The sequence below is a fragment of the Papio anubis genome, chromosome 9 (assembly GCF_008728515.1).
Source record: "Papio anubis isolate 15944 chromosome 9, Panubis1.0, whole genome shotgun sequence".
NCBI classification, from domain to species: Eukaryota; Metazoa; Chordata; class Mammalia; order Primates; family Cercopithecidae; genus Papio; species Papio anubis.
In genome coordinates, this window is record NC_044984.1 from 121,173,664 (window position 1) to 121,245,752 (window position 72,089).

Genomic DNA, 72,089 nt, shown 5'->3' on the forward strand with positions numbered 1-72,089 from the left:
CTGTTTGTTAGTTTTCCTTCTAACAGTCAGGTCCCTGAGCTGCAAGTCTGTTGGAGTTTGCTGGAGGTCCACTCCAGACCCCATTTGCCTGGGTATCATCAGTGGAGGCTGCAGAACAGCAAATATTGCAGAACAGCAAATATTGCAGCCTAATCATCCCTCTGGAATCCTCATCCCAGAAGGGCATCTGCCTGTATGAGGTGTCTGTTGGCCCCTGCTGGGAAGTGTCTCCCAGTTAGGCTACACAAGTGTGAGGGATGCACTTGAGGAGGCAGTCTGTCTGTTCTCAGAGCTCAAACACCATCCTGGGAGAACCGCTGCTCTCTTCAGAGCTATCAGACAGGGATGTTTAGTCTGCAGAAGTTTCTGCTGCCTTTTGTTCAGCTATGGCCTGCCCACAGTCATGGAGTCTATACAGGCAGTAGGCCTTGTTGAGCTACAGTGGGCTTTGCCCAGTTCAAGCTTCCCAGCCATTTTATTTACCTACTCAAGCCTCAGCAGTGGTGGACACCCCTCCCCCTGCCAGGCTGCAGCCTCGTAGGTGACCTCAGACTGTTGCGCTAGCAGTTAGCAAGGCTCCATGGGCATGGGACCCACTAAGCCAGGCACGGGAGAGAATCTCCTGGTTTGCCGGTCGCTAAGACCATGAGAAAAGCATGGTATTTGGGCAAAAGTGTACCAATTTTCCAGGTACAGTCTGTCATGGCTTCCCTTGGCTAGGAAAGGGAAATACCCCAACCCTTTGCGCTTCCCAGGTGAGGTGACGCCCCGCCCTGCTTTGCTTCACCCTCCATGGGCTGGTCCTGCACATTTTTAAACAACCAGATCTAATGAGAATTCACTCATTATACTAAGGGGGGAAGGTGTTACATGATTCATGAGAACTCCACCCCCATAATCCTATCACCTCCTACCAGACCCCACTTCCAACACTGGCTATTACAATTAGACATACGATTTGGGTAGGGACACAGATCCAAATCATATCACTAGGGAACTGCATCTGTCATTTACTAGAACTGTTATCTAAGTCTCCCTTCTGCCCATTCAGTCCATCAGTATCTATTTAACCAACTCTATGTATTAACCTATTTCTGTTAAAGTAACCACCGTAACTTCCTTTTTCCTGATTGGATCCAAACTGATACACTCCCTTTAGCAGCCATCCACTCCCTACTCTGGAAGAGTCTCATCCCACTTTGAAAAAGGCTCTTCTCACTATGCTGAGCCATAACCTTGCTCCTCTGTGTAAGCAGACCCTGTGGAACTGACCTAATTATAGTACCTCCTTTTCCCCTATCAAATCTGATCTTTTCTTCCCCACAGACCCTTTTTCTCATAGGGCTTGGCTTGAAGTGACCTGACTGCATGCATCAAAGCTAAAGACACTGTGGGATATGCAAATCTGTTCTCAAGATATGGGGCCTTCTGGCTGCTTCATGGTACACATTTGCCCTTTATCAGCAGTCCCTGAGCCCTCCCGTTTCCCCAGTAATAACAGCTTAGTTTGCTGTAGGCAGTCCTCTCCCACTCTCAGATTATGAATTTGGGAAGCCTCTTCTGTCTTATTACATGGAGGGGTATTGACTCAGGCCAGATCAACTGGATTGTTCAGTTTCTCCAGTCCCAGTGGTTGGTTCATAGATGTCCATTTCAGAGTTAATCAGAGCTGACGAGTAACAATGTGTCCCTGTCTGGGAGTGTTGGAAGATGCACCTGTTCTTTTTAAGGGAACTGGAGTCAGGTAGAATGAAAAGTTGGAGATAATACAGGCATTGTGCCTTCAAAAAGGGAGATTCTGTCTAAGAATTGCAAGGGGAAACAATGCAAATAGAAGAAAAGAAAGTAACCAGATGCTGGTGACATTAAAGAAATCCCTGGTTGTATCAGTCTGTTCTCGTGGTGTTAATAATACATACCTGAGACTGGATAATTTATAAAGGAAAGAAGTTTGACTCACAGTTCCTTATGGCTGGGGAGGCCTCACAATCACAGTGGAAGGCGAATGAAGAGCAAAGTCACATCTCACATGGTGGCAGGCAAGAGAGAACATGAGTAGGGGAACTCCCATTTATAAAACCATCAGATCTCTTGAGACTTATTCACTATCATGGGAAAAATGCACCCCCATGATTCAACTACCTCCCACTGAGTCCCTCCCACAACACTTGGGGATTATGGGAGCTGTAGTTCAGGATTAGATTTGGGTGGGGACACAGCCAAACCATGTCACTGGTTCAAGCCATACCTGAAGGAGTCTCCTTCCTGGATATTTCAGTTATGATAAATATGAATAAACTTCATATTTTTGCCAATTTGAGATGGAATTTCTATCACCTTCAGTTGAAAAAGTTCTTTCCAGTCTTCCCACTCCCCTAAAAGAGATTTTGTATTTCCAAATGAATGAGCAGAGTTTGTTGTTTCTACTGTGGTGGGTTGGCAGCCTGGTCTCCCAGTCCTTTTGACATTTCCTAGTCATAGGCTCACCCACTACATTTCTTGAGTCGTCTGTATTTGATAGCAGCAGACTCCTCCAGGCCATCAGTTGTATCGAGATTGATTTAACACAGCTGAATGCATAACACAGGTGTTGGTTACTTTTGCCAAGGAAATGTGGGCCTTTCTCTTTGTTCTGCAGCCATAGAGGGCCCTTCTTATTGATATCTGTGAAAAGAAAAGTAAATGATTAATGAACTGGACTAAACAATAATATAATAATAATAGCTAATATATGTTGAACCTTTATGAATATTAACTAGGTTAAATTTTTAAGTATTTTATATGCATTAACCCATTTATATCTCTCAAAGTAATTCGTGCATCAGATACTAATATCATGGTCATTACACCAATGAAGACACTGAAACACAGCAAGGATGGGCAACGTGCCCAAGTCACACCACTAAGCAACTGGCAGTCTCACCAGGAAGTCTGAACTGAGACCCTGTGTGTGCTAAGCAGATAATGTCCCCTCCCCAAAGATGTCCTAGTTTCTCTAATCTTTGACAGTGTCACCTTATGCGGCAAAACAGATTTGGAGGTGTGATCAAGTGGACCTTAAAGTGGGAGAGATTATCCTAAATTGTTGGGTAGGCTCAATAATAACAAGGGTTTTTCAAGGTGGATAATGGATGCCAAGGAGGGTCAGAGAAGCACACATCGAAGTGAGTCAGTGTGGGAAGGACTCACCACCATTGCTGGCTTTACAGATAAAAGGCAGCAATGAGCCAAGAATCATGGGCAGCTTCTAGAAGCTAGAAAGAGCAAGAAAACCAACTTTTCTCTACAGCCTCCAGAAAAGAATGCAGCCTTGTCCATATCTTGGTTTAAGGCAGAAAAACTCAGATGTATGACCCGTAGAACAGTAAGACTATAAAGTTTTGCTGTTTTAAGCTAAGCATGTTACAGCAGCAATACAAAATTAAGACATCTTATCATTGTTTTTTAAAAACAACTTTGTTGAGGTATATTTGACCATTTGAAATTCATCCACTTCAGGTGCACAGTTCCATGACTTTTAGTCACTTTACTAAGTCTTGAAAGCATTACTATAAGTCAGCTTTAAAATATTCCCATATGTGACTGGGCATGGTGGCTCATGCCTGTAATTCCAGCACTTTGGGAGGCCGAGGTGGATGGAACACCTGAGGTCAGGAGTTCGAGACCAACCTGGCCAACATGGTGAAACCCCATTTCTAATAAATTAAACACAAAAATTAGCTGGGCTTGGTTGTGGGTGCCTATAATCCCAGCTACTCAGGAGGCTGAGCCAGGAGAATCACTTGAACCTGGGAGGTGGAGGCTGCAGTGAGCTGATATCACGCCACTGCACTCCAGCCTGGGCAACAAAGTGAGACTCCATTTCAAAAAATATATATTCCCATAAGATCCCATTTACAATATATCCCTGGTCCCATCTCCAGCTCCAGGCAACTACTAATCTACTTTACCATCTCTATAAATATGCCTTGTCTGAACATTTTACATAAATGGAAACATACAATACGTGTTCCCTTGTGTCTGGCTTATTTCACTTAACATGGTAATCGTAAGTCCACCCATGACATTGCGTGTGTCAGTAGTCCATTCATTCTTATTGCTGAATACTATTTCACTTATGAATATATTGTATCTTATCTACATACCAACTGATGGAAATTTCAGTTGTTTCTACTTTTTCCTATTATGAATAATTCTATTATGAACAATTCGTGCATAAGTTTTCACATGGACATGTGTTTTCATCTTACCTCTATTTTCCAAAAGTAAAATTGCTGGGTCATATGGTAGTTTTCATTTAACTTTGTGAAGAATGGTTTTTCAAAGTGGTGGTGCCATTTTACATTTCATCAATATTACAGTACCACTTGTATTCATCTTTCTCATTTACCATTGTCATTCTAGTGGGTGTAAAATGGTATTCCTTGTGGTTTTAACCTACATTTTCCTAATGACTAATGATGGTGAACATCTTTCCATATGCTTATTAATCACTAATATACCTTCCTTGGTGAAATATCTATTCATATCATTTGCCTATTTTGGATTGAGTTGTCTTTTTATTATTGAATTTTTAAGAGTTCATTGTAAATTCTAGAGAAACGTCCTTCATCAGATTTGTATTTTACAAATGTTTTCTCTCTGTCTGTTGTTTTTTTCATTTTCTTCACATTTTCTGAAGTGCAAGCATTTTGCATTTTGATAAGGTCCACTTTGCCTTTTTTTTTTTTTTTTTTTTTTTTTTTTTGAGACGGAGTCTCGCTGTGTCGCCCAGGCTGGAGTGCGGTGGCGCAATTCGGCTCACTGCAAGCTCCGCCTCCCGGGTTCACGCCATTCTCCCGCCTCAGCCTCCGAGTAGCTGGGACTACAGGCGCCCGCCACCTCGCCCGGCTAGTTTTTTGTATTTTTTAGTAGAGACGGGGTTTCACCATGTTAGCCAGGATGGTCTCGATCTCCTGACCTCGTGATCCACCCGCCTCGGCCTCCCAAAGTGCTGGGATTACAGGCTTGAGCCACCGCGCCCGGCCCACTTTGCCTTTTTTAAGAAGAAATTATGGAACATTCATTTTGTTACACAAAACTCTATCATCTTCACCATTAGACTGCATGCCTCTCAAAGTAGCTCATTGTTTGATGTATTTACCAGCTTTGTTCAATGTTAGGTTAACTATATCTAACATACTAACTAACATTCCATGTTAGCTTAACTATATCTTAGAGTTCTTCAGGAGCTAAAGCACTTGAAATAGAATGTTGTTACTTCAGTGCTCTAGTGAATTCTGCCATGTCCCTGCAATGCCTAGAGACCACAGTTCAGGATATATGGGGAAAAGAAAGTTTTCACGTTGTTTTCCTCAGTTTTGCCCAGGAATGTTCAGTACCTAACGTCAAAATACATAATCCACAACACAACAATATGAATGGACTTAATACCACTGGTCTGAATACTTACAAACGACTAAGATGACAAATCTTACGTGTACTTTATAATAATAACATGTTTTATTTAAAGAAATTAATTAAAGCTCACTTGGAAAAATTACAGGAAATATGTTGTATGAAGATGCTAAGATATTTATAACAAAGACCTATAAGGAAAAAAAGAATGGTCTGTGTTTTACCAGACCTGGTCATATATACATAGTGACAAGGGAAAAATCACCACTGCATATATTGAGTTTCAAAAGCACACTCGGTGTGTAAGGATAAACATACTTTATTTACCTGATCTGAATCCAACAGGTCATAGTTCTGTCTCAGAGAAGGTCTTACAAAAACTAGACTGATTTAGCACATTACCTCCAAGCCTGGTATAAGGGCCATAATATGTCATAGTGTTACTGGCGACAGGTATCCTGAGTTACACTGAGTTACCAGTGGCGAATCCCTATGCGTCTGCAGCAACTTTAATTCTTGCCTCTTGAGAAGAAAGAATTTTACTAGGGGGCATGAGACAGAAGGAGAGACCCAGGCAAGTTTCAGAGCAGGAGTGAACGTTTATTAAAAATTTATTAGAACAGTAAGGAAAGGAAGGAAAGGCAAGAGAAGGAAAGTACAACTTGGGAGAGGGCCAAGGGGGCGACTAGAGAAACCAAGTACACAGCTTGACCTCTTGACTTGTGGCTTTTTTTGTTGTTGTTGTTTTGTTTTTGACATGGAGTCTCACTCTGTCGCCAGGCTGGAGTGCAGTGGCGTGATCTCAGCTCACTGCAACCTCCGCCTCCTAGGTTCAAGCGATTCTCCTGCCCCAGCCTCCCGAGTAGCCTGGACTACAGGCATATGCCACCACGCACAGCTAATTTTAGTATTTTTAGTAGAGACAGGATTTTACCATGTTGGCCAGGATGGTCTCGATCTCTTGACCTTGTGATCCGCCCGCCTTGGCCTCAAAAGTGCTGGAATTACAGGTGTGAGCCACTGCACCTGGCCTGACTTGGGGCTTTTCTATGTTGGCATACTTCCGGGATCTTATTGGGAAACTGCTGATCACTTTCAGGCGTTTTCTGTCTATTAGGATATTGCCTTTTCCTGGTGCAGGCTGTGGCTAATCATTACTTTTGAAAAGGGTTAGCAACAGCCTGACCATCACCTGGTGGTCACCCAACACTCCTGGCGTGTGTATGGTCAGGGGAGCCCTCTCCTGCCCTGCTCACGCCCGACCAGCCACCTCCTGTAACTATATAGATAGGAGGCAGCTGCTCCAAGGTGTGTATTTTAGAACACTCGTCGTTGGTTATGAAAGCTGTTCTCCTTTCATGCTGCATATGTCTGCAACGTGTAAGAAGACCAAGGCTGCCGCCATATTTCTCAGACAGGAGAATGCTACGCTGTCTGCAGTCTTTGTATTTGTAGATCACATAGTAGGGAATTGCAGGCAGTTTTGGGTCAAACCCAGAGCTGTGGGTGACTGTCGGCTTTTCCACATTCCAGCTGAGAGATATGAGCTGAATGATTAATCTCTCTGTACCCTGGTTTCTTTGTCTGAAAAATAAGGATTACGAATACCAATTATATGGTGGCTCTTGGGAAGATTAAATAAAATTGTATGTGTAAAGCCCTTAGCACAATTCCCAGCACCTAATCAATGTTTTTGGAAAATTATTAATATTTTTATTGCTGTTTTCATAAGTATAATTATCATCATATTAATAGCTAGAGGCTAAGATTGGAAATGTAGACAAAGGTTGCGGGCAGGCGGTGTCCCTATTTCAAAGCGTTAGAATAAGTGTTGCATCCTCACCTCCCACCTGGTAACAGATCTCAGTAGAGCAGATACAGTTGAGTACCCCTATCCAAAATGCTTGGGACTAGAAGTATTTCAGTCCCAAGCATTTTTTCAGTTTTGGAATATTTGTATTATATTTATCATATTTGGAAACTGATTTTTTTCAGTTTTGGAATACTTGTATTATACGTATCACTGAACATCCCTAATCTGAACATCTGAAATCCAGAACCCTTCAGTGAACATTTCCTTTGAGCATCAGTGCTGAAAAAGTTCCAGATTTTGAAGAATTTGGGATTTTGGATTTTTGGATCAGGGATATTCAACCTGCATTGGCTGCATCTGTTGACCCGGATGACAAGTGAGAAAGAAAGAGCTCCCTGGGCCGGGCGCGGTGGCTCATGCCTGGAATCCCAGCACTCTGGGAGGCCGAGGAGGGCAGGATCATGAGGTCAGGAGATAGAGACCATCCTGTCTAACACGGTGAAACCCCGTCTCTACTAAAAATGCAAAAAATTAGCCGGGTGTGGTGGCGTGCGCTGGTAGTCTCAGCTGCTCGGGAGGCAGGAGAATGGTGTAAACCCGGGAAGCAGAGCTTGCAGTGAGCTGAGATCGCGCCACTGCACTCCAGCCTGGGCGACAGAGCGAGACTCCCTCTCAAAACAAAAAAAAAAAAAAAAAAAGAGGAAAGAAAGAAAGAGAGGGAGGGAGGAAGGGAGGGAGGGAGGGAGGAAGGAAGGAAGGAAGGAAGGAGCTCCCTGCCCCTGTTGGGGAAGACATGGGTTTTATTTAAAATTTACATACTAAAAACAAGATCAAATAGGAGGAACCGTTTTGAGAAATTTTTGTGAAAGTGCATACTTTAGGAATAGATGTGATTTTCCACAAACCCTTCAAGGATTGTATTTTTGTCTCTGGTTTTCAACGATTTCCCTGAAACTGTCAAACAGTATCTTGTGAAAGGCAGGATGTAGAGGCCTCAGGGTCTGGTGTCAGATGAAGTCAGGTTGGATACAGCTCTGACACTTAACAGCTGCGTGGACTTGAAAAGATTTCTTAGCCTCAAGCTATTTAAATTCTCTCAGTTCCCTTCTATATAAAATGGGTATAATGGTAGAACCTCCCTCCTTGGATTGTCATGAGAATTAAGTGAGGTGAAGCTTGTAAAATGCTGAGCATAGGGCCAAGAACATTGTGCCAGCTCTGTAATTGGGAGTGACACCCATCCTTGAACGCTGCATGGTCCTAAAAATCTGCCAGAGTCTTGTACTCTAAGATCCTTAAGTCTGCTGCAAATGATACCTTACCAGATTTAGCTGTAACAATCCTCATAAAGTTCCCCTAGAGGAATGTACTCTTTTAATGCAATGTCTTAGACAGGACTAGGGTATTGGAAGTCTTTTCATGCAAAAAAATTTATGTCCTTCAGTAAATATGGGCCTAATTTTAAAGTATAACCCACAGAGCAAAAATGAAAAATGTAACTCAATTACGAAAGTGTGATTGTAGATCTGGGACTACAGATCTTAGCAGAGCAGATACAGTTGAGTATCCGTTATCCACTTTTTCAGTTTTTGGAATATTTGTATTATATTTTTCTTGAGCCTTTTTTCTTGACCTGTAAGAGATTCAGAAAGGGGTAAAATAAGGACACACCATAGTGAAGTTCACAGTGTGATAGTAACAAGCCCTGTTGGTTTCTGGGGTTCCTAGGACCACCTGCCTGTTCAGAGATTTCCCTAGAAAGATCCACAGGGCTCTGCACATATTGTTTATACAGCTAAGTTTTATTCCTGCAATATTGGTCAGATATTCAATCGAACCACAAGGGTTATACTGGTGGAGCTGGTAGGAATCCGTGTGCAGGATTCTCATCATCTCTCTCCCACAAAGGTCACACAAAGCCCACTCTTCCCCCAACAGTAAAACTGCTGAAACATGAATACCGTGTTTCAACGAAGGGAAATCTGTTACAGACTCAGTGCCCAGGAGTTTTACTGTGGGCTGGTCATGTAGACACCCTCTGTCTAGCAGAGGGTATGGTTTATGTGAACACCTGCTTCTTTCTTTTGACGAGTCCCCAAATTCCAGACTCCCCAGAGGAAAAGCAGGTGTTCACATAAACAATATCATTTGCACAGCAGTTTAGGCACCATGGGTGCTCTTATCAGTGAACGATTGACATTGAGAGACAAGTTCCCAGATGAAAAAGGGCCGATCTTGACAACAGGCCTTTCTACAGATGACAGTTCCAGCCCAGCTGCTCTTCCTTTGCTGCACACCATGAGTTGGAGGCTGTCCATGAACCAGACCCTGTACATATGTGATATCATTACATTTAATACATACACACACACACACACACACACACACACCTGTATACACAGGAGCTTTTCCTATTTCAGGAAGAAATAGAACAACTTGACCAAGGTCACACCGCTGAGAGGCAGAGATGAGAATAAAACCAAGAAGACTCTTACTCTTATGTCCTCGTTTTTGCTGGTAGCAAAAACCTTTGGTGCGGCAGAAAATTTAGGTGAAGCTTCTCCCAGTGTTTCTTTGCCAGCCCTGACAGCAAACCGCTCGTTTCCTTGGACTCCTCCTGAATGAAAGCCCAAGGTCTCTTCCCAGCTCTGAAATCATAGGTCATGTTCACCTCCGCATATGTTCACTGGAGAATGAGAGTAACAACTATGTGATAATGTTCTTGTGAATATTCTAAGTCAGAGCACAAGACCTGTTCCCTTTCCTTGGCCTTGAGGGAGTATAACAAAAAGCCAGAAATCACCTCAATTACCTTATTCTTTGTTCTAGGGCTGAAGGAGGAAGGCAGGAGTCAGACCTGCTGAGGTTCCCAAGCTGGGGGCCTCCCATTCTCTTACCCAGTGTCTAAGCTGCAGCCACTCTCATTTAGAAGACAAAAGTCAAACACGGTGTTTCTAACTGAAGACTCACTTCCTAATGCCTGATTTCATTAGCAATCGGGTTTAAAAGACCCAGCTCAACATAGCCATGTTAATACTCTTGTTCACCTACTTTGGTTTTAATAACATGTGTTATTGTATCTTTCTCATGTAATGTTGATTTTTTATTGCATGTTTTAAATTGATATTTGATTTTATTTAGTTAGAATAAAAATGGCAGATACTACGTCATTACTTCTGTTCAAGTTTCTCATTCAGTAAGATCTTAAATTGCTCTGATATTTTGCGTCCACAACAGAAATGAACAAAATGTGACAAACAAAATGTAGATTACATCAAGTATTTATGGAAAAAGTGCATCGCATCTAAAAACCTTTGCAGGTAATTATAAGTATGCGAAAATAATGTAACTGTGAGGCATTTGAGATGGAATCCATAGTAATCCCTTTAGAGCAGTTGTAAAAGCATTAAGTTATGATTAAGTATACACAATACTCTGTGTGGCCTGGAGCTGAGGAAGTCCAATTCAATCTGAAAAACCCCTTATAAAGCACAGCATTATTTGAGAAGCAAGAGGTTGGGGTAGGTCAGTGAATTTAAAAATAAATGCATTTTGAAAGCTTAAGTCTAAACTAACTATAGGGAGAGATGGTGATGGGATACCCTTTCCAGCTCAGTGATTTGAGACTAAAGGATTTGTCACTCCAGCTTATGCACACACATTTGATATTAGTGTCTCCTGCTCAATGGAGAGGCCCACAATTTAATCAAATTTTTTAGGCAAAGCTAGTGAGAAACCACTGAATAATATTCTTCAGCTGTTAAAACATATAATAAACATTTCCCTAAAATGATACATTCTTTATTTCAGTGTTCCTAGCACAAATCCTGCCAAAACTGCTGTGCAAAAGATGAGTTTAATTTCCTTATTTCGGGTACCTACTGATGATCTCTTACTGAGTCAATGAACATATTTCCCTAATCTGCAGAAAATCAATATGGGGGCTTGTTGTAATTTGGTTCATATGTCATGATTCCAAAACTGTTATCCAAGCTCGAAATCACAAGGCAAAATATGCTGCATTTTTAAAGATATTAACCAAGTCTATATTTATGAATAATTCATGGCTTGCCAGTGAAGTGGCAGGTTTTGCATACTTTAGCATTAAAAAGTAGTCCTCTTGCTTCTGTCTATTGGTGTTCTTCAAAGTAGAATATTATCTGAGGAAGGGTTAGAGGACATTTAATTAATTTTATTTTGAGATTTATTACACTGTAAGTTTTGCTTAATATAGAACCAAAGTCATCAGCTCAAGGGAAAAAATTTAGTTCATTCACTCCTAGAACTGCTTCCAATATACACAAGACATCCCACATGCATGTTGTCCTAGGGAGGTGGATTTGTGAACACAGTCATGTGAATATTTTATTTTGGCGGTTTCATTGGTTTCCAAATATGTGTTTCTCTCATTGTACTGAAATGCTAGTTTCATTATTTTGAACTGCATTTCTTGGTAAAGTTCAGTCTCGTATCTTTTTTTTTTTTTTTTTGAGACAGAGTCTCACCCTGTCGCCTAGGCTGGAGTGCATGAAGCGATCGCGGCTCACTGACTGCAAGCTCCGCCTCCCGGGTTCAAGCGATTCTTCTGCCTCAGCCTCCTGAGTAGCCAGGACCACAGGCATGTGCCACCATGCCAGGCTAATTTTTGTAGTTTTTTTGTAGAGACAGGGTTTCACCACATTGGCCAAGTTGGTCTTGAACTCGTCACCTCGTGATCAACCCACCTAGGCCTCCCAAAGTGCTGGGATTACAGGAGTGAGCCACCACGCCTGGCCCAGTCTCATATCTTACCTTATCAGAAGTCAGAAAGGATGAACCGTGAACCACGGCTAATTTCATAAGTACTGTAAGTTCTACCCTAATCATGGCATAAAAGGTTTTGAGTAATTAATGTTAGTTTGTATCTCTAAGGACAATCTCTTGTACCTGATCATTGTATGCCTGAGCCATTGACAGACAGGGAATTGAATCTTCAGAGCTCTGTTTCTACATTAACCCTTCCTTCCCTGCACAATAGGTGACCCTTTGAAGCAGCCAGGTCCAACCTTCTGTGCAGAGTCAGTCACGTGCATATTAAGCAAGACTCTAGGTCAAAAAGTTTCCTCCAACACTGCGTGACATAGTCAGTAAATTCCCAAAAGACTCCTGTAGAAAAGTCAAGACTTCCAAACCTATACACCCTACCAGCCCAATTTAAGACATTTGGAAAAATACCCAGTATTACATTTAATGCCTTCTCTCTTGAGAAAAAAGTACCAGACATTCTATATGATTTTTCCCGTCGTCTAATAGAGCCTCAGCAGAATGTCAAGAATAGAGAATTCAGTAATTGAAGGAAAAAAGGAGCCAACAGTTCTCCTGTATATGTAGTTTTCAGAAGGTTCAAGCAACACAATCCTAAGCATTAGCAACAGGGACTCTTTAAAATTTGTACAATAGATAAAATTGGTGATGCCATTTCTTTCATAAGTTAAATATGTCTTTTGATTAGGACATATAAATTCCCATTGTAAAGGAACTGTTTTGTCATTTAAATTTAAAATTTTCATTACAACTAAAGAAGAAAATATAAGTTCCCAAAGCCCTGTATCCCTGAGATATACAGTATTAACTTCCAGTAGCTTTTCTATATGTATATTTTAAAGAAGATACCATTAAGATCGTTTGTATTGTTTTTCCACTTAGTATTATGTCTTAAGCATTTGTGGGTCCATTAAAATCTTTGAAAATAGGATTTTTGCTTTCCAAGTTTTAACGTAAGTAATACATAATCATTGTAAAGGAAGAGATATGGAAATACACTGGTAAGTGGTAAGAGCATCTATATCTAACCTCCCAGACCCAGCACTGTTCTTTAATCCTGATGTCTTCCCATTTGCACATATGTATAAGTGACAAGCAGTATCATTGTGATATTAACTCAAGTGTTAGGAGTACAGAGAGGATGTTCAGCAGGATCGATCAAGGTCCACCCACAGCACTTCCTGCAAAGGTTCCAACGTCCCACCCAGCCCAGAGCAATAAAGAGGGCATGGACCGTGCTCACTGCTACAGATGAGCAGGTTTCTGTACCTGTGGAGCCTCACCTGCACACAATCCGGAGCTCTGGACAATGCTGCAGGGATGGGGCAGGGCGCTTCATTCTCAAAACAGCACAGGCATTTTTTTTTCCCAAAACCAAGTTTAGTAACGAAAGTTACTATAGTACTGGTAAACCTCTAAGATTTTTGACTAGCCTCTGCCTTTGATCCCAACTAGAATAAATGTATCACATAATACACCTTGGACCATTTTTTGCCCTTTCAAGCACGAATCTAAGCACACTGTAAATGTTTACTTTTATAACCCTCATGGTAACAAATCACTGTCATTAAACCAGTTTTACAATTGAGGCGACAGTAAGAAGCCCAGAGAAGTTAAGTAACCTATCCAGGTTTACACAGCTTGTGAGCAGGAAGCCAGAACTTCAGTCTGGACTATAGAATCCTGGGAGCCGATGGTTTTTGGTGCCACAGAGCTCCAGCAGCCTCATGCAGGTGGGAGGGAGGCTGGGGACTGAATGGCTTCTGGGGAGTCAGTGTCCCCTCTTCTTCCTCATAAGCTGATATTCTCTGTGCATCACCACCAGTTTTATCAGTACCAGTATGCTTTTCACTATACGTAGTTACTTTATGTGAGTTTCTATCTCTACGAGCATCTCTTGTACCTGATCACTGTGTGCTTGAGCCACTGACAGACAGACAGTGAATCAGATCTTCAGAGCTCCGTTCCTGCATTAATTCTTCCTTCTCTGCACAATAGGCAACCCTCATAAGCTGATATTCTCTGTCCATCACCACCAATTTTAGCAATACCAATATGCTTTTTGCTATATGTAGTCAATTAATGTTAGCTTTTATCTCTAAAGACAATCTCTTGTACCTGCTCACTGATTTGTTTTATAAATAAAATATTTTTAATTATCATGTTTATATTATTTTATAAATATTACTTTTATAAATATTTCTTTTTCCTTTTTGTCTATATTATGATAAACAAAGAATAAAACTGTTGTACTTTGTGGGCAATGCCCAATCTTGTTTTCTGTTTTTTCCCTTAGTATTTACAGTTCCTAGAACATCATCTGGATGCATACGATCCTTGCAAAACAGTTAACACAATACAAAGCCTCTATCCTCATTAACCAGTTACCAAGGATTCTGTTCGAGCAATGGAAACCCATGCTGTAGAACAGCAGTTCGCAGTGCTCACTGCACAAGAGAATCACCTGAGGATGGCTTACCTGCCCTTTCGTGATGCCCAAGGTCTATCTACAGAAGTTCTGATTGGGTTGGCCTGGACTGGTGGCCTGGGAGTTTTAAAAGTCTGCAAGTGATTTAAATGTGTGCCCAAGATTGATAATCATCTTAGAAAGAGAAAGTTCTATGGATTTAGATGGCTTCATTGAAAAAAGAGATTGTTCCTTGATTTCTTATTAGAAGAATTATCATGGATGAATAAGGGTTGTCCACACCCCTCTGAAGAAAGAAACCTGAACTCCGAGCTGGAGTCTCCTTTCCTGAAGGGAAAAGCTCGTCTTTGATGGCAAAGTAAATGATTAGGAGATTATTAATTTCAGAATGTGAAGACTCTTTTTTTTTCCCCCCTAAAGTCTTGCTCTATTGCCCAAGCTGGAGGGCAGTGGCCCAATCACAGCTCATGGTGCAGCCTCAAACTCCTGGGCTCAGGAGATCCTGCTACCTCAGCCTCTTGGGGAGCTGGGACTACAGGCACATGCCGCCATGCCCGGCTAATTTTCCTATTTTTTGTAGAGATGGGTGTTTGCCATGTTGCCCAGGTGAGTCTTGAACTCCTGGCCTCAAGGGATCCTCCCCACCTTGGCCTCCCAAAGTGCTGGGATTACAGGTGCCAGCCACCACACCCAGCCTCTGAATGTTTAGACTCTTGATTCTAAGTGGCTGGTGTTTCCCAGAGAGAAGAGGGTTGCAATTATGGAGAGTGGCCAGACTGAGGTGGAGTAACTAAGGGGATTGGCCCAGATGATGTGGCAGATGGATTGTGGATTCCCCCCGTGTGGACCCAGCTCCCTGAGCACCGTAGAAGATCAAGCAGGTGGAGCTCTGAGCCCGCACAGGCAGCTGGGCACCCGTTTCCTCTGCAGAGGGCTCTTCATCTCCAGCTCAGCTTGAAGGAAGGGAGCTGGCTGTCTCTGAGCAGAAACTGTGGATGTCAAACAGGAGACCCCAGGAGCAGTAGCCAGGGTGAACTGAGGACCAGGGATTTCTTCAATTCTTCTAGCTTGTACAAGTCTCTACGTTCCTGACAATCACAGACGGTGAGGGAAGATCTCCCTCAAAATTACTCAACTGCGTTTTCTACCATCCCTGATGGGTGGAGGCTTAGCCAGACAGAAGCCTGTTTAAGAATACAAAGGGATGCGCTATCTATTTTACCTTGAGAGAATGTTGCACTCATGACCTTTACTTAGGCTATGATGGATTTGAGGATGTGGGAGTGCTCAAGCTCCACCACTACTCCACAGGGGATGGAAAAGAAGGAGGAAGGAGTAAACTGTTCAAAAGAAGTGCATGACAGACAGAGATAAAGATGTGTAATGTCTTGATTTCAAAAATATTTAAACTCTGGGATATAGGAGACAGGTTTGGCCTCCTGAGAGCTTTTAAAACACCACTGATGATGATCACTCTATGCTACGGTCTGAATGCTTGTGCCCCATCAAAGTTCCTATGTCCAAGCCTGTCTTGAAAGTGATGCTATTAGGAGATGAGGCCACTGGAAGGTGATTAGACCATGAATGTGGAGCCTCACAATGGAATGAGTGCCTTTAAAGGGGGCTGGAAAGACCAGAACTTTTCCCCTCCACCATGCGAGGACACAGAGAGAAGGCTGTCTTTGTGAATGAGGTAGTGAGTCCTCATCAGGTGTGGAATCCACCAGCTTTCTGTCTTAAACTTCTCAGCCTCCAGAAATGTGAGAAGTAAATTCATGCTTTTTAAGCTAATGAGTTTATGGCATTTTGTGATAGCATCCCAAACAGACTAAGATCTCGTGACGAGAATCATGTCAGTCATTCGAGTCTTTAATGTTTATGTTTTGATGGAGATGAAAATAGAAATCTATGAATTCCAGTCAAAAGAAGTAAAATGAATGAAGGAAAATTACTTCTTTTATAGATATTTGTCTTGCTTTGTCCAGAACTTGGTAAACTACAGAAATTCTCATAGGGCTCAATCATATAATGTAGCTATTTTTTGATAAAATATTTTATTTTTATTGCTTATATGAAAAGTTAAAAAATATACAAATATTAAAAATTATTGATTTTCACCAGTAATTGTATTCTGAGTTCTATTCCATCTATATGTGAATGTTGGATTCCTTTGCTTACTTTTTTTAAACAATCTTATAATTGTGCCTGTTTCATAAAGTTAAAATTCATGAAGCCCAGTTAAGATCATAAGGCTTTTTGACAGCAAGTTTGGAACATTCATTCCTGAATGTAAATGCTGCTATCATATATTATTTTAAATGGCATGATGCTATTATTTGTATTTCGATATTTAAGTATAATGAATTATTTCAATATTTTTTCCATTGCGATTTATTGATTGTTTAAAAATCAGACATATTGTAAAAAATAAACATTATCTTCTTAGAAGAAAAGCCAAGTAATTGAATCTCCAGCTTTATTTCTAATTATCTGCAATCTGCTTTCTGTACAAGGACCTTTTATTTGAGACTTCTATTTGCTCTTTGGTATTTTCTTGGATTTTATTTGATTTTCTATGTTTTAACGGTAATTTAAGTTCTCTCTGGGAGGGCCATTTATAATTAAAATTATTCCTAATTGTGTAGTTTTATTTCACTTCTGCTTAATAAGAGATTATGAGACAATTTGGTGCATGCAGGGAGATCTTAGATCATAGAATAGCTGCCATTTGGGGAAAGATTTCTCTATTTTTAACCTGTGTAATGCAGACCAAATCTCAAATGAATGCAATATATTTACATGGTCTAGGAATATGACTGTGAACCAAGGAAAAAAATGACTGTCAGCCTTTTCCTGGATTTCTCATTGGCATTCAGATTTGTGAATAAACTTGGAAAATTGGAGATTGTTATGTGACTTTAGTGCAAGATCATATCCATGTGCTCTGGCCAGTCAAATGCAACTAGAAGTTCTGCTTGCCCCACGGTTCTTTGACCCAGTGGACCTTTAGGACTGTTAGGTACACTCTGCAAATGTGTGGTTGATTTCACTTAATTGCCTCCTCTTCAGCCCCATCCCTCATTAGCAAATGATGTAGCTCTCAGTCTAAGATGCAAGGCCTGAGAACCCAGGGGCCACTGGTGCAAGTCCAGGAGTCTGAAGGCTGGAAAACGTGAAATTTTGATCTCTCAGGACAGGAGAGGGGGCGCGTCTCAGTTCCAGGAGAGAGGGAGAAAGAGAGAGGCAGGGAGAACTAATTCCTCTTTCCTCTTTTGTTCTAATCTGGTCCTCAGTCGATTGGAAGGTGCTGGCCACATTGGGTGAAGTGGATCCTCCTTATTTAGCTCACTTACTCAAATGTCAAACTCTCCCAGAAATATCCTCATAGGCATACCCACTGACATGGCTTGGCTGTGTCCCCACCCAAATCTCACCTTGAATCATAATAATCCCCACATTTCAAGGGCAGGGCCAGTTAGAGATAATTGAATCATAGGGGCAGTTTCCCCCATACTGTTCTTGTAGTAGTGAATAAGTCTCACAAGATCTGATGGTTTTATAAATGGGAGTTCCCTTGGACAAGCTCTCTCCTGCCTGTCGCCAGGTAAGACATGGCTTTGCTCTTCCTTCGTCTTCCATCACAATTGTGAGGCCTCCCCAGCCAAGTGAAACTATGAGTCCACTAAACATCTTTCTTTTGTAAATTACCCAGTCTTGAATATGTCTTTATTAGCAACATGAGAGTGGACTAATACACCCAGAAATAATGCTTTACGAGCTCTCTGGATATCCCTTAATGCAGTCAAGTTGACACCTAACATTTACCATCATGTCTTCATAAGACTTTGCTGCATTTACATCTCCTGAAACAAAAGCCAGCTCAGGTTATTCTCTTGGTGAGGCTGGTCTCTTATACCCCAGCTTCATGGGAGTTGAAGAAGGCCCTGGCAGTTTCATATTGTGGAGTGGGTGGTAATCTTTGCTTCCTACAAAAATCTTCAGCTGGGGAATTCCCCAAACAGCAAAAAAATCAAACATAGAGGAGCAAACAAAAATAGGTATATTTGTTTGCCAGGGCTGCTGTAAGAAAGTTATTTAGGTTTGGAAACAAAGGGCCCAAGGAGTTTGGAGATTGCCTAGAATGTATGAGGCAAATGTGCAGAAGGCACGGACTTGAGCATTGTTGTAGAATTGAGCCAATCTGCATTGCAACATCATAGGCTGAGATGTAGTTTTTTATTTAACAATATTTTTGTATTTAAGAATTTGAAAGTTTGGGGTTTTTTCTTCATTTTCTTCTCTCTGATAAGAACAGGTAGCATCTCTCAAGAGACTTTTACAGTGTGTGAAGGATGCCTCCTAAGACAGAGTACATGAGGTTGTCATTGACAGTGTGTATAAAATTGCATCTGTCTTACCCTCTTCTAGGCAGGAAAACAATGACACAGCTGAGGTTTTCTCCAGGAAAGTCACTTGAACCATCCCTCTTAGTTATATAAATATTTATTTTCTTAAAATTTTCATATGACAAATATCTGAGTAGCTGCATTCATTCATGCCTTCATTTCCTCAAAAGATTGAACTCTATCCAGTAAACAGAGATAGAAAAGGGCAGATAAATTCCTCTTCCCATACAGTTATTTCAATGGCATACAAAATTATAGTATTCAGTGTATGCCAAAAAGGGTATTCAGTGGCATACCCTTTTTTGGCATACAGTATTAACTCTGGAAGGTAGAAATCTTAATTTTCATAGAGAATCCAGGATCTCCCAGTAGGGTAGAAGTGGATGCTGCCTTTCCTCTAACTTCAGCTGCATTTCTATGAAATAAAATTGCTTTGTAGGAAGAAGTCAGTGACCTGGCTCAGCTAAAGGTGCTAAGAGTTCACTTCAAAGGGTTGGCTTCAAAAAAATATGCAACTGATTGTGGGATTCTTCATAGAACAGAGGTGGTGATTTGAAGAAATGGCTAAAGATGTGTATGACTCTGAAAGAACGATAATTTGGCAGCCAACTGTGCCTGAGCACAGGGATCTAGGCAGTCCCAAACAACGTAGCCCAGGGATCTGCACAGAATGACTCTTCAACAGTGCCACCGTGAGGCCATGTGGAGCAATACCACTGCCGTTCATGAGATTTCATTTTTTTTTCCTCCTTGCTGTTTAAAAGAGACCTGATTCTTTTTGAACTATAGATTGATACCAATGGATCTTGAACCTTTTTTCATGGGATTAAAAACAAGACAGAAATTCCAAAATTCTTACTAATAGAGCTTTTATTTCTTAAGTAATTACTTGGAGGTGGTCCTGGTGAGGTATGCCTGTTTGTGTCTCTCCTCTTTATGGAAAGGGTCTCATTGCTGCTTCTTCCCTTACGACAGTTCCCCAGTTTTATTCACAAACCAATTGGACTGACCTGTGCCCTTGAGAGGAGATAACTGAGAAGCTGAAAAGGTGAGTCATGCCTGTTCTAAGCCAGTTTTGGCCCTTGTACCTGTGCTTGGTCTTGGAATGAGTCTTTCAGGCAATTTGCACCTGTAAGTCGGATGGGAGGTCCACTAGGGCTTCTAGGAAAGGTGGATTCTTCATAAGAGAACACTGTCAGAAACGTTTCCTTTTCTGCCTGCTCGGTCTCATCCTGCTTCAGATGAATATCATGTAAGGCCATGATACCTGAACCTGAAAGTTGAGAGGACTGGCTCATGGTGATGCCACGACCTGATATGACAGCACTGATAAATGACCTTAGCACTGCTCATCTCCATAGTTATTAATTTAAATAATTATTATTTAGGATTTCTGTTATTTTAACGCAAAATATTCCCCAAAGTTCAATTTTTCTTCAGTATTAAAAACACTACACATTTTAGCTTAATTATTTTATATAAAACTTTAAAATACATATTAAAGATAAAACAGCTACCCAGTTATACCTTTAGATTGCATTGTGCACTTTCCCTTGATAAGTATTGTCTTAAATGCAATTAAAGGGTGGATTTTGAAATAAATGGTTTAACATCTGCCTTCTTTATTCAATTGCAAATTTCATAAGCAGACAGAAAGCAAGTTTCTCAGGTACACCCCCTAACACATAATGGAGGGTCTGACAAAATAGTTGATACTCAAAATTATGTGTCAATTAAAAGGTGGATGAGACAAAGAAATGCCATTTCACACTTCTATTAAAGATTGAGCATTATTACCAAATTCCAGTGCAGTTACATGTAAACTCAAAGGCAAGGGCACCTTCCCAGTGGACAAGGAGGAAAGGTAATTTTTGGAATCGAAATGCTTCCTCCAAACTTTTGATGCATAAGGAACAAATACTCAGTTCAGGTTAGGTAATCACTCATGTTTCATTGATTGTGTGTCTTCAGAGTAAAGAAAAAAAAAATAAGTGTAAACGGGCTCTAAAGGAGAAACGTATCCAGGAGCTATTGATTTGCCTTAAGTGTCCTGGGGGCAGGGCTGGTCCGTGAGCCAAGCAGCTCCATGCAGGATGCCCTCTCCTCTAAAGGCAACAATCCCCTGTCACAAACTACAGTGTTAAAATTTTCCAGTATAATCTTACAAAGGTTTTGTACTGAGTGGGCTAGTATTTTTTCAATCATAGATTAAGTCTTTTTAGCATCCTGAAACACATTTGTTCTTCCAAGACTATCATTTGTCCAAAGATAGGTGGTGCTAGGTGATTTGGATGAGTTGAAACCCTCAATCTTGAATTTCACAGGGAGAGCTATAGCTACTTGATTACAGGCTGAGGTTTCGTTGTCTTCAATTCCTCAAAGAGAGGATCCCACAAGCTCCACTCAGTGCAAAGAGAGTCTCTTTTGGGAAGGAGAAGGCAAAATAGCATGTATTTAACACTGCCTGGGTTATGAACTTAACTATACTCGCTTAATATATGTATATATATTTAATTTTCCCACTTTCCAAATGACAAAAAAAATAAAAACTTACAAGAGTTATATCACTTGTCTACATTCACCTGTATAGTAAATGATAGGTGGGGTTGGTATTTGAACTCATGACAATTTAACTCTAAATCCATGCCCCTTCCAATAAAGAATGCCAATTACACTTCAGTTCATGTGTCAAGTCCCAAAAGAATGATCTCATTGCCCAGAGATGTGCTGAGATTTTTCTAAAGATGCATCTAGGGTTAGAATGAAAAGCGGAAAGATTGACTAGGAATGTCTGCTGCAGGTCAGGAAGACTGAGTGGTTGTAGTGTAATAAGAGCTACTTAATTGCCGTTCCTGTACTAAACCATAGCTAGTTCCCAGATGCGGCACATTTATCCGTATCTGCTCTATTATTCTAGATTTAGTAAGTTTTAAAATGTTCATTAATTTCAATAGATATCTTTTACTTTATCACACGATGGGGAAAATAGGTGATAACATTTTTCTTCCATAGAATGCTCTCATTCTTTTCTGGAATTAAATATGTACCTCATATGAAAGAAATCAAAGCATCTCGTTGACATGACCACAGTACTTTAGGAATAGTTATTGACCTAATGAGTAAATGAGAGACAAAGAATTTTGGGGGCTATTGTGTGGAGGAAAAACATATTTTTTAATAGGACTTGAACCTGAGAGGATACACCCCTCCCAGATCCCATCTCAATTCCATGTGGAGCCTGACAATGAAGTCAACATGGATAAGGGAAGACCTGGGAGATGGAGACCAAATCCTGGTATCCTTGTGTGAGTCCCAATCCCAGCCTTACCTGAATTCATTTCTTCCAATAAAGAGTTACATCAACAAATTATCTTGTGTACCTAAGCTGTTTTGAATTATATTTTCTATGTCACTCAAATATTTAGACAACCTGAATAATTTGCAGCCACAGGAGTTTTCTTGCACTCAGGATGGTGGCCACTTTGAGTATATTTAATAGACAGAATCAGCATGTATTTAACCATTTTTACACCTTCATTCACTCACCAAACATTTACCCAGTAAGTACCATGGAGCAGGGACTACCCAAATCGCTAGGAACATAGAGCTAATTCGACAGGAACCCTGCCTCTAGGTCTTAGAATGCCAATAGATGGAGCAAATGTGCATAGAAACAACTTCATTTCAAGACTTTATGGGATTGTTGTTACATTTTAAAAATGGGGGGTTTCTCTAATCTGAGCTAATCAAATAAACATTAGATATGGAATTCAGGCTTTGAAGGATGGATAAAAATTTGGAAGAAAGAAACGATGGGTAGAATGGAGCATGCAGAGGGAAGAATGACAGGAAATGTAGATGATAAAGCAGAGGTCAAATCCAAGACATGGTAGGTGTTCCAGATTCAGTAGCACTGGAGTGGTGCCCTTGAATGGTAAGGTGCGACACTCCCTTGAAGACAGAAAAAATAAGTAGCATAAATTTTAAGAGAATAATCCATCTGGGGTTTGAATAGTAAAGGAAGGGGGTCAGGGGGCCCAGTGATGGTCTAAAGTATAAGGAGCGAGGAGACTGGAAGAGACGAGAACAATTAAAGTGAAATCAGTTAATTCTTGGCTGGATCCTGGATCCATTAAAAGCTGTTACACCAAACAATTAGCGGACAACTGGAGAAATGTAAACGTGGACCAGGTGAAATGAATGATTTGCTAATTTTGTTAAACATCAAAATAGTGTTAGCTGATATAGGAGATTCCTTATTTTTTGGAGATGTGTGATAAGGTATTTGGAGTAGAAGTATCATGCTGTTTGTAATTTTTTTCTTGAAATGGTTCCAAAATAAATAAAGGAAATATGGCAAAGTCTGCATCTTCATTGAATTTGGGCAGTGCATGCAGTTTTGTTATAGTTTCCTTTAAATTTCTGTGTATGTTTGAAAGTATTTTTTTTTAAATCAGCAAAGTTAATAAAACGGCAAATGCAACTCATATATTGGATACTGGGAGTAGACAGAAAAAGGGAGGTCTCATAAGAAATGAAACATGCTCGGAAACTCCATTTTCTTTACTACACGAGCTTCTCTGGAACATTTGCCTTGGCAGCAACAATTTTCTTCCCGATAGTCATTGTTTTTTCTTTATGGCTAAATTGCTTTTGTCCAGACAGTAATGTGCCCAGCCCCAGAGACTGAGTCACGGTTTGTCTGCTACAGCCTTGACTTCCCATTCCTCTTTGCCAAATGCATTCCCTGCCTCCCTTAAGGACCAAAGGAGCATGGTCGATGCCACCTCTGAGGTTGCCGGAAATTTTTAAGGACCAGGAGCTTCGATGCCACCTCTGAGGTTGCTGGAAATTTTTAAGGACCAGGAGCTTCGATGCCACCTCTGAAGTTTCTGGAAAAACAGAGTTGATCCCCACCACTGACCTACTAAATGTCTAAAGAATACAATAAACAGGAGTAGACATAATTCTTTTATCACTCAATTTGTCAACGGATTTGATGTTGCTTGGTCCTGTCACTGACCTGTGCAGCTAATAAAGAATCAACTCATGTCTGTGCACAACAAACACGTCAAGTGTGCTATATTGAGGCTCTCTTACTATAGAAAAAAGTGCTGGTGTCATAGGAAATTCGGTCATAAAACACATGATTCCTAAGCATTTGAATGGACTACAGTCTGTGATAATTTTGTGACATCCTGTCCACTCATTCGTGACATTTAAAGTGATTCAAAAAGTACTTAATATGGATTCAAATATATATAAATATACATTCAAATATATAGATACATTAAAATATTTAAATATACATGTATACTTAATATATATTTAAATATATATTTAAATTATTAAACACATATGTACAGCATTATTTTAATGAAAGACACCTTGAAATGTTTCAAAGCAAGGTTTTGGAATCTCTGCTTTAAGGTGCTTCTCCTTAAAAGGCACAAGGTTGGATCTTAGCTGAAGTTGAAGACTCTCAGATGTTGTTGTCTCCCATATCTGACACAGAGGGACTATGCCGCAGGAGCTCTGTGTCTGAATTCTAGGCCCTTCTTAGCATTTCCTATCTACTGGGACTGAGTTTACTTTCCTTCAGACCTCAGACTGCTCACCTGCCATTTATTTATACGATCAGGCAGACTGGTGGCTACCCAGAAACAAAAACTCAACCATCATTGTGCCTAGGATGCTTCCTGAAATCTCTTCCAGCAGCAATCAAGACTGGGAAAAACCATCTGTATGTGGAAGGCACACGTCTCCATCCACAAATTCAGATCATCAAGACATATAATTTTATCTTGCTTTATTCTGAAATTCTACTTAAGTTATATTTTTAACCTCCTCTCATCTCTGAGGAATGTTGACCTTACTCAATTTATGAGGGCTTGAGCAAGATTAACTTCCCTGTGATGGGGGTTACAGTAATGCACACACCCTAGAGTTGATGCGATGGGTGAATGAGTCAATACAAAGCATTTGCAAGAGTGCCTGGTACTTGTAATTGCCGTCGTCATGATGATTTAGGGTTGCCCCTGTATCTCTCCAAAGCTGCATCTCTATTCAAATGACTTAGAGAGTATCACGGCCCACATGGTATCTTCGGACTGTGCAGCCCTCTGCAGGGACATCATTTATCCTATCTTGTACTAGGTAACTGAGTCACACAGGTTGCTGCTGTATCATCTCTCGTTCCCTTCTGAGAGGCTCCTCATGCCCAGAAATTATCCTTCTTCATCTTAGTACCTCCCAAGTCTACAAGAGTTTGTTCTGTGCCATGCTGGTCTATAGGAATTTTTACTATTGTATTCTTTAGACTATGAATCACTCTTATTCCAGATACCTTCTGTTGCCGATCATGGAAAAACTGAAAATGTTTTGCAGCTCACAGTACTTTTTCTAAAGCAAAGACAGTGACCCTCTAGTCGTGTGCCGGATATTCTCCACTGGCAACACTTCAGTACCCTTCACCATTTTCCCTCCCACTTTGTACCCATGAGGTCTAACAATATGGTTTGGCACCATTAATTAGATGCTTTGCCCTCCAACATCAAGTTAGATTGGAAAATGAGAGTTACTTGCAAGAAATCAGAGAATGAGAGGAGAGGAAATCCAGGTATTTGGTTCCCTGAACCTTTCCTCTGTGGTTGAGGTTTGACATCGCCTAACCACTTTTGTATAAAGTCAGAGTATCTGCTAAGCAGCCATCATCAGGTTTCTCTAACATATAGGTATCTAGGTTACCTTTTTTTTATTAGTAGTAGCATTTTTTTTTTTTTTTTTTTTTTAGACAGAGTTCCACTCTGTCTCCTAGGCTGGAGTGCAGTGACATGATCTTGGCTCACTGCAACCTCTGCTTCCTGGGTTCAAGCAATTCTCCTGTCTCTGCCTCCTGAGTAGCTGGGATTACAGGCTCATGCCACTATGCCCAGCTAATTTTTCTATTTTTAGTAGAGATGTGTTTTTGACATGTTGGCCAGGCTGGTCACTTCAGGCCTTAAGTTATCCACCTGCCTTGGCCTTGCACAGTGCTGGGATTACAGGCGTGAACCACTGCACACAGCCAAGATTACCTATTTTTTGATGCTTCAGCCTGCCCTCAATCCAGAGAGTGGAAAGATGGAGAAATCTTCAATATTCTTGGACAAATAACCAAGTCCACTTTATCTTCACCCAGAACCCAATCATTCATTGCAAGGAAGTTTCCTGATTTTTCTCTGCATGTCCTTGATTTGCTTTAGTGAAGGGAGACACCATTAAAATTCATTATGTTTGTCAATGTAGTATTTTATGAATTCATCCCTTGAAATGTGAACAGATCCAAACCAATCAGATTTGCCACTGTACTGCCTTTCACAGCAGGGAAAGCTTTATGTTGGACAGCATTTCGTTTTCTTCTTTCCTGTCCTCTTTGAAATTGCCTACTGCCCTGAATAAACGGTAAGTGGTAAATACTTCTGCCTCTCAGCTTTTTATTTTTATTTCCTTATAATTTTTATGGGCGAGTTAGCGAGAAGCAGAAAAAACACGAAAGTATCTTTCAGTGAAAGGTTACTTCTCGCTGAGGAGATGGCTAATTAGATTTTGTCTTCAATAAAGCCTGGTGAACTTAATTTGGCAGGTGTCTTACCTCTACACATGTTGTATTATCCAAGTAGAGTTTTCTAAACCCGAGTGGTAAAAATTAATGACCTGATGATGTTGGTAAATGTAAAGATGCCAGGCTTCTCACTGGGAGAGGTATATAAGTCCAGGGTGGGACCCAGGAATAAGTACTTTTAATAAGTGCCCAATGTGACTCAGAAAACCAGACAGGTTTGAGCAATTTTGGTTAACAGCAAATTTTTGGCTAGGCATGGTGGCTCATGCCTGCAATCCTAGCACTTTAGAAGGAATGCTTGAGCCCAGGAATTCGAGACCATCCTGGACAACACGGCAAGACTCTGTCCCTATAAAAAAATACAAAAATTAGCTGGGCGTGATGGTGCATTCCTGTGGTCCTAGCTAGGTGGAAGGCTGAAGTGGGAGGTAGTTATGAACCCTGGGAGGTCAAGGTTGCAGTGAACCTTAATTGTACCACTGCATTCTATTTAGCCTGGGTGATAGAGAAGACCCTGGCAATAAATAAATAAATAAATAAATAGATAAATAAATAAATAGATAAATAAATAAATAAATAAATAAATAATAATAATAAAAAAAAGACAAACTTTCTGGTTAAAAAGAATGCAATGAAACAATGCAGGTCCTGGAGCCGAGAAGACAGAAGGCTGGGTTGGACTCCCAGCCACCTACAACTGCATGGGTGTGGGCAGTCACTTTACCTCTCTGGGTCTAGTTTTCTCTTCTATCAAATTTAGATGCTAATAGGCCTGCTCATGTGGAGCGTCCCATCCAGCGGGAGTCAGCGGCTGATGCTACAGGGGTGCAGGGTCTCACGCTGAGGGGAGGGTCAGCACAGAGCAGGGCCCACTCCAGTGAGAATGGCGCCAATACTCTTCAATCAAAGACATGCAAGGACCCACTTGTAGCTCAGCAAAGTCGGGTTAATTACTTTGTGGCAACAAGAGAAGGTGAGCACCATGGAAACCATTAGGTGTCTCAAGAAGAGTGTATCAAAAACAGGGCATTCTAGGATTTGGGCTTTCTTCTTTCAGACGATTTTTGGATAGGTTCCATGAAGTGAGGCTTTGAATAAAATGCTTTTTAAAAGCAAGGTTAATGCTACAACTGGACTAGTTCATATGTCTATCTAAAAGGCAGAAATACCAGATCAAAGTTAAGCCTATACTTAAGAAAAAACTGTATTCACTCATATCAGTCAGGAAAATAAAGGGATGTTTCATCGTTTTTGTAGGTTATTTAATGTCATTGTATTTTTGAGAATTCAGACATGATTTTAAAGTGGTCTAGTTATCACCTTAGTCTATTAGAATCACAGAGTGGCTCTGCTTGGTATTAGTTTACTGGGAAATTATTTTTTAATGTTTTATAGACACAGAATATGGTGTTCATATTTATGGGGTTCATGTGATACTTCGTTAAATGTAATGATCAAGTCAGGATATTTGGGGTCTCCATCACTTTAAATATTTATTGTTTCTATGTGTTAGGAACATTTCCAGTTCTCTCTTCTAGCTATTTTAAAATACCCAATATATTGCTGTTAAATATTGTCACCCTATTCTGCTGTCAAATATTAGAACTTACTCCTTCTAACTGCATGTTTATGCCCCCCAACAAAATCCTTCCCAGCCTCTGGTTACCAGCGTTCTACTCTCCACCTCCATAAAATCAACTTTTTTTTGGTCCAACATATGAATGAGAACATGCAATGTTTGTCTTTCTGTCCCTGACTTACTTTACTTAATTTCCTCTAGTTCCATCCATATTGTTGCAAATAGCAGGATTTCATCCTTTTTCAGAGGCTGAGTAATACTCCCTTGTGTAATGTACCACGTTTTATTTATTCATCCACTGATAGACACTTAGGTTGATTCCAAACCTTGGAATAGTGTGAATACTATGAATAGTCCTAAAATAAACATGGGAGTGCAGCTATCTCTGCAATATATGAATTTCCTTTCTTTTATAGATATACCCAGGAATGGGATTCCTGGATCATGTGGTAGTTCTATTTTTAGTTTTTTGAGGAAACTTCATACTGTTCTCCACAGTGGTTGTGCTAATTTCCATTCTCAACAACAGTATATATCCTCACCAGAACTTATTACCTGTCTTTTGGATAAAAGCCATTTTAACTGCAGTGAGATGATATCTCACTACAGCAGTGATTTGCATTTCTCGATGATAAGTGATGAGGATTTTTTCATATACCTCTTGGCCATTTGTATGTGTTCTTGGAGAAGTCTCTTCAGGTCTTTTGCCCAGTTTTAGTTGGATTATTAGATTTTTTTCCTATAGAGTTGTTTGAGCACTTTCTATATTCTGTTTATTAATATCTTGTCAGATGAGTGGGTTACAAATATTTTTCTCTCATTCGGTGGGTTGTCTCTTCACTTCGTTATTGTATTCTTTGCTGTGCAGGTTTTCAACTTAATTCAATTCAATTTGTTCATTTTTGTTTTAGTTGCTGTGTGTGTGGGGGGTATTATTCAAGAAATCCTTGCCAAGACCAATGTCCTAGAGAGTTTCCCAATATTTTCTTCTAGTGTGTCCGGAATTGGTGGGTTTTTGGTCTCACTGACTTCAAGAATGAAGCCACGCACCCTCGCGATGAGTGTTACGGTTCTTAAAGATGGTGTGTCCGGAGTTCGTTCCTTCAGATGTTCAGATGTGTCTGGAGCACCATTTATTAAATAGGGAATCCTTTCCTCATTTCTTGGTTGTGTCAGGTTTGTCAAAGATCAGATGGTTGTAGATGTGTGCTATTATTTCTGAGGGCTCTGTTCTGTTCCATTGGTCTGTATCTCTGTTTTGGTACCAGTACCATGCTGTTTTGGTTACTGTAGCCTTGTACTATAGTTTGAAGTCAGGTAGCATGATGCCTCCAACTTTGTTCTTTTGGCTTAGGATTGTCTTGGCAATATTGGCTCTTCTTGGTTCCATATGAACTTTAAAGTAGTTTTTTACAATTCTGTGAGGAAAGTCATTGGTAGCTTAATGGGGATGGCATTGAATCTATAAATTACCTTGGGCGGTATGGCCATTTTCACAGTATTGATTCTTCCTATCCATGAGCATGGAATGTTCTTCCATTTGTTTGTGTCCTCTTTTATTTCATTGAGCAGTGGTTTGTAGTTCTCCTTGAAGAGGTCCTTCACATCCCTTGTAAGATGGATTCCTAGGTATTTTATTCTTTTTGAAGCAATTGTGAATGGGAGTTCACTCATGATTTGGCTCTCTGTTTGTCTGTTATTGGTGTATAAGAATGCTTGTGATTTTTGCACACTGATTTTGTATCCTGAGACTTTGCTGAAGTTGCTTATCAGCTTAAGGAGATTTTGGGCTGAGACGATGGGGTTTTCTAAATATATAATCTTGTTATCTGCAAACACGGACAATTTGACTTCCTCTTTTCCTAATTGAATACCCTTTATTTCTTTCTTCTCCCTGATTGCTCTGGTCAGAACTTCCAACACTATGTTGAATAGGAGTGGTGAGAGAGGATATCCCTGTCTTGTGCCAGTTTTCAAAGGGAATACTTCCAGTTTTTGCCCATTCAGTATAATATTGGCTGTAGGTTTGTCGTAAATAGCTTTCATTATTTTGAGATACGTTCCATCAATACCGAATTTGTTGAGAGTTTTTAGCATGAAGGGCTGTTGAATTTTGTCAAAGGCCCTTTCTGCATCTATTGAGATAATTGTGTGGTTTTTGTCCTTGGTTCTGTTTATATGCTGGATTACATTTACTGATTTGTGTATATTGAACCAGTCTTGCATCCCAGGAATGAAGCCCACTTGATCATGGTGGATAAGCTTTTTGATGTGCTGCTGGATTCAGTTTGCCAGTATTTTACTGAGGATTTTGCATTGATGTTCATCAGATATATTGGTCTAAAATTCTCTTTTTTTGTTATGTCTCTGCCAGGCTTTGGTATCTGGATGATGTTGGCCTCATAAAATGAGTTAGGGAGGATTCCCTCTTTTTCTATTGATTGGAATCATTTCAGAAGGAATGGTACCAGCTTCTCCTTGTACCTCTGGTAGAATTTGGCTGTGAATCCATCTGGTCCTGGACTTTTTTTTTGATTGGTAGGCTATTAATTATTGCCTCAATTTCAGAACCCGTTATTGGTCTATTCAGGGATTCAACTTCTTCCTGGTTTAGTCTTGGAAAAGTGTATGTGTCCAGGTATTTATCTATTTCTTCTAGGTTTTCTAGTTTATTTGCATAGAAGTGTTTGTAGTATTCCCTGATGGTAGTTTGTATTTCTGAGGGGTCGGTGGTGATATCCCCTTTATCATTTTTTATTGCATCTATTTGATTCTTCTCTCTTTTCTTCTTAGTCTTGCTATAGCAGTCTATCAATTTTGTTGATCTTTTCAAAAAACCAGCTCCTGGATTCATTGATTTCTTTGAAGGGTTTTTTGTGTCTCTATCTCCTTCAGTTCTGCTCTGATCTTAGTTATTTCTTGCCTTCTGCTAGCTTTTGAATGTGTTTGCTCTTGCTTCTCTAGTTCTTTTAATTGTGATGTTAGGGTGTCAATTTTAGATGTTTCCTGCTTTCTTTTGTGGGCCTTTGGTGATATAAATTTCCCTCTACACACTGCTTTAAATGTGCCCTTGTTTTTCTATTTCTTTGAGATGCATCATTAGGTTCATTTGAAGTTTTTCTACTTTTTTGAGGAAGGCATTTATTGTCTTTCGTTCTTTTCCTTTTGCCTGAGGAAAATCTGGGGGCCAATCTTGCTGTCAGCTGAGACTTCCCTGGGTATCCAACTTTAAGTCTAGATTATGTGCTTACATAATTATAATGACCAGAAGATCTACGTTGTGTTGAGCAGCAACAACCTGTAGGTACTCTCCTAATTGCTTTGTATGGGTTAAATTATGTAATACAGCAACCCTCTTTCCTTGTCTCTGTTTCTCTCTCTCTCTCTCTCTCTACACACATACACACACACACATGCATATATATAGGCTTGTAAATATATGTCTGTATATGTGTGTATATGTATATCACACATATATGTAAAACATATATATATATGTACTATGTATATATATACACACACACACACATCCCATTTTTCTAATAAAGCAACTAAAGCAAGAGAGGCAGGCCAGTGTCACACAAATGGTTAATGACAACGGACCTTTTAATTTGGACCTTTGTCATTAGGCCTTTGTCCTTTGGACCAGACCGCCTTCCTCTAGTTAGTTTCCTAACCAGCTTTTTAGGAGATCCCCACGAGCACCCTTTGAGGTTGGTGCTACCATTACCCATCATACAGATGAAGGAACCGAGAGGCTCAGAGACCTTAGTATCCTGACCATCCACGTGAAATGCAGATCCTCCTTCAGGGAATCTCGAGCTCAAGAAAAGCTGTTCTTCCTAATTTAACTCTACGTTCTTGACTATAAAACCTAAACAGGTATGAGTGCAACTCAAAGGCAGACCTGAGAGAAAACAACAGATAAAAAGCACCCCTGGTTCACTTATTTTATGTCTTTCTCAAAGAGCAAAAGAGGTTTCTTCCTCTTTCCTTTCTAAGTACCTTCCCATTTAGGCTGCAATTTCTCTGTGCATCCCTTGTTTTCTCTAAGAAAGAGGGGATGCACTCAAGCATAACAAAGTGTCCCAGAATGTAATGTTGAATTGACCATAATTGGACACTTACTCCCTATTTACTCTCTATGAGTCACAAGGCCAGAACAATTCCCTTTGTCCTTTGGAAAACCTCCTTGTTGGGTGGAGATGCTCTTCACACTGAACAGCTGTTCAAATGACACACTGAGCCCTACTTGTTACCCATACTGGGTCTGCTGCTGCTGCTGCTGTATTTAGAAAAGGCAGAGACCTTATAAATCACATTAAAGAGTTTTAGAAGCTATCTTTCCTGTAAAGACAAGAAGAGCCCTGTGAACTAGCTCAATACTAAACAGAAGTTCCTACTCTTCCCTTTTTACCTTTATTTATCCTAATTTTCTTTTTTTCCCTTAGTTTCAGAGGGTGAGAGGCCAAAGGAGAAAGCAGCAATAGAGAGGGAAGGGTTCCCAAGGTCGCTACTCTATGTGGTTGAGGGTCAGGACAAGAGTGTACTTTTCAGTCCTGGACTCTGAGACACGTATTCACCTAGGTTTGGGGAGAAGGTTGAGAGACTTGAGGGTTGGGCCACTCTCAAAGCCCATAAATTTAGTGGAAAATAGGAAATCCTCAAACAGAGACTGGGTATATACCCAAAGGATTATAAATCATGCTGCTATAAAGACACATGCACACGTATGTTTATTGCGGCACTATTCACAATAGCAAAGACTTGGAATCAACCCAAATGTCCATCAGTGACAGACTGGATTAAGAAAATGTGGCACATATACACCATGGAATACTATGCAGCCATAAAAAAGGATGAGTTTGTGTCCTTTGTAGGGACATGGATGCAGCTGGAAACCATCATTCTCAGCAAACTATCGCAAGAACAGACAACCAAACACCGCATGTTCTCACTCATAGGTGGGAACTGAACAATGAGATCACTTGGACTCAGGAAGGGGAACATCACACACTGGGGCCTATTATGGGGAGGGGGGAGGGGGAGGGATTGCATTGGGAGTTATACCTGATGTAAATGACGAGTTGATGGGTGCTGACGAGTTGATGGGTGCAGCACACCAACATGGCACAAGTATACACATGTAACAAACCTGCACGTTATGCACATGTACCCTAGAACTTAAAGTACAATAATAATAATAAATAAATAAATAAAATAATAATAATAATAAAATGCCATCTTTCCTTGAAAAAAAAAATGGGGAGAAAGTGGAGAAAGAGGAGGAGAACAAAATTACAAGAGACAAAATACACTGTACAAGTATGCGATAATGTGACAAAATAAGGATAAACACTGGTCTGTTCATTTATTTATGTATTCTCCATTTGATAAATATTTCTGCCAATTCATGTCCACTGAGAAGCAGATTCCACGATGACATTATACACATGAAAGGTCTATTATGAGAAATGCTTGTGAAGGATGAAGAGAAGAGTAGACAGGGACATGCAAGGAGAGGCTTTAGACTATGAGGCAGGTGTGACTCCAGCAAGTGGAGAGAGGGAAGGAAGACTCACACTCACACTGTTGCAGATCTCTAAGAAATCCAGCCAGGCACATAAGGAGTCCACAGGCAAAAATGCCCAGTGGGAGTTCACATTGGGCAGAAATGTCCTGGCTCTACTACCCCACTGCCACTTTTGGTTAGTGTTTGGAAATACCTTGGGTGGGAGGATGGAGATCTATGGTCCTTGAAGCAGGTTTTTGTGAAGGGAGGTGTGAACACTGGAATCTAAGGCTGCCAGCGGCCACCCCTTGGGCTGCACAGGTCTTCTTCTGCACATGATCAGGAAGCAGTTACTCAGTGCATCCCATGGGCCTTATTCCCTGAAGGGAAGATAAGAAGAGCGAGTATATGGAACACCCTACAGACTTGGTTGCTGCAGTTGATCTTAGCAGCACATGAGGTTCTTACCATCTCTCTCCTCCAGTATAAATGGCAAATTCTCCCACTCTCGTGGGTTTTCCCTGAAGATCTTGCTGGCGGACTTGATACTGCAGCCTAACCATTCCTGATGGGTCTGACCTGCTGGTAATTACATTCTTCTCAGTCGGAGGTTGCTATACATGTTCACTCACAATTATAATTAGACAAAGGAATATAAGAAGGAACCAAAGTGGATCATGTGAGTTCCATGCATATTCTTCTCATTCTTCTCTTGCCCCCATTGTGTAAGAGCATTTTCATCTCCTTTCAATCAGGGTCAGTTATGCCTGCCATTGTGGTGACCCTTATCTGTTGACCTCTTCACAAGGGGTCCAAGGTGCCCAGGTGCCTGCCATAACCTGTAGCTCAAGGGGAACCTTGCTTTTCCCATGGACAGAGTGCCTTCATTCAGGGACAGGACCCCTAGCTGTGCACAACTCAGAATGGCAGGAATGAGAGACAAACATTCTCCCAATGGGCCATTGGGAAGATGGTAAATAGAGCCATTGTTTTATTACTCTGATTTTATGGATCAACTTAGTCTTCCCTTAGCTACACAACACCATACAGAGGTCTCTGATTTAATGCATATACTACATTCTAAAAAATGGTAATCTATCCTCACAGAGTATTACCCCAATCTGGTATTTCAACCATGCCTTAGGAAGTAATTCCAATTCTCTCAAGCTCTCCAATCCTTCCATGCAATGCAATATGTTTTGTGGCTGTTAGATCTTATGTTTATGGGGCCTTTCATGAACCTCCTTGTTATGTAGTGGGTTCCTGTTGGATGCCATGTTGTATGAAATTTCATGCTTGTGGATCAAGCCACCTATAAGCACACAGATAGTGGTACTGGCTGAGATGCCCCTGGCAGGAAAGCAAATCTGTCTATGAAATATATATCTAAGGCTGTGATTAGTCACTGGGTTTTCCAGGAAGGAAGGGATCCAATTTAGTCGGCTTGGAACAAAGTGGCTCTTCTCCTTGGGACCAGTGTGTCGTAATTGAAACTCAATTTTGATCTCTCTTGCAAGCAGATTGGGTGTTTAGAGATGCAATAATGAGAACGAACTTTATGAGTTAAAGTCCATGTTATTGGGCCCATCTATACTTTCCACCTTTGCCACCATGAAGACTAATCAGTGTATCTACCATGCTAGTTCTGGAGTAGATAATGACAAAGGTTTGCCATGTGAACTGGCAGGATCATTTTGTCTCCTGGATTGTTGATTTATTCTTCAATCATAGATTACTTATAGTGACATAAATGTGTGAAACAGCTTCACGGCTTATGCCAACTCCGTTATGCCCCTCCATGTACCTCTTTCCCAGATTTTTTGTCTCAGACTTTCCAGTCTTTTCCTTATGGGACTCTGACCAGCCACCCAGGTCATTGACCATTGTTCAGGAATCTGTAACTATTCACATCTCAGGATTCTATGTGTGTGTGTGTGTCTGTGTGTGTGTGTGTACACACCCCTGACATCTCTAACATCATAGTGACTGTAGTGACTGATGGATCATATGGCCCAAGTGGCAAGGCTGTCTACAGTAGAGTTTGCATCTGCTGCAGAGCTTTTTTCTGACCAAAGCAAGTCAACTTCTGTGTCTTAAAATATATGGTTCTCAGCAGTGTTTTTGTGTGTGGAATGTGCTGCCTCCAGAACCTGGAGCGTCCCACCAGATGTTATGTTTACTTCATTGTTGCAGGGGATGCAAGGTGCAGCAATTTGTCTTTTAATGCGGAGTTCCTGTATACCCTGAATACTGGACACCTGAAAACATATTGAAATGGCAGGTCCTAGAATTTCTTATTTTTTTTACATATGTGTCTTATTAAAGTCTTCTGCAAACTAATCACCTGTTGCTTGCCCTGACCAATCAGCATGATGTCATCAACATAATGAAACAACATGTTATTTTCCAGGATGTCTAGATGGTCCATATTTCTTTAGAATACATCATGAGTAAGGATGGGAGCATTAGCATAATATTGGAGCAAAGATGTAAAGAAATGCATCCCATTTGTATATGAATTGTGTCTGATTTTCCTGGGATTAAAATATAAATTGTTGGCCAAATAAGTAGATACATACCATGGACCTGAGGCTTTAATAATTTGTTCTAATAACAATAGCCCATCTGAGATAGCGACTGAACAGGGCTACTGCTTGACAGAAGTTGAGATAGTGTAAAGTCACAGGCCAAGCTTCATCTGCTTTTTGGAGGGGCTAAACTGGTGAAATAAACAAAAATATGATTGTGGCCATGATCCCCACACTCATTGATCTTTAACTGGGGAGTGAATCTCTGCTAGCCCTCTCCTCAGGATGTAATATTGTTTTGGTTTTGCGACTTTGACTGTGTGGGGGCAGTTAAAGTGACTCATATTTGGCCTTTCCCACTATTCCAGTTCTGACCTCACAGGACGGATATCCCATGTGCAATTCTAACTGTGGAACATGTTGACCCAAATTAGACACCTACGGACTGAGGAAGTAACTGCAAATTGGTCCATGGGCCACAATTAGTTTTGCTTTTTCAAATATAAAGCCCAGAAATTGCTGAGATATTTTTTGCAATTCTTCACCTTCTTCCTGAAGACTGAAAGTGATTCTTTCTTGATCTGAGTGGTTTGAGTCCAAGAACTGGTGTTTCTCATTCAGCATTTGGGATCAGGTGCTAGAAAAATTTTCATAGGAGCCTATAGCCAAGAAATATTGGAGGATATATTCTTATTATTTATCCAGGGAAAAATAGTGAGCACAAAGTGAAATTCAATTACCCTCCATGCCTGGTGAAATCCGGTTCAGCCTCTGCCTACAGTTATTCGTATCACAAGTGCTTGTCTTTATTTGGAATATAAAGCAGGACACAGTTCCCAGTTTCTCAATTATTTCTCATTAAAGGTGGAAGAATCTTTGGAATTCCTTTCTTCTGAACAATTTGTTCTTAGAGGAAAGAGGAAATATCACACAACTCTGCCCAGGTTGCAGACCCCATTTAGGGATTCTCCTGAGGACAAAAGTGCGTCAACTTGAGTTCACTCCACCACTGTGAGTCGATTATTCTCAACCTGCTCAGGAGTGTTTAAATGCCCTCTACCCACCAGCATTATTTCTGTCTAGGCCTATGAACATAGATGCTGCATATTAAGCACCAAACACATTACAGGACATTTGGATTTTAAATTTTCATTGAGCCAGATCCCCCTCTTCATTTGTGAATTTAAGAGTCAAACATTCATTGAGTTCCTACCTTGTGCAGCTCAGCAATCTCTCCAATGTAAAGCCCTGAGCTTCCCTTCATTAAATAGCTGAACCCCTAATGATATGTTAGGCACTGCCCTAGGTGCTGAATATCCAGTGGAGAACTAAACCAAACCTGGACCATCCAGTCGTGGTGGTTACAGTCTACCAGAGAAGAAAGACATTAACCAAACAAGCACATACCTATTAAATTACATACTGAAATATGCACCACAGATAAAATGCACAAGGAACTACAAGAGGACAGGCAGGGGTCCTGACCTCTCTAGGACTGCAGTGAGGATGAATGTATGAGTAACTTTTGAACAATAAGCTCTATATAAGTATCAGGCAATTGCATTCTCACATAACTATTGATAGGCAGATCCTGGACTTGATACAGGTTCTCTGACTTAATCCCCAGACTCTCATCCACCACCCTAAACTCTGTCTCTCTCCTAACCTTTGAATGTGCCAGCTCTATCTCCTGAGGTGGCTATTCTATCAGGGCTAAAGCAGTGGCACTGAAACTTTTGGGGACAATCGTCTTTTTAATACAAGGGTGCAAACAGGAAAGAACTGATGGTCCTCTGCTGAAAGAGAGACAGAAATACACGCCTTTCCACTTAATTCTCAAATTTCCAGCAGTATTGTTGCAGTAATTTGGATTCATTCTGCAGCAGAGACATCTCACTTTTTTCCTTTCCAATGACTCTTTACATTTCTATGGTCATACTGTCTTTTATGACATAAAAAACATTTAAATTGTGGCATTTGTTCAACGTTGAGTTCTGGTTTTGTTTTGTTCTTTTCAAATTTATCTTTCTTGTAAGTCAAAGAACACAGAATTATTGAATTCATTTCTATTACCATGTTTGCTGTTTGAATGAAGTTATTTAATTGGTACCAAAAGAAATGTGGGTCTGTTGCTATCCACTCATGAAAGAGACTCACGAATGAACTTCCCCCAATCTGTATCAGGCAGAAGCTACACCAGAAATGCAGCTCTGCTCTTTAAGAAGAATAATCTCACCAGACTCTCATTATTAGTGCTCAGCTCTGGGTCCTACCAATTAAACATTTCTAAACTTGTGGGATAAGAAGGATTGGCCCCAGTGTCCCCTGCCCTTTGAAAATACAGTGGTTCTGAGTGGGGCTGGGTGGGGGACTTGTATTAGTCCATTTTCACACTGCTATAAAGGAATACCCCAGACTTCATAATTTATAAAGGAAAGAGGTTTAATTGACTCACAGTTCCACATTGCTGGGGATGCCCTAGGAAACTTGCAATCATGGCAGAAGACAAAGGGGAAGCAGGCACCTTCTTCACAAGGCAGCAGGAAAAAGAGAGGGTGAAGGAGGAACTTCCAAACATTTATAGAACCATCAGGTCTCGTGAGAACTCACTCACTATCATGAGAAACAGATGGCGGAAACCACCCCCCATGATCCAATCACCTCCCACCAGGTCCCTCCTTTGACACATGGGGATTACAATTTGAGATGAGACTTCAGTAGGGACACAGAGCCAAACCATATCATTCTGCCCCTAGCCCCTCCCAAATCTCCTGTCCTTTTTACATTTCAAAACCAATCATGCCTTCCCAACAGTCCCTGAAAGTCTTAATTCATTTCACCATTAACTCAAAAGTCAAAGTCCAAAGTCTCACCTGAGACAAGGCATGAGCCTTTTGCCTATATGCCTGTAAAATCGAAAGCAAGTTACTTACTTCCAAGATACAATGGGGGTACAGGCATTGCATAAATGCTCGCATTCCAAATAGGAGAAATTGGCCAAAACAAAGGGGCTACAGGCCCCATGAAATCAGAAATCCAGCAGGGCAGTCATTCAATCTTAAAGCTCCAAAATGATATCCTTTGACTCCATGTCTCACATCTGGAGCACACTGATGCAACGTGTGGCCCCCACAGCCTTGGGCAGCTCCTTTACAGGCTGGCATTGAATGCCTTTTTCAGGTGCACAGTGCAATCTGTCAGTGCATCTACCATTCTGGGGGCTGGAGGACAGTGGCTGTCTTCTCACAGCTCCATTAGGCAGTGCCCCAGTGAGGATTCTGTGCTGGGGCTCCAACCCCACATTTCCCTTTTGTACTACCCTAGCAGAGATTCTCCATGAGGGCTCCACCCCTGCAGCAGACTTCTGCAAGGACATCCAGGCATTTCCATACATCCTCTAGGCATTCCTTACATCCTCTAGGCCCACTAAAGCATTTTCCCATCCTATGCTTCCAGGCCTGTGATAGAAGGGGTTGCCTTGAAGATCTCTGACATGCCTTGGAGACATTTTCCTCCATGTCTTGGTGATTAACATTCAGCTCCTTGTTACTTTTGCAAATTTTTGCAGCTGGCTTGAATTTCTCCCCAGAAAATGGGATTTTCTTTTCTACTGCATCATCAGGCTGCAAATTTTCCAAACTTTTATGCTCTGCTTCCCTTGTAAACATAAGTTCCTCATCTCCATCTGATACCACCTCAGCCTGGACTTCATTGTTCATATCACTAACAGCATTTTGGTCAAAACCATTTAACAAGTCTCCAGGAAGTTCCAAACTTTCCCACGTCCTCCTGTCTTTTTCTGAGCCCTCCAAACTGTTCCAACACCTGCTTGTTCCAAAGTGGCCTCCACGTTTTCAGGTTATCTTTATGGCAGCACCACACTCTTGATACCCGTTATATTACTCGTTTTCACACTGCTATAAAATACCCCAAACTGGGTAATTTATAAAGGAAAGAGGTTTACTTGACCCACAATCCCGCATTGCTGGGAAGGCCACGGGAAAGTTACAATCATGGGAGAAGGTAAAGTGGAAGCAAGCACCTTCTTCACAAGGTGGCAGGAGAGGGACAGAGAGAGATCAAAGGAGGAACTGCCAAACACTTACAAAACCATCAGATTTTGTAAGAAGTCACTCACTATCATGAGAACCACATGGAGAAACCACCCCCATGATCTGATCGTCTCCCACCTGGTCCTGCTCTTGACACATAGAGATTACAATTTGAGATGAGATTTGGGTGGAGAGACAGAGAAAAAGCATAAAAATCCTCATTAGAGAGACTGCCCTCCAGGGTCTTTCTGACCTGGGGGCTCTGCTCCCCCATTTCCTCCTCTGCTGTCACCAGGTCTGTCATCTTCATTGTTGACATCTTGTGGTACAAAGACCAAAGAGGCCTTGATGTTTTTAGACTTCCAGGATGGAGGGATGAAAGAGTCAGACTCACTCAGCCATGTTCCTCTGCCTTTCCTGCTGTGTTCATTTAGTTTCTGGACCACAAGATACCCTGACAGCTCAAGTCAGTGCCTGGGAAAGTCATTTGATGGGGCTCAGTATTTTGACATGTTCAAGTTTGAATCTGTCTACGAGGAGAATGAAGGATCCCTGTCAGGGTCCTGCAGTAGCCAGAAGTTCCTTATGTTTTCCTTGTACGTGTGCATGTGCATATGTGTACATGTGTACGTGTGTGTGTAAATATTAATTTTTGAGTGACTACTATTGCTAGTTATTGAGTGAAGCAGTTTGCATGGATTGTCTCAATCCTTCAAAACCCTTAGAGGTAAGAAGAATTACATCATCATTTATAGGTGGGGACCCAAAATTCAGAGAGGTTATCACACCCTGGATCCTATAACACCTATGAACATTGTCATGGTTCAGAACCCAGGTTTTCACGGACACCACTGTATGCTCTCCCCCTCCCTTTCTCTCTTTCTTTCTTTCTCATTATGGCCAGTCTCTCTCCCTGAAAAGCTGTATTTTAGACCCTATTTTTTTCTCCTAAGAGAGGTTAGTTCCCCTCCCCCAGTGCCATCCTAAATTCTAAGCCTATGGTTTTAACAGATGAGAAGGAAACAGGCAACTCAGCCCAGTGAGGCCTGGAATAGTACCAGGGACATGGCTGCCCAGGAGTCCTGGAGCATAGCCAGGGCTGAAGCTGAATACAAGCTAAGCACCACAGGTGGGGTGGGATCTGAGAAGCCCCTGAGCTGTGTGAACAGATTTTATTGTTCTCACATCCTGGGCCTCTCCCTTCTGCATCCCAGAGGAGAGATTTAATTTTCTCAGCAGCTACTGCTGCCTCCAGCATTAGTTCTGCAGTTGCACATCTGGTCCCTTCCAGTGCCTTTTGCAGAGCTGTGATGTGTCTTTCATTTGAGCACATGGGCCTAGGGCATCCAGCTATGGAGACACATGGAGGAGACAGGAGCCAAAAAGGAGTGGACACAAAGAAATTCTAGGGCAAGTCCAAAGCCCTAAATTGGAATCAGAAGCAGAATGACAAGTTAGCAATTTGGGAAGAAAAACAAACAAATAAAAGTTGGAGATTTTTCTCATTCCTTATATAAATATAATTTCTACTGAATTAAAAATTAAATGTAAAATGCAAAATGATAAAAGTACAAGAGGAGCACAGGGACAGATTTAGCCAAAGGTCAGGCTTGGTAGCTCACACCTGTACTTGGTAGCTCACTCCCAGCACTTTGGGAGGCTAAGGTAGGCAGATCACAAGGTCAAGAGAGCGAGACCTTCCTGGCCAACATGGTGAAACCCCATCCCTACTAAAAATTAGCTGGGCTTGGTGGCAGGCGCCTGTAGTCCCAGCTACTCTGGAGGCTGAGGCAGGAGAATCGCTTGAACCCAGGAGGCAGAGGTTGCGGTGAGCCAAGATCACACCATTGCACTCCAGCCAGGTGACAAAGAGAGACTCCCCCCAAAAAAAAAACAAAAAACAAAAAACAAAACAAACAAACAAAAAAAACACAAAAGTCTCAAATCAAAACGGAGGAAAGATTGATAGGATTCACCACATAATCTCAGGTATCAAGTCATCATCCTTTGACAGAAATGAAAAGATATAGAATAAAGAAAGAAGAATAAAATGTTAACAGTAGAAATTAGGTGCTGGTAGGTATATGGGTCTTCACTAAAAACTTATTTCAATTTTTCTGCATATTTGAAAAGTTTCATAATAAGTAGTTAGATACAATTATATAGGGTGAGCAGCCATGCGTAAAATTGGTTCAACATGTGACCACAGATATTTTTTTCTCATGGAGCACATGCGACATTTTATTCAATTATTAATTTACTATCATTATTAGTCTTCAGCCACACAATTTTTTTTCCACCAAAGTGGAGGTTATTAGCAGGTCATTTGCTTCACTCTCCTGGTCATTTAGGAAAAAGGATAGAATTTGGTGGAACAGAAACTAAGCTTTTTTATCTATCTCCCCATTCTCAAAAACAAAGCAGGAGAAACTGAAACTCATTAATCCGAAATTAGAAGATTTGCTGTTTAGAAGTTATTCTATGAAAAAGATACTTGCTCAGGCATGTTTATGGCAGTACAATTCACGATTGCAAAAATGTGAAACCAACCCAAATGCCCATCAATCAACGAGTGGATAAAGAAACTGTTTTGTGTGTGTGTCTATAATATATAATATATATATGATGGAATACAACTCAGCCACAGAAAAAGAATGAATTAATGGCATTTGCATCTACCTGGATGAGATTGGAGACTATCATTCTAAGTGAAGTAACTCAAGAATGGAAAACCAAACATCATTTGTTCTCACTTATAAGTGGTAGCTAAGCTAGGAGTATGCAAAAGCACAAGAATGACACGATAGACTTTGGGGACTCAGGGGGAAAGGGTGGGAAGGGGGTGAGGGATAAAAGATGACAAATTGGGTTCAGTGTATACCGCTTGGGTGATGGGTGCACCAAAATCTCACAAATCACCACTAAAGAGCTTACTCATGTACCAAATAACACCTGTTCCCCAAAAACCTATGAAAACAATTTTTAAAATGATAGAAGATTTTGAGTAGCAGGAGCCAACAGGGAGGCTTCGTTCTTCTCTGTAGTTTTAGTCCTCATCCTGATTTGTCAGGCCAGAAAGTGTCTCTGCCATGGCTGAACCCTCTGGTCCCTTCAGGAAGCAAGAAGGTGTCCAGAAAACACTACAGGCAGAAATCTCAGCCCCAGCCCTACCTGGCAATGATAGGAGGTAGGCCAATAACACCTACGATAGCTAAAAATCCAGGAGAGACACTCCCAATGCTGGGGAAAGCTCAAGTGGGATCCGGAGCCCAACAGAACTGCACAATCTCCTGGTTTCCCTTATTTATCTATTAAAAAGCAAAGGTTTTTGATAACTACGCCTCATACTTTTATCTTCAGTATGTAAATATCTGCATTTCCCACTAACAACTTCATATAAAATAGCAGAACATTGATAGATGTAGCAGCATATGAAATTCACTAGGGGTAAAGTCACCACATCCTGGAAGAGGTTTGGGAGAGTATTTACACCATTGTGTTTCAGGAAGTTCTAGACTCTTGAGAACTGAGCAGTCTCCAGGAAGTTCCACACCCTGCTCCCCCTCCTCTCCCTCCAGCTCTTTTAAGCTGGAGAAGTGTGAAGAAAACCCCTCCCTCCCTTTGCTCCACTTTCAGGTGATTTTGTGAGGACCAAATACTTGGAGCCTTGGCAGCCACCTTCTGCCAATGAGGGAAGACCAAAAGGATCGCAGAGAGGCCTTTCCAGAGCTCTGACTGGAGTCAATGAACCAATCCTAGAAACACCGTTTGCTTGTCGGGTGAGAAGTTTGCTGGTGATTAGGCTACATCCACTCAGGTATAGCACACAAACAGATGGAATTACTGATTAGTGAGGAGGCAGCGTGCAAACTAATAATTACTGCACAGGCTGTAAGTGCTCTGGTGGAAGTAAGTCTAAGGTGATGGGGAACATTTAATTCAAACTTAGGGGGTCAAGGAAGCCTTCCCAGAGGAGGTAAGCGCTGAGCTGTGAAACACAGGATGAGCAAGAGTCATCTCCACAAGGCAGGAGGTAGGGGCCTCAGACCACCTGCCCAGGGTTGAAAGAGAGACTGAACATGCCAGTGTGGCTGCTGGGGAAGGAGCATCTAACATAAGATGAGGATGGAGAGGTGGGCAGGGGCCTGGCCAACTAAGAGAAATGGAGAGCCACGGAAGGATTTTTAACAGAAAATTAGATCTGTAATTTAGAATAATCACAGTGAGTACTATTGAATTGCTGACTGGATACAATAAGAGAATACTAATAGCTAATGTTTATACAACACTACGTGACAGGCTCTAGGCACTTTAGAGGCATTAGAACATTGGATTACTTAATCCATATATTTTTCTCTCTAATATATATATTAACAGTAGTAGTTAATATATATGATTAATAACAATGGTAATTATGTGAGAGGAATATATATCATATATATTAGTAATTACATGAGAGATGATATATATTATATACATCTCTCACAACTATTGTTAGCAATCATATATGTTAACTATTACTAGTATTACATAGTATATATATCTCACATGATTATGCTTGTTGTATATTTACAAGTATACATGGTTGGGGGCACATTGGGGATGTCTCATCTCCATATCTCATATTCATCTTGTTGTATGTGTGTATAGATAGATAGAAGATATATAGATAAATATCTCACATGATTATATATATATATATATACACACACACTCACAGGTGTCCCACAGCCCATAGCAAATATAGGGAGAGGTATATATAATATGTATCTCTCTCACATGATTACTATTGTTATCCCCACTTACAGATAAGGAAACCGAGTAAAGTGGACAAACAAGGATCTGTAGTCCCACTGCCTGCCTGAGCCTGAATGCCGCATGGCACTTGGAGGAACAGCTGTGGCTGGAGGCTAATTTCCTGTTTGCACTTTGAAGGCTGCTCTCCCTGGTCAGAGACTCCGATGGGACACAAGTGTGGAGCCTGTGAGTCCTGAGGCAGACTTTTACTTGGCAAAGGTTCAGGAAAAGCAAGTGGCTGATTAGAAGATACACCATTTCTACTGAGGGCCAGGCAAAAGGCAAGTATCTCACGTATGAACTGAGTTTGCTCTTTTGATCCTGAGAATAGCTCTGTCGAGTTGGGGAGGTGCTCTGGACATTTTACAGATGACAAAACTGAGACCCAGAGAAGTTAAGTGACTCACCCAGGGTCCCAGTGTTACTAGAAGGTGTGCAGTGGTCTTCCAGGGAAGACCGTCTTGTATCAGAAGGGAGAGATGATCAGTTCGGAAGGCCCTAGAAAAGACGAGGTCATTTGAAAGTGATAGCAGTTCCTCTGGGGGCGATCCTGGAGCACAGAGTGCCACATGTCAAGGCACCGACATAGAAAGGGTCTCCCTATCTCAGAGCCCACCTGGCCTCTTCCTTCTCAGGGTGGCTCCTCTCTCTCTCTCTGCCTCTACCCCTTGTCCTAGCCTAGTATGGGTGCAGGTCCCAGGTTCTGTGACGTCACAGTTCAGAGCCCACAGCCCAATCTTGGTTCGTGCCATTGAGAGTATCTGATTGGCCACTGGTTAGCCAATGGTGGGACAAACTTTGGAGCAGGCTATCAATGTTGGAACAATCAATACTGAAGGAGTTGAAGAGCATGGGCAAACCATGGCTTCTCCTTCTGGAAACGGAGCTCGTCTCCAAAGAAGACCAGTTCATTTTCTACTACGGACAATGTGGATGCTAGTTCTCTCCTGCTCACAGGTTCAGCACATGTTACCGAAGAGCATTTTTCTTTGGAGATTATTCGCAGGTGTCCCACAGCCCATAGCAAATACAGGGCATATTAAGTTCAAATAAATATAAATATATGCAAATATGTGAGTATATTGACATAAATACTGCATTTATATTCATATACTATATTAAATGTATTGAACAGATTTTCATATATTTACGTTATGCATACATATTTCAAGCTCTATTGTATATATGAATTTATTATCTATTAAATGTATCCTATATAAATATGAATATATGAATTCAATATATTTCAATTAGTTGCCCATATCTAAAGAGATTTCACATAATAATTCATGTTTTAAGGTATTTTTAAAAATGAAAATAAATGTGCCATAGCAGTAGGTAACATCCATGTAGCATTTCCAATGTGTTACCCCTGTTTTAAAAGATTTCTCTCATTAATGTATTTAATCCTGGACTCGACACTCATCATGAGGCCGACACTGTTAGTTTTCCTATTTTACAAATCAGAAAACAGACCCTGATAAGTTTAGCTGACTGGGCCAAGACCCCACAGCTAGTTAGTGGCCCTGCTGGGATTAGCAGCTGCAGTGTGGCTCTGGAGCCCTGCCTGTCAGCACCTAGGGGCGGTGACCTTTGGGACAGGCGGCTCTGGCTGCCATGGGCAGTAGGTGGCTGAGGCTGAGTGTCCCTGAGAAGCTGAGTTTTGGCTGGTAACTTTGCTCCAGCGCCAACAAGCCAAGCCACGCTTCCACGCTGCCCGCCTAACTCCTGTGTGCTTTCGCATTTGTTATTCTGATAGGTTATAGGGCTTGAAAATTTCCTATAGGAGCTGCACTTGGAGTTTTAAAATACATTTCATTTCTAAATTTGAATGTAAATGAACTCATCAACAAAAGGAAAACTAGAACTAAAGTTTGGATAGAGAAAGCCCTGGTTGTGGCTATAAATTCTATATGTTGTCAATGGTATAGTTCAGGTTTCTTCAAGTAGATTGAGCCCTGAGAACCTGTCTGTTGTATTTCCCCCTGGTGAATCAGTCAGACAAACGGGGGCACCTCAATTCAGAAAAAAACTGCCCAGCTGTGACATTTGTCACTGCAGAGGCCCGGCTCATCGGTCAGTCCCTTGTCCCTGGGCTGACAGCTCTGTGTTCCCCTGTGACCCCGCCGCTGTCTGACCACCTCCTCTCCTGACTGATGCTGAAACCTCCTTGCAAGTGTGGAAACAGCCTGTAGCCTGCAGGAGGCTGAGGAGAAGGGAGGAACTAGCAGCCCCAGTCAAGTCTAGCACAGCCACCTCCCGGTGGCCGTCCTCAGCCCCCACTCCAGGAACAAACGTGGGCAGCTGGGCAAAGGCAAGTGACCAGAGCTTGGCCTGCAGTGATGGCTGTTTCCCCTAGAAAGGTCAGAAGCGTGGAGAAGCCGCTCAGCCTTCCTGAAGTGGGCATGACTCCCTGTGTCGTATCCACTGACAATGCCCATATTTCACCAGCGAGGCCTGGACGGTTTGCCATTGATGAATGTCAGGTAGAATCTCCCATCGCCTCCTCTTGTCTTCTGGCATTGAGTGGCCAGTCTCTTCCTTTTATCAGTCATATCAGGTGTCCCCTGATGGATGCACAGGGAGACGGAAGGTTTTGGGTTTTGTGCTGCGGCGATGAGGACCTGGCTCACACAGTTATGGAGATGAGATATCCCACAATGTGCCTCCGACCATCTGGAGACCCAGGCAAGCTGGTGGTGTAATTCAGTCTGAGCTCAAAGGCCTGAGAACCGGTGGGGACTGATGGTACAAATCCCAGTCTCATGGCAGGATGAGATGAGATGAGGTGTCTGAGGTCAAGCAATGAGGCAGAAAAAAATAAATAAACAAGGGGGAAAAATTATCGTCTCTCCACCTTTTGTTCTATTCGGGCCCTCAGTGGATTGGTTGGTGCCCGCACGCTTTGGGGATGGGGAAATATTGCACTTCACTGAGTCCACCAATTCATATGCTAATCTCGTCGGCAAATATCCTGACAGATACACTCAGAAATGATGTTCGATAGGAGCACCGCAGGGCCCAGTCGAACTGGCATATACATTAACTATCACACTCTAATCAACCCTTTTCACCTGAGGAAAGTTTTCAGGTTTTTGAGTCAGAAGGGACAATTGTGTCCTTGAAGACAGCAGGTAATTTCCTTACACAGTTTGTCTCCCGTAATGACATTTCCTGTCCAACTCGTGATTTTATTTTTCAAATAATGTACTCAATACGGGAAAAAAAATACTGTGGGAAATGACAGTCAACCACAAACAGCAATTATAAATCTTTTGTGCATTTTTTCTTACTTGAAAATATTAAAACCATCAGAGAATACAGAAAGCACCACACATCAACCCAGTGTCTGCGGTCATTGAGACAAGTGGTGTATTTAGATGCAACAGTGAAGCATCCGACACCTTCCATTGGGCCCCGATGAGCACCAGCCACTCACCAGCCCAGGGGCAGGAGTCCCCGGGCATAAAACCTGTCCCTGCAGTGATTAATAACCATGACTGCAGACAGTTATTAGGAGACCTTAGTCATTTGCTGCATGATGGAGACGCCAAGTCTAAGGAAAGACATTTCTAAACTGCCTTTGAATGTTTTGCTAAACTCCGTTGAATTGAGGAAAAATCTGACATGCATAATCAGTTCTTACAGACCCGAGAACAAGAAGAATTCAGTGACAAATGTATTGAGTGTGCCTGAGGAAACATCTATTTCATATCCATGAGAAACCATTCATTATTATACTGCATAGCTTAGGCTAGACAGGAGAGAGATGGATGTTGGCTATTCTTGTAGTGGGAGAAGGTCACATGCTAGGCAAGTTATGCCCACCAAAGTCACCCATCCCCTGGATACAGAGTTCTGACATCCATCCCTAGACAGAAGGGCTTTGCCACATCAGTTTTTTCCAATTCAGATCTCTGATGAAAGAATCATGGTGGGAGACGATACTTGTGCTCCTTTCAATCAGGCAACAAGTCATGACAAGTGTGCAGAACGAAAAACCCTGGACTGGCAGATGTCAAAGAGCATGCTAAGAGATAAAATTACAGTCATGTCTCACCTCCTTGCTAACTCCAGTCGAACACCTTTAAAATATTCTGAGTTTAGGACATGTGGGACATTGGACTTTCAAGTCACAGATTGTCCATGTGATTCCTTTCAGGATCCGCTAGTAGTGGGTGGAGAGTTTCACAGGTTGTGGCTTTGCTAATAACTCTCTGATCACATTTCCCCTTACCTGGTTTGCCACTTTGGAGGGATCTTCAATGAGGCTTGCGTGGTTCTAGTTTCACATGCAGACAGAGCATGTGGTCAACTCAAATGTGTATTTCTTTTGTTAGATAATTCACCCAGTAACCAGAGATGATCAAGAAGGTTAAAACTGGAAGATAATAAATTGGTGATAATGACACTCTTCAGGTCAGGTGAACCAGTGTACAGATGACCCAGGCTGGCTCAGTTTACCTGTAGTGATATAGTGATGGCCAAGGACAGGCAAGTGTGTGACAGTAAAGCCATCTCTATTGTTCATGAATTGCATCAAAGCACAGATCACCATGTCCTATTAATAAGGGTCACTTTAGTACTTTACTACTCAAATGTAAGTACAATAACCCTGATAATTCTCTCCGTGATTTTACCCACAGTTCTTCCACACCTGGATCCCACCTTGCCTGAACCTTACAAAATCTACTGCTGGACTTTCCAATGGCATGAGTTGGTAAATCATCTCATTTTTGCATAAGCAAGTGTGACTTGAGTTTCCATCACTTGCAGCTGAGAGAATACTTGTTCTTGAATTTTATCCACAGTGGGGTACTGGATGTTTTCTGTTTGCCCCACGAACTCACTCTCTGCCTTCCCTGTCTTGCTGTCTACCCTTACTGGTTCTTTCTTCCTTTCTGCCTTGGTTTCCAGTTGGCTCTGGCCAATGATAGAAGACGATAAAAGAGCGAGGGAGAATAAAGTCATGTGTTTATTTCATCAGCGTTCTCCAGGCAGAGTTGCCAGCTGACTGGGTGTGTTTTGTCACAGATCTCATAGCTTCTCTCAAGGCAACCTGCTCCATCTGACTCTCCTCCTCTGAATGATAACCAGTTTTCACTGATCACTTATTATGCTCAAGAGCAGTGATAGCTGTCATGTATACATTAGTTCCCTAAATCCACCTCTGCAGGAAATGTTAGAATTGTTGCTTTTTTATAAATAAGGAACTTGAGCGGGACAGAGAACTCCAGTCACTTGTCAAAAGTCCTGTGCACCTCTGTGATCCCCTTACAGGCTAAAAATCTGACTCCAACAACACCGGACTCCTGCTTCTAGCTTCATATTTCCCCAGTCCCCCTCACCCTTCACCTTCCCTACTCAAGTTACCCAATAGCTCCCAATCACTCACTGGATTCGAGTTCTCAGTTTTCTGGACTGACTTGATCAAGGCTGGTATTGGTTAGTCTCCTGCTCACCTGCCCAGTCAGCCTCATCTCCTGTCTCTTGCCACATTCCAGTCCTGAATTTTATGCTCTGGGCATGAAGAATCATTCCTCCTTTTCCAGTACCCATTAGAGTTTCCAACTCTGAGCTTTTTTGTATTCTAAATCTTCTTCTTGCAATAGTCTATATATGTTGCTATAGACACCTGAACAAAGATAATGGCACTAAACTAAACATGAAGAAAAGGAAGTGATAGACATAACTGATGGAGTAGAGTATAGATGCTGATGGAGTATAGAGCCTACTCAACTGCAGAGGCAGGAAGGAAGAAAAACACGTGCCTCTACAGTGATAGGATGATGCAGTAACCAATACCAGCATGGAAACTTGGAAGAAAAGATGAGATAATTGCTGCAGTTTCCTGAAGCGACTCAGTTTTTCCTTTGGAGATGGCACACTGAATATCCATCTTCTCTCCATGATTGTCCAACCTCTCTGCAGTTAGGTGGGGCTTTGTGACTCCTTTTGCTAGTGGGTTGAGCAGAAGTGAGATCTCTGCTGGGCTCAAGCGCGGAAAGGCCGACTCCTGAGTTTCCAGCTTCTCTTCCCAGTGGCAGAAAAGCAGAAGCCACAGTCAAGAGGGAGGAGCCGCAAAACGGAACAAGCCTCAGTTGTCGATGCTGAGCTCGCATCTTACTTTGCAAAACAGAACTCAACCTGTGATGAGATAGACCAGTGATAGTTTGGAGTGTTGGCAATTCCAGCCTGACCTTCCACTCCTGAACAGCACCTGTCCTCTAGTAGCAGCAATTATGTGCTAAATTGTGTCCCTCTCCCTCACTGAATTGCATATATTGAAATCCCAGCCGGCAGTGCCTAGAAGGTAATCCTATCAGAAGATACAGTCTTTAAAGAAATAATTAAATTAAAATGAAGTCTTCAGGGTGGGTCATAATCCAATACGACTAGTGTCCTCCTAAGAAGAGGAAATTTGGACAGAGGTAACTGTGTACACAGAGAAAAGACCATGGGAAGATGCAGAGAGAAGACAGCCATCTGGGAACCAATGGGAGAGGCTGCCAAAGAAACTAAGCCTGTCCGTATCCTGATCTTGGATTTTCATATTATGAAAGCTTCCATGTTATGAGAAAATAAATTTCTATTTTTTTAGACACCCAGTCTGTGTTCTTTTGTTATGGCAGCACTAACAAACTGATACAGCACCATTTTTTCCCTTTCCTTTTGGAGAAACACCACACCATGTTCAGCCTATGCCGTCAGGTGGGGCTGACTCCCACCCTGGCTATGGGGTGAGCTAATGATCCAGGATGGCCAATCAGAGCCTCCCACCCTACTGTCAACAATGAGTGCTTCAGGAATGAGCCAGCAATGGCATCCAAGTTAATAAGAACTGGTGAGCACTGCATGGAGACTTCATGTTTTAAGTGTTGGAATTAAGAAATGGTATCTCCCGCCGAGATGGCCAAACTTACAGAATATGTGACTAGAGCTTTAACATCACCAGGAGAAAACCTTCTTGGGATGGAGGCAAATTATAAACAACGAAAGAGTGAGGATACAGAGAGGAAAACAATTGCTGACCGAAGTGTTTCAGCTCCTGGATCCCATCCGGACTGAACCCTCAGATCAATTCCTGGACATGAGGCAGCAAATTAGCTCATTTTGCTTAAGCAAGTGTTCTGTCACTTGCAGCTGAATGGATCCTGCCTGATTAATACAATAGAATTTCATGTAATGATAAGAACCAAATCTAAAATTCTTAGCAGACACTAAGCATTTTACACAGATTATTATATTTAATCCTCATAATTATTTAAAGTATGGGGCTACTCTTATCTTGATTTTATAGATAAGGAACATGAAGCTAGAGGAGGTAAGTTTTCATTGGCTGAGCTGGAATTTGCATGCATTTGCCTCTAACTGCACAGACTCTTCTGAACCCCATCAGACTTTCACCCTTCCTTTTTTGAAGTTTTACAGACCCCACAGGTTAATATCAATCTCCTTATTTTGTAGATTAGCAAACTTAGTCATTTGAAAGTTAAATATCTTGGTAACAGTCAAGGTCTAACACAGATCTGGCAGAATTAAAATTCCATTCATTTTGGGTCCACAGGAGACTGCTCCTTTAAAATTCTAATTTTCCTGGGAAATGCTGAACTTGAGCTCTTAGAAGCTAAATCTTTTGTTGCTCATTCTCACTGCAACAGCACCCAGGGCACTGTTCACATATGAGCACACACAGGACACGGGAGGAGTGACAGCAATGACACTGGCTGCTGACCGAATTTACTGAGTGCTTTCTGCATGACACCCACTGTTCCAATCATTCTCTGCACACAGGCTAATTTAATCTTCACATCTCCCCTGTGATGTATGTCATGTTAAGTATCCCATTTTATGGATGAGAAAAACTGAGGGTAGGTAACTTGCCCAAGGTCAGACCCCTGGTAGAGTGTATGGAGGGGGTCACGGGGTGGGGAGAGGGTTGCTAACCTCCACTGACCCTGAACCCTTGGTTGTGAAAGGAGCATCTCTCCTCCCCACAGCCCTCTCTCTAGTGTTGGACACTGGTAAGTCTAGTCTCCTGCCTGCAAGATTCCCAGGCTTTATAATTGCCACAGAATCTTCAAAGCCTGGCCTATCTATTTCCCTTTATGGGCAAGATTATCTCGAGGGAAAAGTGGGAGAGGGGCTCTATGATCCCAGAGTGTCCCCTGAATGGATGGATGACCTCTGTCATTACACACCAAACCCTGGGGTATAGCATAAGCCCGAGGTGAGATGCTGTTTTCCAGGCAGAGAGAACCGTCATTTCAGTAAATATCCTCTAATCTCACTGGGGCCTCCTCCTGGAAAATGAATCTGGCCTCTCAGTTCCATTCCAGGTAGCAGCTGGTAGGACCACTTATGTGGAAGGCTGGCTGGGGGCATCACTATGACATGTGGCCCAAGAGAAGGCAAGGAACGAGGTAGGATGGATGCCTGATGCCAGATGCTGCAGCTTTTCCTTATCGGAGCAACAGCCCCAGGACGTACCACATTTACAAGTGGTGATGCAGTTTGTTCCTTTTTTTCCCTTATCCTTACATGTTCCTGGGGTTATGGCAGCCATATAGGCTTGGGATTTGAGTGAAACTCATTTTCAGGACAAAGTTGGTGACCTGAGAATCACTAACCCATCGGCTCATTGCTCAATTTTCACTTAGTTTGTGGTGCCCTTTTTTGTTAATTCAAATGACTTCTTATTATAAAATTATTATTATTTTTTTGAGATTAAGTTTCACGCTTGTTGCCCAGGCTGGGCTGCAATGGAACAATCTCATCTCATGGCAACCTCTGCCTCCCGGGTTCAAGCGATTCTCCTGCCTCAGCTTCCTGAGTATCTGGGTTTACAGGCATGCGCCACCATGCCAGGCTAACTTCTTGTATTTTTAGTAGAGACAGGGTTTCTCCATGTTGGTCAGGCTGGTCTCAAACTCCCGACCTCAGGTGATCCAACTGCCTTGGCCTCTCAAAGTGCTGATATTATAGGCGTGAGCCACCACGCCTGGTCATAAAATTATATATATATGTGTATATATATTATATAATACATATATATTATATAATGCATATATAATACATAATATATAATATATAATACATATATTATATATTATATTATACAAATATTATATAATATATAATATATAATACATATATTATATCTGTATTATAATATATTATATAATAATTATATAATAATATAATTATATAATACATATTATATAATATATGTATTATATAATATATTGCATATTATATGTATTATATAATATATTGCATATTGTATATATTTTATATAATATATATGTATTATATAATATATATTATATATAATACATATAAAAATTGTGAAAAACAATCTTTAAAAAATCACCTGAAAATATAGGGCTTATAGACAGCTGATTTATCTTTTGTTAATCATACCTTATCCTCCTTTTTCACACATACATACAGTCTAAGTATCAGATTTGCACATTTGGTTTCGGCAAGAAGAATTCATTTAATTCCCCCATTCTCTGCTCACAAGACCTATTCTCAGGACCCATTTGGTTGTTTCTAACCCTGAAGCAGCTGAGGCTGCAAGACAAGGGCTCTGTGCCACTGTGCCATTGGTGTGAAGTTACAGAAGTTCTCCTTTTACAGCTTTGGAAGTTGGCTGACTCATGGCAGGGCCAGGAGCACTTGCTGTGTGCAGGGATCTCATGTGCTTTGCTGTTTTCTGGTTAGTTACCATTAATATTTAATTGGGTTTCCTTTGTTTATGTTTAGCGAAAAAGGTGGCCTTACAGCTTGAATTATGTGAATATCATGTATCATGTTATGTTTTTATTGTGAGTTGGCTTAAATAATTACTCTAAAGTGCTTGATAGAATTTGGCTGTGTCCCCACCCAAATCTCATCTTGAATTGTAGCTCCCATAATCTCCATGTGTTGTGGGAGGGACCCCGTGGGAGGTAATCAAATCATGGGGGCGGGTTTTTCCTGTGCTCTTCTCATGATAATGACTAAGTCTCACGAGATCTGATGGTTTTATATAGGACAGTTCCCCTGCACACACTTCCCTGCCTGCCACCATGTAAGATATGTCTTTGCTCCTCCTTCATCTTCCATCATGATTGTGAGGCCTCCCCAGCCATACTGAACTATGAGTCAATTAACTATCTTTCCTTTATAAATTACCCAGTCTCAAGTATGTCTTTATTGGCAGCATGAGAACAGACTAATACAGTGCTTAAATAGAAAATATGGACAATTAGATTATAGTCATTACTGAGGAAAAAGCTTCCTGTCAACTGCTAACTCCTGGAAAAATTATTTCAGTTTTTGTAAGATTTGATGTTATTTGGGAATGCATAATAATGGCTGTGGCATTGAGGAACTCATAAAACTATTCCTGTTGAAATCAACTACATTATATTGTGTAACATTCAACATTGTGTAACATTCAACAATGCATCCTGTGATGTATATTTCAAGAGCATATTGTATGGGTAAACGAGGACCCTGGAGAGGGAATGAGATCCTTTCTGTACAAACAGGATACAAGGAGGGATCCATGCATTTTTGCTCACCACAAATCTGGAATGCTTAACATAGAACAAAATAGCAAATACTTTATACATATTGTTAACTAGTAACTACTGAATTAAAACATTTCATAATTTCATGTGTAATTTTTTGGTGCCCGTCAACATTATGTCAGAAGATACCTTCATTCTGCTGAAAGAGTCAGTGGAAGTGAGGGAGTTAGAAAATGATGATGGGTGGGGCCGGGCGCGGTGGCTGAAGCCTGTAATCCCAGCACTTTGGGAGGCCGAGGCGGGTGGATCACGAGGTCAGGAGATCGAGACTATCCTGGATAACATGGTGAAACCCCGTCTCTACTAAAAATACAAAAAACTAGCCGGGCGTGGTGGCGGGCACCTGTAGTCTCAGCTACTTGGGAGGCTGAGGCGGGAGAATGGCGTGAACCCGGGAGGCGGAGCTTGCAGTGAGCCGAGATCACGCCACTGCACTCCAGCCTGGGAGCACAGCGAGACTCCGTATCAAAAAAAAAAAAAAAAAAAAAAAAAAGAAAATGATGATGGGATCTGTAAATTGACAGGCCAGTTAGCAAACATCATGTAGTTACATCAGCCAGGTCACTCCTGTGCTTAAAACATTTGTAGCAAACATTCTGCAGATTATCAGACCCTTGGCTTTGAGTTCTCCTTCTTCTTTCTCGAGGCCATTTCAGCATTCATGGACACTTACTTTTTCCATAGGCAGGTGACCAGAAACTATTGTCCGCAAAGCACTAACAGAGCATTTTGGTGTAACATGAAACCTATAAAAGGGGGCTGTTTATTTATGAAATTTTCATTGTAGCTGGAGGACATATAAAAATAATCTCAAAACTCATGTGGGATAAATTATAAATATATGTATATAGCTTCTATCACTATATATGACTTTTTAAAAATTCTGTACAAGCAGAGAACACAGGGACACACCGAGTCATCAGTTTGCTTCCTTAGTTAGCAGGAAGGGAATATAAAAATATTTTAGAATGATGGGTCTGATGATGAGGAAAAAGGGCAGGGAAAGAAATGAGCATTCATTTGTTGACTAAGAGCAAAGGCAGTGTGCTAGACACTTCACAAATGCCACTGCATTTTCTTCCCAAACATTTTATAATGGCCAGGGGTGTGACCTAACTCATCCACGTGCTCACAGATGCTGTGTGCAGAATTAAAGAGAAGACCCAGTTCCTCTGTCCCCTATTCCACCTCAGCACCTTGCCCTTGGAGGTTTTGTAATGGTTCTGCCTTCAATAACATGCAGGCTGATCAGTCTCATTTTGGGGTGGCAGAGACTGGGATCCAGTGGGCTCGCTTCTCAATGCACATAAGCTGACCCACTATTTCAGCCCCTCAACCCAACACTTCCTATGACCGTTCCCTAATAAGCCACAACATGCTTTAAGTATACTTCATCTATACATATTGGCAGACAGGTTCATTTTAAGCAAATTCTGCTGAACAATTATGAGCCCCTTGAGGCTAAGGACAACATTTATCTCCTTACCACCCAAAACCCATGGCCAAGAACAATCTCCCACATGTTTTGGGGGTCAGAGAGTGACAGAAAAATGAATATGCATTATAAAAAATCATGATCTATGGTATTAAAAATCTGGATTAAAAATAATTTGTTCTTATATTTGTGCGTGTGTGTGTGTTGTTCTTTTAAGTGTGTGTATGTGTATGTGTGTATCCTACTATATATATGGGATTATATAGTAATCCCATGCATAATATATAGTAATCCCATACATAATCCTATATAGTAGGATATAATCCCATATATATCCTACTACATATATGGGATTATATATAGTAGGATATCTATCTATCTATCTATCTATCTATCTATCTAGTAGGATATGTATCCTACTGTTAGGATCTAGGACAAAGAATAACATTCTAGCCATGAAAATATGTAATAGACAAGTAACTAAAAATGAGTTATTTAATCACAGATTTAGTAGATATATACAAGATCAATCCTAGGGGAATGAACGTATGATAGGAGAGTCAAAATGAGTTTGTGTAATCAGGAAAATCCATTCAGGAAGTGACATTTGTTCTGAAATTTTTTTAAATAAGTGAAATCAACTGGATGAGTGAGTAATCAGAACACTCTATAAAAAGGGAATCAGAAAGAAGGAATGACAATGCCGAGGCCCCGGACGAGAAGTCCAGTGCTTTTCAAGGACTGACAAATAAATCATAATGGCCGCTCTGCAAAAACAAAATAAAACAAAGATTCTCAAGAATGAGGGTAAGGTGAGATGAGGCCAGACAGGTCAGCAGAGGCTGGGACATATTAAATCTTTTCAGCTGTTGGAAGAATCAAGATCATTTTAGAAAAGTAAGCTGTGAGCCACAGAAAGACATTAAGTAAGAAAATACTATAATCAGATGTGGGTGCTGTAAGAGAAACCCAGTAGGGAACAAAGGATGAATTGAGAGACACTGGTTAGTTTGAACTGGAAATTGTGCAAAAGGCTGGAATTGGAGGACATTTGTGGGGTGGAGGCAGCAGACTATGGCTGGACTTGGTCATGAGATGAGAGAACGCTCACTGGAGAATTCCATCTTTTAGCACTGAACACAAGACAGAGCCATCCATTGATACAGGAGACCTGGAAAATGAGCACAGGGAATGTGATGAATTCCATTATAGGTGATGCATAATCCTGATTTTCCATGATACCCTTAAAAGATGGGCATTAAGAAATAATTTGTAGTAGGATAGCCATGCACTCAAGTTACTATTTCCAACTACTTACTATGTTCAGGGCACTGTTCTGTGCAAAATGAGAATGCCAGGACAACTTGTCCCTGGATTCTGCCCACAACAGAATACTGAAAGGGAAATGAGGTATGGATAGCACAGATACAAGATAAAACCATACTGATCTCCTGTGAGATTCCTTCCCTCTTCCAATACAATCAAATCTTCCAGTGAAAGATACGAGAGGAAGCTTCTCAGGGGCAGAAAAGAGAAACAATAGAAGGCCATATATAAACAGCAGAAAGCCTATATAAAACACAGGTTCACCACCCTATTTCCTCTTGAACAGTCATAAAGGCGTTGAAAATTTCTTAATTCACTGAGGCTTATGGAGAAGGTGAAATGACTGTTTAAATTGTCACACATTGTCCATCCTTTTTACCTGTGAAAGTCATTCATTTCTCGAGGTCAAGGAAAAGATTCTGTTCAATCTCTTTTATCTTGTCTGTGTAAACTAAAGGAAGAGTCAGAAGTTTAAATAGTTGTTGGGTTTAATCAGCCTTTGGTGGCAAACTCGATTTCCAGTTACAGTGAACAAAGTTTTCCAAATATAGTTTCCTGTAGTAAACATTCATAGTCTCAATAATAAAGCCAATAGTTCTTGAAGCAGTTAAAATGAACTTTCAATATAATGAAAAATTTCTTTTCCTATCTAAACAGAGAAAAATTCAAAAGCTAAAATGCCATGATACCGACCTATTAAGTATGACATATTTGTCATGATAATAAGAATGTAAACTATCTGGTAACCTTCCTTCTTCCCTATGAAAACAAAGCCTAAATATCAATGAAGAAAATCCTTGAAAACACTTGTGTAAGTAACTTCTTAAAGTTGTTCTCAAATGTTCTGTCCAACAAACGTAAAACAAAATGTTGAGTCCTTGTCATTAGCTTGTATTTTAACCTAAGCTGAATCAAATAAATTTGGGGTAGCTTACAGCAATGCATTGTTCTACTAGCTTACGCTGTCTCCGATCACTGCTCACTTTGTAAGGAGCTACCGTATTTGTCAGCAAGCAAAACTCATCTTTACCAAAAAGCAACATATTTACCCCATGTCTAGTGAACTAAGCCTATTGAAAGCCCAACAGGGAAGGAAAGAGGAGTAGTGGATTTACAGACCGTGGTAATATCATTAGCCCCCTAGTGGTAGAAAACGGAAACACAAACGTAACAGAAAAGATGGGTGATTTCTATCCTTGCGTGCTTTTCTTTTTTTTTTTTTTCTTTCTTTTGAGGCGGAGTTTCACTCTGTCGCCCAGGCTGCAGTACAATGGCATGATCTCAGCTCACTGCAACCTCAGTCTCATGGGCTCAAGCAGTTCTCCTGTCTCAGCCTCCCAAGTAGCTGGGATTACAGGCACCCACCAGCAGGCCCAGCTAATTTTTTATAGTTTTAGTGGAGACAGGGTTTCGCCATGTTGGCCAGGCTGGTCTTGAACTCCTGACCTCAGGTGATCCACCCGCCTCGGCCTCACAAAGTGCTGGGATTACAGGTGTGAGCTGCTGCACCCAGCCTGCTTTTCTTTACTTGAGAAATAAGGTATTAGCCACCCAGATTATCAGAGGTAAATTATGGGCTATTTTCTGACTAGATTTCAATTGAACACTGCCATAAACCATGGCTCAAACAGGAATGGAATTTCCGGGAAGCTCTTGAAACTATGTTTTAGGCTGGTTTCTATCAGAATTATTTTCCTCTTTGCTGCTTATTCATGTGCTCATAGCCAAGCAAATACTGCCTTTTACTGCATGCATGAGAATGACCTTGGGGTACTTTCAATATATATATATATATTTTTTACAGGTTTTATACTGATTTGCTTGTCAATATGCAACACAACCTGTGTGGGAATTCAGTCAAATTTATAGGTGGTGGTTGTTGTTGCTTGATTTCCTTTGCTTTCAAGTAAAGGCATTTGTTCTTATGTCATACAATTTTATGCTGAGACTTGCTTTTTAGTCACCAATATTTCCTGAACTGCAGTGCTACCATTTGCTTTTATAGACCACAAATAAGGGATAAGAATCTACTTAGCAGTATTTTTCTTGGCATTTTTCGTCTGCTTTGAACCAGGATTTACTTAAGCCAATATATTTCCTTTAGTTATGTGATTTTTACATTTCTCAGAGCTAATGGACTATTATTTTATATTTTGAACAGTTTCCTGCTACATTCCAACCTAGATTATGATGTATCTGCATGGGTATCATAACGCATTTCCTCTATAAAACCTTTTTAATATCACTTCCAGTGAATCCACTGTAAAAATCACTCACATCCTCCTACAAATATTCCGCATTAAATCAGAATGTTTTATGTTCTGATATGCCTGGAATGCAAATAAAATACTTGCAACCTGTTCTTAAAGGTGCCACGAATGAGCGAAATGAAACTAGCATTTGCTGCACACAGAGACCTCTTTACATGAAATATTGCCTGTAACTTTCAAGAAAAAACACCACACATGTAGTTATATTGGAGCCTAGAAGCTTGGAGGACTGTGCCAAGCAAAGACCCATCATTCAGAAGAAAGACCACCACCCAGTTGCTAGCAATGCCTGAGACCTGGGAAGAAGTTCCCCAGGGAGCCGAGACCCAGGCTCTCAGAAGGTGAAATTGCCCAGAGGATGCTGATGTCTTTGGAGCTTGTGCTGAAGCTGACCTTGGAGAGTAGGAAGGAGCTGGAAGCTAGATTCCATGACTGCTGCCAGCATGCAGGGCCATTTGCTGGGTGGCATAAGGGAACAGCAGGAAAGTCATAAAGAGCAAGATCCTTTTCCCCTTCTACCCCCAAGGTCTCCCTCTAGTGCCCCTAATGACAGAGCCCAACAGAAAGCAGCTGGCAAAGCAGAGGTGTGGTTTGCAGAGCTCCAGCCCTGACATCAGGATGTGAAAGGGTAGGTCTGGAGCTGAGGTAGTAGCTTAAAGCCAGCATAAACAGTTCCACCCTCAAAATGTCACATTTTATATATTTTTTTTTCCTTTTGCGTGTCTTAGAGACAAGCAAATAAAACACACTTCTGGATGGTTTAGCAAGAATTCTCAATAAGTAAAACAGAACAGGTATTTACTAAACACAGATAGCTCCTTAACGAACCCAGAAAATTCTCAATCAGCTCTGAGCTGTGTATGTTATGATCTCCTTTCTCCGGTGAACGAAGTTGAGTTCAGGAGGTGGCATGACCAGCCCAATGCTACACAACTAACGAGCTGCAGACCCAGGACTGCCCCTTTCCAAATCGAAGGATATGTTCTCACTCCTGGTACTGGCTGCTACAGAACATAGGCTCCACTCTGTGAACTGGGTTTTGATATACTTATGACTCTTAGTAGGATTTGGGATGCTGGCACCTATGGTCTGTGCTTAGGTGTTTGCTAAATGAAGGAATGTCAGGATTCTGAAAGGCACACAGTATTGAAGACAAGATCTGAGAAGTTAGCAGGCACACACATGCAGAGGGGTATGTTTTAACAAGACAAAATTCACATCCTGTATTTTAGCTTCATTTATTTATATTTCATCAATTATCTGTAAGATGAGGAGGCATCTTACAACTAATTCATCTTGTAGGCAGCATTTGTTTTTCTTAGTGGTATATAAAATAAGAGTAAGTCTGACCAATGCTAGCATCTTACGTCTAATGAAATATGGTACAGTATTAATTATAACCATTTTCAGAAAGACGGCAGTCAAACTCTTTGAGGAAGGGGTGCTTCTTCTAACTTTACAAAGGTACCACAGGGACAGGTAGCTGCCTGGGGAGTCGAGTATTATACATTTTCAATATGGATATTTTTGCAGTGGAATAAACCTAACGTGACAATAATGTATCCCATATTCAGAAGTATTAAAAATTAATGGAATTTGGGATAAAAAAAGGCTGGGTGCGGTGGTTCACGTCTGTAATCCCAGCACTTTGGGAGGCCAAGGCAGGCGGATCACCTGAGGTCAGGAGTTCTAGACCAGACTGGTCAACAGGGCGAAACCCGTCTCTACTAAAAATACAAAAATTAGCTGGGCGTGGTTGCACCTGCCTATAATCCCAGCTACTTGGAAGGCTAAGGCAGGAGAATCACTTGAACCCGGGAGGCAGAGGTTGTGGTGAGCCGAGATTGCGCCACTGCACTCCATCCTGGCAACAGCGTGAGATTCCATCTCAAAAAAAGAACCTTCCCTTTAATATTTCTACACATTTCTAACCTTACAGTTTAAAAAAAAAAAGGAACATTTTGCACATTTTAGCAGTTTTTCTCTTCAGAAGACAAAAGTTCAAATGAAATATTTGGTGTATACTCAGACCTCTCATATATATTTTACTCTGTTTTCCATTAGAATCCATCAAAACCATAACCTTATCCATCAAAACCACACCATTTTACATTCATCTATTACTTCCTTCCTACAGCATTTCCATTTCATGCCTCATTGAGCTCTATGGTCTTTCCATTGCCAGTACAGGATGCAAATCACAGGGAGATGATTCCCCAAGACTCTTCCCCTCTGCCCAGATCTTGATGTCCTGAAGTTGATGTATGTGGGGTTCTGAGAGGTAACCATGCTTACTTTCTGGACTGCTCCCCTCTGTGTTGGGGACCCTGATGTTCAGAGTGTCACTAGAAATACTCAAGGGGCTCAGCATAGAGTTGTACTCATGGCTAAGATTTGTTACAGCAGCAAAACGAGACAACACAGGCAGATTGTAAGGGACAAAGACACCGTGGGAGTCTGGAGGAATTCATAGGCAGCCTTTCTCATGGTTTCTTCCTCCCACACGAGAGTAACACGGAGTGAGCTTTTCTGCAAAATGTTCACAAGATTTAGGCCCAGGGAAGCCCAAGGTTTTTATCTGGACCTGCTGACATAGGCACTCTGCCAATCATGCTTCAAAATTTCAGATTCACAGAAAGAAACCAGATGTTCAGCAAAAGCCACATGATTGGCACAAACATTCTAAAAACAGCGAGTCATTATTATCACTTAGGGAATAGCTCAACTGCAAGGTACCCAGACACCAGCCAATGGCCAGCAAGCAGACCATTCTAAGAAGAGCAGTCTCTGGCTATGTTAACATTTTTCTGCAAACCCTCCAAGCCCCATCACTGGTCCAGCCTCAGCTACTAGGTGGCTGGACAGAACGAAGCCTCATTCTTTCAAAAGATGACTGTAGATACTTAGACTCATTAGTTCCTACTGTAATTTGTTGTTTGTTCCAGGTGACACAACAGAGCATGTGAAATTACAAAACTCTTTCATATCTCCATATTCAATTTCATTGGACATATTAGCCCCACTTCTTTTTTTTTTTTTTTTTTTTGAGGCAGGAGTCTCACTCTGTCACCGGGTTGGAGTACAGTGGGCAATCTCAGCTCGCTGCAACCTTCGCTTCCCAGATTCAAGTCATTCTGGCACCTCAGTCTCCTGAGTAGCTGGGACTACAGGCATGTGCTACCATACCTGGCTAATTTGTATATTTTTATATTTTTGGTAGAGACTGGGTATCACCATGTTGGCCAGGCTGGTCTCAAACTCCTGACCTCAAGTGATCTGCCCACTTTGGCTTCCCAAACTGCTGAGATTACAGGCGTGAGCCACTGCACCTGGCCAGCTCCACTTCTTATATTATAGTTTTAAAATGTTTACAAGCCATGTGGATAATGCTTTATTTTATTTAAACAATCTGCAAAACAACATTTTCAGTTTCTTTATGAAGGTAAACATAATAACGACAACAAAAAAAATCACTTTATGTAAAAATATTCTAAACACACTCTTCTCAGCCAATGCCAAGACTAGAAATCATTTCAATTGTTAGAAAACAAAATAGTTTTGTGTTGTGTGTTTGTGTTTTGTCTTACATCTCTTCTAGATGTAGAACAAGACTGTACTTTTGCAGACTAGGAAGCAAATTGACACACTGTAGACATATAACGATTATTCTGTCATTGAACATTTATTGCCAAATTATCAACTATAGCAAATGTACATGTAAATTTCTATAAATATAGACTATATAGAACCAGGTAGCCCAAAGTGGTACTTTGTTCAACAACCTAAAATAAATTCTACCTGGTCTAGAGTATTCCTAGCTAAAAAAAGAAAAATAAATCTATGTCACAGTGAATTTTAACCTTGAAATGGTCTCACATCTTCCAATTTTAAAGGAATTGAATGATGTAAAGAACATCTTCAGAGCAGAGATTGGGAAAGACACAGCGGCTGTGTTTAACTTTGGTGCAAATTCAAGCAAGGAGACCATCGACCCCACCCTGTATGTTACTGTTGCTCCTCAGAAATACCTCAAAGACCAGCTGCTTTCCAAATTGTCCTGATTTGGACAGTTTCTTTTTCTTTCTACGGTCTTTAAAAAAACACTTTTATTTTAAGTCCAGGAGTACGTGTGAAGGGTTGTTTTATAGGTAAACTTGCGTCACGAGGGTTTGTTGTACAGCTTGTTTCATACCCAGGTATTACGTTTAGGACTGTCTAGTTATTTTTCCTGATACTCTCCCTCTTCCCACCCTCCACCCTCCAGCAGGCCCCGATGTGTGTTGTTCCCCTCTACGTGTCCATGTGTTCCCATCACTTAGCTCCCACTTATAAGTGAGAACATGGGGTTTGTGGTTTTCTGTTGATTTGGACAGTTTGTGAATATCTCTTTTTTAAAAAAAAAACAGCAATGACTCTGGGAAATATAACTTGAGGATATACAACTTCAAAGCCAAATTGTGTGCACAAATGCTCAATACAGGAGGAGGAAGGACTGTTGGCAAGGGGGAGAATTGAGAAGGAGGTATCCAGAGGATAGAATGGATGATGTGGGGCTGTTCTCTATCCAGCCCAGGTTAGAGTTCCTGGGCACAAGTGAAGCCCAGAGCTCAGAAAGCTGTTTTGCATAGAGATTTGCTGAGGTTCTGTGCCGGCAGTGATGATTAGAGCCTTATGGCAGTATAAGCAGACACATTCCCTTGCCCCATAGACACTGCTACATGGAAGGAAGACAGGATTGAAGTGAAGACAGTGAAATGGATATTATTCATCTCAGGCCTTACCCCTGTCCCCACCCCTTCCGTTCAAATAACATCTCTGGATTTGCTTTTTAGATTCTAAATTTTCTCAACTCTAGTGTACATTGTTTGAGTGTCATCTCCAAGCTACAGCATGAACCAAATAACGCAAGCCTAACTTGCTCACTGCATCTTGCACACTCGCCACAGAAAGTGAAGATATATATATATCTTAGTTTTAGATCTACATGGCCTTCCTATCAACCCCTGCAGGCCTGAGTTGTCAAAAATGGAGACCACTACGTTTCATTCCCTCTGCACCACCCCGAGTCACAGTTGGTAAAAGATTTCCAGGGTGGAAGTGGGAGTTTTAAAATAACATAGGATATAAATGATTGAGGAATTCAAGTGTTAAATTAGACCACTATAATCAATCTAATTATATCTGAAGGTTATAATTCTATCTTAGGCAAAAATGCACATTCCTTTCATCTTAGGAGGTATTTAAATCATTTATTTACAAAAACAGATCACAGTATGTTAGAGCCAGGAGCAATCACTTTATTTGGTGGTTGGGCCAACTGGCACCCCGAGGTCGAATGGCTTTTCCAAGGTCCAGGCAATGAAAGCCTAGCTTGAATAAAAAAGACAGCTCTTGGCTTCTTGGCTGGAGACTGCTTCACTTTGGAAGTTTCCTCTAAATAATGATCTATTTAAGGAGTGTGGGACTTTATATGCACATTGGATACACTGAGAGAGGACAAAGCCATATAGGGTGAAGGCCAGGAAGGAAGCAGGGGAGAAGGGAGGGATGGAGGGCTGAGAAATTTGTTAAGCAGCAGCCTAGGGCTCTTTCTCTGACTCTGGCCTGGTGGGGGACTTCTCTACCCCTTCACCAACACCCGTCTTTCCTCATGAGGTCAGACTAATAGAAGCAGTGATACCTCTTGTCTGGCATCTCTTTGATGTTTGACCTTATTCTCAAAAAGAAGTCAAAGATTATTTGAGCTCACAAGATAGATCTCAGATTTTGTTCAGCATTATGACATTTTTACTCTATTAGCATACATTAATAGGTCATACCAAAAAAAAAAAAAAAAAAAAACCTCTTCCTCTCTACTCCTAAATGTAAAAGAAAATATACATTTAAGTTTAAATTCTTAGGTTCACCCAACACACTATTTTAAATTAATTTGACCAATTTTTGTGAGCTCTATAGGCTGAAATTTTATATCCCATGACCTATAAACAAATATGAAGTCATGCACTAGAAAAGCTGACATTTAAAGAAAGAAAAAAATCTTTTTTAAAAAGCATGAATATTCAGCACTGTATTTAATTCCCCAAATACAAGCTTTCTAGCTTAGAATCTTCCGTAAGAGCCCAAGAGTAATTCATGATATTGCAGAGAACCTCTCCTCAGGCTAAAATTATAACCAAGATCCAAGGATAATTATGGCTGGACACTGGCAACCAGTTTGTTGATAGGCAGTAAATAAGCAATTGGAAAGCAGGAAGACTCAAGGCCTGGAGGGCTCTGTGAATGCATGGTGTATTTTCCTGAGGCAAAGGTAGGAAACATGGTACTGATTTAAATTCTAAGGGCTACATTTGCAAAACTCATGTGTTGAGGTTTTAAACTAGTTTCTCCAGCATAACGCCTGATGATTCCATAATCAAATGCGTCAGCCCTTTTCACTGAAGGGCTGTGGTCACAAGGCACAAGCAGACTCAATACTCAGTGATCTTGTGATAACCTTCCCTTCCTTTTTAAAAGTTGTCGATAGAAGAAACACATGTGGGCTGGGCGCGGTGGCTCATGCCTGTAATCGCAGCACTTTGGGAGACTGAGGATCACCTGAGGTCAGGAGTTCGAGACCAGCCTGGCCAACATGGTGAAACCTCGTGTCTACTAAAAATACAAAAATTAGCCAGGCGTGGTGGTGCACGCCTGTAATCCCAGCAACTTGGGAGGCTGAGGCAGGAGAATCGCTTGAACATGGAAGGCAGAGGTGGTGATGCGTCAAGAGCGTGCCACTGCACTCCAGCCTGGGCAACAGAGTAAGACTTCGTCTCAAAAATAAATAAATAAATAAAAATAATAAAATAAAACAACGCAAAAAGAAAAAGCACATGTGGTCTCAGCAACATAGCAAGCTCCTTTTCTCCACAAAAAAGGAAATAAAGATGAAAAATTTTTAAAGAAGAACAAAACACGTGTGCTAGACATTCCTTGATTACAATTCAAAACCCAAAGATGTTCTGCCAGAGACGTAACACGCACCACACACAAGCAGGGGGGTCCCGGGTGAGCGTCTACAGAGTAGATTGGCACCAAAATTCCACTTAAACAAAACATATTCTTCCCAATAATCTGTAGTGTAAATCCAGAGCAGAACTACCCAAATTCAGGAGTAATCACCTAGTTTCTCAACAGACACCGACAGAAAAATATTTTTAAGTGTTCCTGGTAGGTCTTTTTAAAAAATAGCTATGGCAACTTGAGTGATAAATAAATTTTTCACTGTCCAAGGTGGATCTGGTCTGGGTAAAAGAAATAATTCAGCCTTTTGAGAACTCACTTGGGCTGCTAGCAGCAGATCACTGGGCAGGTTCTGCTGGTGTGTAAAATATGCCTCAGCTGTGTGTTTTAGGGACTGCAGACCATGTCACAGGGACAACGGAAAGACAGCTGAAGGTGAACTCCCGAATAATTCTACTCTTTGCTTCAAAATTATTTAACTCACAAGGCAGGACAATTGGCTTCTTAACCAAAGTCCATTCACCCTTCATGGAAGGTGACCCCACCCCTGCCCCAGGGGTAAACCCAGAATTGTCTAAACCACTCGTGCTGTCTCCCCTTGCCAGTTATTATTGGGCATGAGACCTGGTTCTGGACAATGAGATGCAAAGGAACATCTGCTGGGAATTTCCTTTAAAAAAGTTCTCTTACTGATAAAAGGAGACACTTAGATTGCCTGTCCAGTTGTGACAAAATCCCCGGAACACGAGCAGCCATTCTGCTGACTGTAAGGGAGTCAGCCTAAGGACCTAGTCAACAAGATGAAGACAGCAAAGCAAAAGCACAGAAAGAATCTGAACCAATTTGACACTTTTGAGCTGTTAAAAATTAGCCTATTTCCAAACTGCCCTACTAGGATACTTCTTATTTTTATTTTTTATTTTTGTAGACAGGGTCTCACTCTGTCACCAGGCTGGAGTGCAGTGGTCCAGTCTCAGCTGACCACAGCCTCCACCTCCCAGGCTCAAGTGATTCTCCTGCCTCAGCCTCCCGAGTAGCTGGGATTACAGCCGCGCCACTACCGCCTGGCTAATTTTTGTATTTTTAGTAGAGACAGGGTTTCACCATGTTGGCCAGGCTGGTCTCGAACTGCTGACCTCAAATGATCCACCGGCCTTGGCCTCCCAAAGTGCTGGGATTACAGGCGTGAGCCACTGCGCCCAGCCCCATGATACTTCTTGATAGTGAAACTCCTAATGCAACATCTCTCGTAGAGGATTAGAAAGCTGGCTCATAACTCTGGTTTGCAACTAGAGAAATTATTGATGCAAATCCTAGAAACATCCTGTCATGTGTGAACCCAATACTATTCCCCACTGGGAGCACAGTCATTGCTCTGATCTGGCTGGCATTTAGAACTGTAGCAACCTCCTCGTCGTGCGGCAGCATGAAGAGGGAACTAATCTCCCTGTGCAAACTCTAACAGAGGAAAGGAAGCCCATTTGCTACCACAAATCAGAAGCCACGTCTATTGCCTGGTCCTCCTTGATGCCAAGCTCTGCACACAAAGCCAGGTGTCTTCTGTTCTATCCTCTCCCTCATTTAGAGAATGATTTAGTCAGTAAGGCAGGACCCATTTAGGGAAAACAACAATAACAGCAACAAATCATTCAGAATGTAAAAAAATAATAATAAATTTCTTCATAGAGGGAATTCATTTATGTTCCATCAACCTGCCTGTTTCTGTACTAAGACAATAACTATGTTTTTGCTACTTTAACTCTAGTTTTTATTTTGTCATCTCAGAGCCAAATCTCAACTCCTACTTCTGTGCTTCTTCTTGAAAATCATGTTGGCTATTCTGGTAGTTTTTCCTCTTCTATTTCAGAGAATCAGACGAAATCAATGAATCACCACTATCTTCCCCCAAGTTCTATTTCACTTATGGCCAAAGTTAGATTGTAGAGTTCAAACTCTCCTGTCCTTGACAAACTGCATAGGTATGCAGTATGTAGCAGCCTCTCTCCCTGAAATGAGCTGGCTGCCTTGGGTGCATTCTTGCATGTTTGTGTGTGTGTATGTGTGTGTGTGTGTGTGTGCGCTAGAAGATGGATAAGGAAGAGTTTTAATAAAGGGAAACTAAGGAAAATTGAGAAACAAGTTAAGTCAGAAAGTGGCAGTACCTAGACCAAAACCCACTTTTTCTTAATACAAGTTGTCTGTTTTTCTGTATTCACTGATCTGCAATGGACATTAGGAAACTTTCATAGGTTTTGAAGAAGATAACAAAAATGTGTACAATGATGAGTATATTGAGGTTGCTATGATTCCTTTCTTGCCTATAAATTTTCTCTATTCTGCTATTTTGTATTTCACATCTTTCATAAGAAAAAAATGTCCTCTGTCACATGAAATTCTGATGACAGTACATAATATTGGATAAATATTTTTGTATCTGTAATTCACAAAATAAAATACAGGCAATATTTTCCAGCACCCTCATTAAGATCAGTAGATAACAGATAGCAAGAGAGAGAGAGAGGATTCCTTTTGTTCAGTTGGCATTAAATATTTTTCTCTTAAAGAAAGAGGATTTTGAATTGGGAATTTATCCCCCAAGAACAGAGAACCCTCATAAAATACAGAGATGGAGTAGTTTCTGGTCCCCATCTTGATAGAATAAATGGGAGAATGTTGTATTGACATGACTTCTGACTCTAGTGTTAGCCTTATCTGAAACCCCTGAAACATTCAGCTATTGTGTGTTCTCTTTTTTTTTTTTTTTTTTTTTTTTTTTGAGACAGAGTTTCGCTCTTGTTACCCAGGCTGGAGTGCAGTGGCATGATCTTGGCTCATTATAACCTCTGCCTCCTGGGTTCAAAAGATTCTCCTGCCTCAGCCTTCTGAGTAGCTGGGATTACAGGTGCCCACCACCATACCCAGCTAATTTTTTGTATTTTCAGTAGAGATGCGGTTTCACTCTGTTGGCCAGGCTGGTCTCGATCTCCTGACCTCGCGATACACCCAGCTTGGCCTCCTAAAGTGCTGGGATTACAGGTGTGAGCCACTGCACCTGGCCTTCTTTTTTTAAAATCTCTTTTCCACTATCAGTGCTGATTATTTTTAGTGACTGTGTTAGTCCATTCTCACATTGCTATAAAGATATACCTGAAACTGGGTAATTTACAAAGAAAAGAGGTTTAATCAGCTCATAGTTCTGGGGGTTGTACAGGCTTCTGCTTCTGGGGAGGCCTCAGGAAACTTACAATTGTGGCAGAAGGCCAAGGGGAAGCAAGCACGTCTTCACATGGCCAGCAGGAGAGAGAGAGCAAAGAGAGAGGTGCTACACACTTTCAAACCACCGAATCTTATGAGAACTCTATCACAAGATAGCACTAGGGAAATGGTGATAAACTGTTAGAAACAATTATCATGATCCAATCACCTTCCACCAGACCCCACCTCCAACACTTGGGCTCACAATTCAACCTGAGATTTGGATGGGGTGGGGAGGCAGAGTCAAACCATATCAGTGACTAATTTCTGTGGTCTGCAAGCAGATGTCTTATCAGGGTCCCTGGGCTCTTCTCTTGAGAGCAACAGACACAGAGCTTACTATTAAGGTTAATCACTGCCCTCCAGGTATTTGAAGATGCTCAGCTGCTCATTCCGGTGACATTCTTCATGCTGTGATATGAATTAATATTTTTCCCTTCCTTTTTAACCTGTGGTGGTTCCTTGGCCTTCAATAGGTCATTTAAAAAGTCAAAATAAATATTTAGATTGGTGTTACAATAATATGTTTTATCTTATTGGCCTTTCCTTTATTGGGTGATAATGATGGTAATGCTAATGGTGATGATGATGATGGTAATGATGACAGTGATGGTGATGATGATGATGGTGATGATGTGATGATGATGATAGTGACAAAGATGGCGATGATGCTGTTGATGATAATGGTGATGATGATCATGATAATGGTCATGATGATGGTGATAATGATGATGGTGGTGATGATGATGGTGATGATGATCATGACTCATGATGATGATATTGATGATGATCATGATGATGATAGCTAATATTTTTGACCACTTACTATATTCTAGCCATTATGCTAAGCATTGTACATACATGATCTACTGAATCCCCACAATCATTTTGTGAGATATGCATTTTTAATATTTCCGTTTTAAAGATGAGAAAGGGAAGGATTAGAGGGACTAAATCCTTATAGAAGAAAATAAATCAATATGCAAAGAGAAACAAAATTTGTAGATGGGGGAAGAGAATAACCAAGACAGAGAAGTGATCATTTGATTTGACTCCTAGATGAAACAATACCTGAAGCTATCATCATCCCTAAACCTCAGTTTTATGAGCCAATAAATTCTTTTTTCCTTAGACTATTTAAGAGTCTTAATAGTATAACTACAAATATCCTTGATGGTTTTTACATGATAGCTCAGCTGATACACCCATTACAAGCTAAATAGAGGTATTCACTTAAAAAGCTATACGTTCCCCCACTGCCAGTGTCAATACACAGGAGTAATGCCAATCACTTTTTCTCCCCCAG

At 41.1% G+C, this 72,089-nt stretch overlaps 2 long non-coding RNA genes across 8 annotated transcripts; one reads left to right on the forward strand and one right to left on the reverse strand.

Moving 5' to 3' along the window:
• Nucleotides 1-2,545: 2,545 nt before the first annotated feature.
• LOC103876153 lies at nucleotides 2,546-45,614 on the reverse strand. Of its 7 annotated transcripts, none has more exons than XR_001893068.3 (7): nucleotides 45,326-45,613; nucleotides 36,615-36,728; nucleotides 34,010-34,120; nucleotides 33,756-33,921; nucleotides 9,706-9,896; nucleotides 8,719-8,843; nucleotides 6,361-6,981 (listed from the first exon to the last, which is right to left on the reverse strand). It is a non-coding gene; the product is annotated as an uncharacterized LOC103876153 (long non-coding RNA). The 7 variants fall into 7 exon arrangements; XR_002515915.2 differs by lacking the exon at nucleotides 6,361-6,981 and having other exon boundaries at nucleotides 8,557-8,843; nucleotides 45,326-45,416; nucleotides 45,535-45,614; XR_001893070.3 differs by lacking the exons at nucleotides 6,361-6,981; nucleotides 8,719-8,843 and adding an exon at nucleotides 2,546-2,664 and having other exon boundaries at nucleotides 45,326-45,612.
• Nucleotides 45,615-45,905: 291 nt separating this feature from the next.
• LOC108581162 lies at nucleotides 45,906-51,520 on the forward strand. Its single transcript, XR_001893073.2, has 2 exons — nucleotides 45,906-45,991; nucleotides 49,565-51,520. It is a non-coding gene; the product is annotated as an uncharacterized LOC108581162 (long non-coding RNA).
• Nucleotides 51,521-72,089: the final 20,569 nt, after the last annotated feature.